Source organism: Agelaius phoeniceus, chromosome W (assembly GCF_051311805.1).
Source record: "Agelaius phoeniceus isolate bAgePho1 chromosome W, bAgePho1.hap1, whole genome shotgun sequence".
Classification (NCBI taxonomy): domain Eukaryota; kingdom Metazoa; phylum Chordata; class Aves; order Passeriformes; family Icteridae; genus Agelaius; species Agelaius phoeniceus.
In genome coordinates, this window is record NC_135301.1 from 7,525,075 (window position 1) to 7,596,014 (window position 70,940).

A 70,940-nucleotide genomic window follows, 5' to 3' on the forward strand; every position below is an offset into this window, starting at 1 on the left:
CCCCCTTAGAACCCGAAGGCAGCGGTGGATGTCATAGCTGCAAGTGTGCCCAGCAGAAAGATCTCCTTGGACGAGTAAGTTTTAAAGGAGGAGATTGACAGGAAGCAGGGAATCCAGGTACACGGACAGGAGTTCAATGCCAGGTATTGTACGCTGTCCCAGGCTGAGCGACGGCCTGCCTTCAGAGTGCACAAAAGGAAGGTAAGCCAGAATGTAACCTCGGGGTGACTGACACAAGTGACTCCTGAGATGAAGGAGACCGGATGCATTTCTGTGCTCAGGGTAGAAGGAAGAACCCTCCCCCATCTCCTGAAGTGCCCCTACATAACAGACAGTATGCTCCTGGTTTGGAGACTGAAGAGCACATGAGTAATGGACAGGAGCCAGGACAAAGGCAACCATGCAAAGCTGACCTAACCACCTGCCCACGTTAGAACCAGTGCGACCAGAGAAGCACATAAAGGTATTAGTAACTGGAGATTTCCTCCCGAGAAACACCGAGACACCCATTTCCCACCCAGACGATTTCTCTAGAGAGCTCTGCTGCCTACCAGGAGCTCGCATTCATGGTGGCACTGAGAGGCTGCTGAGGCTGGTGAACCCTACAGATTATCACCTCTCCTACTCTTCTCTGTAGCGTCAGATAAGGCAACTTAGAACCCCCCCAGGAGTCTATTATGTCTGTAGGAGCGATGCTAAAAGGATGGGGAGCACAGGTGATGGTCGCCTCTATTGGTGTCCGGTCTGAGGAAGGGGTCCAGGAAGGAGGAGACAGACTGAACAGCTGAATGCCGGGCTGCGTAGCTGGTGCCATACTCAAGGTTTTGGCTTCTATGATCATGGATCTACCTTTAAGAAGCCAGGTCTGTTGGGAGCTGATGGGATTCACGCGACCAAGCGGGGCAAGATGGTCTTTGCCAGTAAGCCGGTTAGACTTACAAGGAGGGCTTTAAAGGTGACTCGGCGGGGAAAGACGATGGAGTTTTGAGCAACAGAGAAGAGCCAGGGGCTGGTGATGTGTTGGGAAACAAGAGGGGAATACTTGAGAAATGCTGCAAAGGAATTGGGGCTTGATCCTTGTCCAAAAAAGTGACGCAGTCAACAGCCCAGCGGAAGTGCCTCTGTACCAATGCACGCAGTATGCATAAGAAAGAGGAGCTGGAAACCACTGTGCAGCCGGAAAGCTAACAATGTAATCACCATAGTAGAAATGTGCTGGGACAACTCAAATGACTGGAGCTCTGCAATCAATGGCTATAAACTGGTCAGAAGGAAGGAGGGGCGGAGGTGGCCCTCTATGTAAACCAAAAATGAGAGGGATTTCCTGTACAGAGCTGTCTTTGAAAGACAGTGATGAACAGGTTGAGAGCTTATGGGTGAAAATTAGAGGCCAAGCTGTTGCGTTAGGAGTAAGAAAGAGTGCAGAAAATAAAGCCCCTTGCGTTCCAGCTGGTCCTGAGAGATCAGAGGGACTGGGTGAGGTTAGGCTTAATTTCCGATTACAACCAATTCAGCACTGTAAGTCTGGTTGCGTTCTCTAAGAACCTTTGCGAGCACAGATTCAGGAACAGAGTGGTTTTCTGAAGTTACAGAAATGGAGATTTGGAACTGCCATTGAGAAATGCACTAGCTGTGATAGACCTCTAATAACATTGTGCTAACCCATGCAATACTAATAATAGCAATGGCATGCAGAAGCTTCCCAAGAGGGCGGCCCCACTTGGGAGGAGGAGAAGAGAAGAGAAGAGACTGGCAACTGTCCCCGACATCTTTTGGGAATTCCTGCTACCTAGCTGAAATTTCTAGCCTCCTTATATACAGCCCAATCTTCTCCTCCTTACATTACATATAGCGTGATCTAAGCGGAGAGCTGAGTGATAGATCATCTATGTGGTCACATGTACTTCAGTAAGCTTATTAGCATATGCACGAGTGTGCGTTTTAATACTTAAATGACCCTTAATCAGGCAAAGGTTACATTTTTGGCCTTGGTGTCCTTCAAAGTTCCGCTCTTAAGACTTCTTTCCATTTCATGCCGTTCATCAGAGCCAAAAGAGGGCTATCCTAGCTGCCCATGAACTCTTCCTTCGGCCATATTGTCCTTTTTTGACCTCAGCTATGTGGATGTCCATCAGTAAAGATAACGTGGAGGGTACACGGTTTAGGCTTTAACGCTTTCCTGGCTCCATGGTCATCATCCCACACAAGCTAACAAAGGAAACCTTGTGGTTGGTATCTACTATAGGCCACCTGATTAAGAGGATGAGGTCGACGTAAGAAATCAGGCAAGTTAGGCAGGAGATGAGCGTGGCTAACGGCCTTCTCTTCTGCTCGAGCTGAAGCACAAAGTGGAAATGCATAGGTAGTGGAAGCAGGGACACGTATTCTGGGAAGAATCTAAAGATGCCGCCCAGGTCTGTAGGGATGGCATCAGAAAAACTAAGGCAAAGCTGCAGCTGAATTTGGCAGGGGATGTAAAGAATCATACGATGGGCTTCCATGGGTGCGTTGGTCAGAAAATAAGACTAAAGAAAGCGTATGCAACCCACGTGCCCGTCCCCCCGCTGATAAAAACGCCAGGAGGTCTAGTGGCCAGCAACATGGAGAAGGCTGTGGTACTCGGTGATTCATTTTCCTCTGTTTTCACTGGCACGGTTACCAGACCTCTTGAGACCCTGAACCTCAAGGCAGGGACTTGGGGAACAAAGTCCCTTCCAACATAGGAAACAATGGTCTCTTTTGAGACCACCCGAGGAACCTGTGGATACACAAGTCCTGCACCTGGGGAGGCACAACCCCATGCACCAGTACATGCTGGAGGCCGATTGGCTGGAAAGCAGCTTTGCAAATAGGACAATGTGCTCTTGCCTCAAAGGCGGCCAAGGATATCCTTAGCCTGTTATAGAGGAAAGCAGGGTTCATATATGTTACAAGACAGTTGTGTGGACCATTCAAGGTGCTCACTGTCCCCAGGGGTGCAGGGCACCACAGACCACCCTTGGGCAGCTTTGAGGGCACTGCCTACTTTTCTAAAAGCCTCCTATCCAGCTTAACGCAAATCCTACTCTCCTGAGCCCTCAAGCCAGCAGTGACGAACGCACGCTTTGCATTTTATTTGCTTCCAGGAGACGTGCAGCTTAGAAATGTCTGCAATGGAAGTGGGGCTTTCAGCAAACAATGTAGAGCAACTTCGGTTGTTTTTTCAAAATGTCCTGAGAAGTTAAAGGCAGGCCTGCCCTGGCCAAAGCAGTCGTTGGACTGGAGGGAGCAGCAGCAAAAAGGCACGGGCACCTTTGGGGTGGACTCGATGCGGTAACAAAAAACAAGAAACAGTACTTGTAGCTACTACAGCCTCTTCTGCGACCTCGTAGCCCGCCCTCGGGGTCGCAGCACTACACGGGGCAGATCCCTCCGCGCCCCGCGGGCACCAGGTCGACGAGGGCGGACCCGCCAAGGGGGCGGGGAAAAGCGAAAACGACAGGCGAGACAGCAAATCGAGACGCGGGCCACGATCCGTCGGCCCAATGGGCGCCGCGGAGGGCCCGGCTTAGTGGAGGAAGTGGTCGGGGCGGACACGGGCGTTGTCCTTGGCTGGCGAGAGTGTGGGGGCGCTGGTCTCTGGCCCTGGTGGCGCCACTACTGTCTTCGGAAAGATTATCGGTAAGGCGTTTCTCTGGTGCCGTCAGCGCCGAGGACGAGGAGGTAGCCGCACCCTTGCTCTGTGCGCGGTTCCTCTTCCCTTTCCCCCCTCTCCCCCTCCTCCCGCGCTTGCGGGCATCTGAGCCGAGGACCCGGCGCGTGGTGCCCGGGCGCGCGGCAGGGTGCTGCTGCGGCTGGGTGCAGGGACGGGGGACGGACGGGGCCTCTCTGGGTTGTGGCGCTCTCTACTGCACCATCCCCTAAGCTTGTTCTGAGCCGCACCCCCACCCTTCCGGCTGCCGCGGGCGTACTGGGTTGCTGGTGTTGTCCGGTCTCGCCTCGCATATTCCACCCCCACCGTGTCGTGTGCGCGCGTAGAGAGGGACCTCTGACGGTAACTTGGCCTCAATGTGTCTCCTAACAGCATCGAAGAGGTTTCGCAGCTTCGCTGTGCTAGGCTTTGGTTCTGAACCCGCAAACTGGATTATTAGGGCAAGGAATTACGGCTTTCTCTAGTTAAAAACAAAACCAAACCAAACCAAACTACAGAGTGGTCATCCTGCAGGCTGCAACGGCTTTCCAGAACTTGTTTCTGTGGGGAAGTAAGACCGTGATAACAGCATGCTTGCAAGGGTCACGCGTGTTGGTGCTGGAAACTAGAGTGAGCTGCTTAGCCCGGGGGGAAACCAATAACAGCCGTTGCCTATGCGATGTTAACTTTAAGGTAATATCCCCTATGACTTAGTTATTAAGATGCTGAAAGTTAACAGTTAGGGATGCCTTCTGCTTTTAAAGGCAGAGCTTGCATGCAGTAATAGAAGACAGACTCGTCCTATGCACTTGCAGGCTTCCTGTCATTATGCGTGTGTTCCATACTTGAGCTCCCTGTCCTGTGGGAAACGAATGGCCGCTGCTCTTCCACTTCACTAAACTCTTTGATGATTCAGTTAAGCCATTTGTCTCCAGTCTCTGCATGGACCACATCCAATAGAAAAACTGCTTAGGAAACAATCAGCCCGAACTAAAACATGCCGGAGGTTGTTCATTGCAAGTAGTGGCCTGTCTCCTTCCCCCATTGTCTTGCATGACAAATCCCACTTCTGGAGGGGGCTCTGTAAAGATGTCGTGTTTTGGGTATAGAAAGCATTATAATCATGCAAGAAAAATCAATGTTCTGGCTTGTGTTTGGGGTAATCTGGTAATCTGCTTCTGTAGGAGTTCAGCGGGGCAGATGGGTTTGCATAAGCTCTTACCTTTCTCTAAAGCTGGTTATGTTTTAACTGTTTAATCTTCCTCCAGTGCCGTACGTTCCATGATCTTTTGCCCCTAGACAGGACATTTTTCCTAAGTCATGCCTAAGGAGCCAATTATCGAGTTGTCTGAAGCAGGAGGTTCTGGTGAATCTGTAAGTACGGTGGGAGCTTTCTGTATGCTAAACTGTACCTGTAGATAGTTCCTCGTTTACTAGACTCTTTCCCATTGCCCCCTTTCCCCCTTGATAGGGCACAGTAGGCTACTTTGGGTTTTCTGGCGCTATCATGTTTTTGCCTCTAGCTTGTAATGGAGTTGAGCTTTTTGACTAAAAGCAGTGCTATCAAGCAGTGCTGGTCCCTGGGTATGTAGTTCTGGTGCAAAATGCAGTGTTGTTTTGGAGCGCAGTGTGGTGCCTATTGTCGTGGTTTAGAGTAAGAGTAGTAGAACTTCTAACATGCAGAAGAGCACTTGGGGTTTTTGGCAGGCCAGGGGCAAGGAAGGGCAAAGCTGGTGGAGCGGTGCTGGGCGTTTTGCTTTTAGCTATGAAAGCCACGTTCAAAGACTTTGTAAACCCACGCAAAAGGCAGCCTAAAGTTTATTTTCCACCAGGATTGGTTATGTTTCCTGAAGAGACAACGGGGGCTTTAACCCGGAGACAAAGTCAGCTCGTGTGGCTGTTTTGTAGTCCTTTGCTGTTTAGCTTGGGAAAAATTGCCTAGCTCTCTTTTGCCCCTATGGCGTGCATAATTGGTCTTGGTAACTTTGCTTGGAACGCTTCAGTTGCCGGCGGTCGGAGTGCCGTTAATTTGGCATGCAATGGTTGAATTGCTAGGAATTGGCTAGCTGCTTTCTCTGGGTGGTTCTCTGCTCTCGTTCCTTCCCTTCCTGCCCTCTGCCCTCTTTATGTGTTCCTTTTTCTGTTTATTTTACTTATTTATGGGTTTGTACTTCCTTCTCCAGCTTCTTGGGCATGTAATGGTTGTTGGCGAGATGTGTGTTGCTCACCTGGGCCTGACCAATGGATTCCGGATGGTTGTGGATGAAGGGCCCGAGGGTGGGCAGTCTGTCTGTCGCATACATCTACCCGTTCTGGGTGGCCATCAGGTGGGCTGGCCACCTGGCTAAGATTTTGGCACCGCAGGAGTTGCTGCACGCGTACAAATCACCACTGAATGGATTTCGTCTGTTGCCCATCAATCTAGCGGCTTTTGATGTGTAATGTTTTTTTTTTTTTTTTGCCTTGTGTCTGTGGAAGGTAATAAAAGCTTTGAGCAGCAGTTGCACAATAAAGATTTGTCATGGGGATATCACCTCCGTCTTGCGCATCTTACTGAGGGGAAGTAGTTCTGCAAGTTCAGAAGGTGTCTCCCTGGAATTGCAAGTATGTGGAATGTTTCAGCCAGATAACAGCATTTCAGAGATAGATAGATAGATAGTGATTGGCCTGTTTGTGTGAAGCTGGAAGCGCTTAGCAGTCTCTCTGGGTCTTGTAGGAAGCAAAGTCTTAGCTCTTTGGCAGTGGTACGCCAACGTACAGAAAGGCCGTGTAGGCTTCTGCTAAAACTGTAGAAGATGCTGCGTGTGAGGCTACACGCATGCTTTCCAAGGGTGGTTTCACCATGGTGCACTGTGTTGGAAGCATCCACCACCTGTTGGACCTGGGTGTCCTGGTAACAGGAGTAGGGTGCCAGTTTAGCACTATGTGCATGTAAGCAAACTGTATTGTACCAGCCTCTGTGTCATTCCTGATGAACTGCTGATGATGGATCACTTGCCGTAGCTGCCTCCTGTACGCCCAACACCTCAGGCTACAAGATGGGTGTTAAATGAGATAAGGGAGAAGAGGCAAACCTTCAGAGGCAAGGTAGTGTTTTTTTTCTTCACGCAAATGACTCAGTCCTGATAACTCTCCTCTGGGGAAGCACCAGCACATTCCCACCCACCCCGTGGTGGGGGAGGGGTGGTGTCATCTTTGCTAACGGGCCATAATGGACTCCATGGCACTAGGATAATAGGCAGCTGCAAGGACTTAGACCATCAAAGACTCCCAGAATATCCCATGACTCACAGTATTACATTCCTCCACTGTGAAACTCCCTGTCCTGGTGGAGGTACTGAGCATTCTCACCTGAACCGGAGCATATATATATATAATCTTTGGGTTTGGGGACTTGGTGCACCACCATTTGATGGATCCGGAGGAAGACCAGAATTTCAACAGTACTGTGCCCCTCACCTTACAAAGAGTGTGCCAATTTATACTCCGACTTTGTGGGTTAAAACCAGTTTTCTCTGTATCATTGTATTTTTTGTAATCTCTAGTAAATTGTAACTCCGACCTGTAATCTCTCTGGAGGTAGTTGAATGGGATTCATTTCTCCTGCCGGTTTACTTTTAAACCGGCACATCTTTTGGCGCCCAACGTGCGGCTCGAGAGAGGTCGGAATTGCAGTTTTGTTCTAAAGCATTTGTGTATTGGGGTATAGCAATTTTCCTGATCGTCGTGTTTCTCGGTGTATTCACGTGCATGTTGTGCCCTGTACATATTTCTGCATAGGGGGAGGTATTTGCCCATCATGATGCTCTCTTTACGATCAGGAGAGGAATCAAAACAGCTTTGCTGATTTACTGCGTTTATGGCATGATAACAGCAGAGGCAACGAGTTTCATTTGGAATGTGTATTCAGTCTTGTTTGCCTGTCCTAGTCTGGGCTGCTACCTCTGGGGCCTCATTAATAATGGCACCCAGCCTGATGCCTTAGAGTGGCTACCTGGAACAGAGGCTAGACAAGGTTAAGAGAATAAAAGTAGCTATTTATTAAAGGCCTTCAAAAGGTACACCTTGGGCAGTCAGAAGCCTCAGAGGCTACACCCAAGATGGACGATGGTCACGCGTTTTTCAGACAGATATAAGTTTGGTCCATTTACATGTCAGGGGTTATTCCTCCAATTACAGCCTCAGGCAGTGAAGTCATATGCCCCCAGTTTGCTCCCCTCCCCCAATTCACTTTTGTTTATACTTTCCGGGGCCTGAGGCAGTAGGGTGTCCTTGGATCTCAGGCCTAGAGGGATTGTTTTGTCTGACTAAAATGTGGAGACAGTTAGCTAACACTTTATATGGAGTTCAGAGTTATGCACTAATGCAGTACAGGATTTGAAAACTATAAGGCATCAAGCCTGTGGGGTGAGGAGGGGAGAATGTTTTTTTCCAGCCCTTCAGGCCTGCTGCAACAGTTTTTGAGAATGTTGAGTTCCCTCTAGATGTTAAGGACAGCATGATCTTCTTGTTAGTTCTGCTAAGTTTTCTCTATTTGGCTTGCACTGTCTACACCATGCTTACAGAATCACAGAATCACTAGGTTGGAAGAGACCTTCAAGATCATCAAGTCCAACCCATGCCCCAAACGCCTTAACTAAACCACGGCACCAAGTGCCATATCCAGTCTTTTATTGAACACATCCGGGGATGGTGACTCCACCACCTCCCCAGGCAGGCCATTCCAATATTGTATCACTCTTTCTGTGAAAAACTTCTTCCAAATATCCAACCGATATTTCCCCTGTCGCAGCTTGAGACTGTGTCCTCTCGTTCATGACATTTGTTGCCTGGAGAAAGAGACCGACCCCCACCTGACTACAACCACCTTTCAGGAAGTTGTAGAGAGCCATAAGGTCACCTCTGAGTCTTCTTTTCTCCCGGCTAAACAACCCCAGGTCCCTCAGTCGTTCCTCATAGGGCTTGTGTTCCAAGCCCCTCACCAGCCTTGTCGCTCTTCTCTGGACGCGCTCAAGCGTCTCAACGTCCTTCCTAAACCGAGGGGCCCAGAACTGGACACAGTATTCAAGGTGCAGCCTCACCAGTGCCGAGTACAGGGGAAGAATGACCTCCCTGCTCCTGCTGGCCACACTGTTCCTGATACAGGCCAGGATGCCGTTGGCCTTCCTGGCCACCAGGGCACACTGCTGACTCATGTTCAGTCTGTTGTCGACCAGTACCCCCAGGTCCTTTTCCGCTTGGGCACTGTCCAGCCACACCGTCCCCAGCCTGTAACGTTGCAGGGGGTTATTGCGGCCAAAATGCCGGACTCGGCGCTTGGACTTATTAAACTGCATCCCATTGGACTCTGCCCATCCATCCAACCGTTCTAGGTCTCTCTGCAGAGCCCTTCTCCCTTCCAACAGATCAACACATGCCCCCAACTTGGTGCCATCTGCAAACTTACTAATGAAGGTTTCAATACTCTCATCCATGTAATCAGTGAAGATATTGAACAAAACAGGTCCCAGCACAGACCCCTGAGGGACACCACTGGTGACCGGTCGCCAGCTGGATGCAGCACGGTTCACCACCACTCTCTGGGCCCGGCCATCCAGCCAGTTCCTAACCCAGCAAAGAGTGCTCCTGTCCAAGCCGTGGGCTGTTGGCTTTTCCCGGAGTATGCTGTGGGAGACAGTGTCAAAGGCCTTGCTGAAGTCCAAATAGACAACATCCACAGCCTTTCCTGCATCCACCAGGCGGGTCACTTGGTCCTAAAAGGAGACCAGGTTGGTCAAACACGACCTACCCCTCCTAAACCCTTGCTGGCTGGGTCTGATACCCCGGCCATCCTGTAAGTGCTGCGTGATGGCACTTAATATAAACTGCTCCATTATCTTACCTGGTACTGAGGTCAGGCTGGCTGGTCTATAATTACTAGGATCCTCCTTTCTACCCTTTTTGTGAATGGGTGTCACATTGGCCAGCTTCCAGTCATCTGGAACCTCACCAGTGAGCCAGGACTGTTGGTAAAAGATGGGGAGCGGCTTGGCAAGCTCATCTTAGAGTCAGGACAGAGGCTTCTGGGGAATTTGTCTGGAGAACTTCCCTGGGAGCAGATCATCCTGAGTGGCACGGGATGTTGAAGGAGATGGCCCAGTGTTTGGAAGACTTCTCTCTTCCAATGATCTGGAAGTTCACCTCTGAACAACTGCAAGGGCCCTGTTAAAAGAATAAGTTATGTGAAGGGAAAAGGCTCTGACAGCTCCAGAGATGGACAATTCACAGCAACATGCTGGGCCCTGGCCATTGCTTACCAGACACTGCTTGGTATGGTACAACACTTTCAGGAGGAGGAGAAAAGAAACAAATCAACAGGAGCCATGTCCACGCAAACCACGTCTGAGCCAGAGGGAAAAGGAAACAAATCAACAGGCACCGTATGCATGCAAGCCATCGCTGGACCAGAAGGACAGCCTAAGCTGGTAGCAGTCGCCCTTGTTCAGAAAAGAAAATCCCCATAGTGAATGACGAGGAAGAGGCAGGACCTTCACATCCAGCAGAAGAGACAGAGCCAGAAAAGGTCACTCGATCCCTATCCCCGGGCAAGGTGCGTGAGCTGCGTAGAGAGTTCACACGCGAGGCAAATGGGTCCATATTGACCTTGCTGCTCTGAATCGGGGATGCCATGGCTAATGATACAATTCCAGATGGTAGCGAAGCCAGGCAACTGGGATCCCTGTCCCGGGGTGTGGCTATTGACCAGGGGATCGGGAAAAGACAGGAAACTCTGAGCCTCTGGCGACGACTGCTTTCAAGTGTGAGGGAAAGACAGCTTTGTAAGGAGGACCTCCACGTGTCACGCGGACAGTGGAACATGATGGAGCACGGTGTCCGATGCCTGAGGGAATTAGCTGTGCTGGAGATCGTTTTTTCAGAGGACAAGGGATTCCCGAAAAGTCCAGACGGTGTCCAATACGCATTGCAAATGTGGCTGAAATTTGCTCAGCTCGGGTCAGAAGTATATTCCTGTTACTTAGCGATGCTTCAATGGAGGGAGGGAGAAGATTAGGTGGGTGCATTGGTTAGTAAACTCAGCATTTATGACGACCCTGTCGCCGCCCCGTTACGGGCCCATGTCTCGCCTGTGGAAACGAAACTGGCTGGGCATGTCTGGAGCCTGGAAGAGAAAATTGAAGAGGGCTACCAGAAACCAAGAGAGGAGCTTAAGGAGGGAATCTTCCGCATCTCGCCAGGACAGACGAGAGTCTCTGCTATTAGGAGCAGGCGTCCCCCAGCTAAGGAGAGGGTGTACACTCCACGAGGGTATACTCCCGGCAGCATAGGAGTGATGATGTCGTGTCCAGCCCTCTTGAAGGGACCTCCAGGTCGTATTTACAGGAAGGGAACAATGAGTACCATGACCAGAACTAGAGGGGCCCTGCCTCTAGCCAGGTAGAGGAGAGGGTCTATTGGACTGTGTTGATCCGATGGCCCGGCACATCAGACCCACAAAAGTGTAAGGCTTTAGTTGACACTGGCACGCAATGTACTTTGATGCCATTGAGAAATGTGGGGGCAGAATCCATCTCTATTTCTGGGGTGACAGGGGGATCCCAACAGCTGACTGGACTGGAAGCTGAAGTGAGCTTGACCAGGAAGGAATGGCACAAACACCCCATCGTGACTGGTCCAGAGGCCCTGTGTATCCTCGGCATAGATTACCTCAGGAGTGGGTATTTCAAAGACCCAAAAGGACATCGCAAGGAGAGTCAAGGCAAAAGCTGCAGTAGCTGATTCGCAGCTGGCAGATGCCGCTCCGATGCGAGCTTGGAACCTCCCCAGGTGGCCTGGGCTGGCACCGAGATGAGAGAGGGAAAGGGGGTGCTTCCGCTTTCAAAAAGGTTCCTGCAAACTCACGGGGGTGGCAGCTGGTCTCAGTGCTAGTAGTGGTCGAGGTGCGGGCGGCGGACGGCTGGAATCTTCTGATCAGCAGCGGGCACAGGTGGGGAAGGTAGCCAGAACTCAGTCGTAGTGCTGAGTTGCAGCGAAGCAAAGTCCCGGGTCAGAGCGCACAACCTCCCACGGCACCGTGCCACAGACGGTTCTCAGATCCCCTGAGTGGAAGGGCCCACCCCGCCCAGCTAAAACTCCCCAACCCCCACTGGAGAATTGTAGTATCCTAGACCAGCCCAGGTGTGAAGGGACCTTGAAAGATCATCTGGTGCAGCCTCTTGTGGGAAAGGGAGCCTAGATGAGATTATTTAGCACCCTGTCCAATCGCATCTGGAAAACCTCCAGCAATGGGGACTGATGCAACTTGTGCCCCTTGTCTTCTCCATGTGGCTCCCTGGAAGTACTGGAATACTGTGTGGAGGTTCCCCCTGAGCCTAGGCAGGTGCCTAACATTTTGCAACTAATTCCTTTGTCGTTGCTAGCCTTCATGCAGCCGCTAGCTGCTTTTAGATGTTCCTCCACAGCTTTTGGATCATGCTGCGCCCATGTGTCCGAGTATTTAGGACTTAGGCTTATTCCCTGCTTCTGAAAGTATTCAGTGATATCTCTTGCCATCCCTCCGACTATGCCAATTGGTGCAAATGGGAGTTTTAGGTCGCCTTAAGAATCGCCAGAAAAGGTATCAGCAAAAGCAGGTTCTCCAGCCCTTTGAGCATCTTCATGGCCCTCCTTGGGACGCTCTCCAGTCTGTCCGCCTCTTTTAATTGAATTCTGGGGACCAGAACTGCACACAGAGTGTGGCCTGCAGGCATGGCCTCTGTGAGAAGAGGCCAAGGTCTGCTCTGCGCTAGACACAGTTAGTTTTCACCAGCCAGGCACCAGACTTCCCTGAGAGCCAAAGCTGAGCAACTCAGCAAAGCTGGTGGCACCCTTGTGTAAGCATATTTAAGAAAGGGTAAAGCGCTGTCTGGGGCAGGTATTTCCCTGCTGCCCTTAGATCTGGCAGGTGGCTATGTCCTGAAGGAACTTTTTCGTCTTATTTTCTCCTCCTGTCCTATTGAGGAGGGGTGGTGAGAGAACAGCTGGTTGAGCCCCTGGCAGCCAGCCAAGGTCTGACCTCATAAAGCCTAAAAGGCATATTCTTCCTTGTAGAAGGGGGTTGGTGGCTTAGAGATTTTAGGAACAGGAAAATTAATTAGGGGCTGAATGTTGGTTTGAGTGAAGGGCAGGTACCAATCCGTCTTCTATAACTGCAATTTCAGCAGCAAAGGACAGCTGAGAATCAGGCCCCAAAGATGCTGGTTTGGGTGTTGCTAAGATGGAGTTCATTTCCCCATAGCAGCTCTCACAGTGCCGTGTGTCACGTGAAAAAGGGAGGAGGCTTCCTTGACCCTTGGTGTGGGGAGATTTTCTCAGTCTTTAGTGGTTAATTTGTCTGTGTTTCAGGAAAGTTGAGACCGTTGTGCCCGACCAGTCTGTCAGCATCCCATTGGGGGGCTCCTTCACTGAGCAGTCCTACTGGATCAGAGGGGGGTTTGAGTGACTTAGGGAAACACACCAACAGCGTAAGGGAGACCCCTCAGCAGGTCTTCCCCTTTACCCATTGTGTTACCTGCTGCTGCCGACTGGTAGCGTCCGCCAAGGATTCACGCTAACAGTTTATGGAATAACGCTCTTTATTAATATAAATTGTGACAGGTTAAGGTTCGAAGATTGTTGGTGATAGTGTCTGACTGCAAAAATATATTTGAAGGAATATACAGACAAGCTCTAATCCCCAATAAAATGTTCAGCATGCATAGAGTATGATTCTTATCCAATAGGCATCTCTATGGGGGAGAAGACAGGTTCAGCCCATCAACTGATCCCAGCAGCTACGATGGAGCCTTCCCTAACTTTTCCCCATTCTCGACTTATTTTTATACTATTTCTGTGTGTTTAGGTGGAGCTTGAGTGACTCTAGTCATGCATACCTTTGTTACTGACTGGTGTAAAATTCTCTTGCTTTGCTTTTAAAGATACAGTCAAGAAGAATATAGAGCACATGCCCAGTGAGGGATGGTTGCACTTTGGAGGTGGGTAACTTTGGGATGGAGGTGTGCGTTAATATTATTATTAGGCTTTAATGAAGCAAGTTCATCTAAGGAGAGTGATTTCGCCACAGTTGCTGGCTCAGCAGTAAGACATCTTCCCCTGTCTCCCTTGGTTGACAGGTGGTATGCTGTTTATCAGCTGCAAAGTACCATCGAGTTCCCTTCCCTGCAAGGATTTCTGCAGAGCCTGGCCTTCGCTCCGCTCCACCCTCCATTCCATCCCTCTTAGCAGGTGTGTTGTGTGCGTGTGTGTGGGGAATCATCACGGAATAGGTTCCAAGTCATGCCAACCGCATTCCACCCAGGGAGCAGCAACTGTGATTTACCCTATAATTCCCGTACTGTTATAACTCCTGTGAGGATGCTAATATAACTCCTAAGTTTCCTCTAATTGTATCCCCAGTTACCGGTCCACAGGGTAACCGGTCATTTTCCCACACCGTGCTTTGCACTGGTAGCTCGAAAGGTGTTGATAACACGCCGGTGTTTTGGCTACTGCTGAGCAATGTTGGCACAGCATCAGTGCTGTCTCTCCAACATTCTGCCCCAGCATCAGTAGGCTGGGGGTGGGCAAGATCCTGGGAGGAGACACAACCAGGTCAGCTGACCCAAACTGGCCAGAGGGATATTCCATACCATATGACATCAGCCCAGAAATAAAAGCTAGGCAAAGGAGGAGGAAAGGGGGGCATTTCTTATTTACAGTGTTTACCTTCCAGAGAAACTGCTACGTGTGCGGAAGCCCTGCTTCCCGGGAAGTGGCTAGGCGGTGCTTGCTGATCAAAACTAGGCAATAAGGTGCTTTTTTTTCCCCTCTCCTTGTTCATGCACAAACTTTCACTTTTGCTTTCGTAAACTGCCTTATCTCAATCTGCAAGTTGTTTTTCATCTCTCCCGTCCAGCTGGGAAGGGGAAGCGACAGAGTTGTTTGCTGAACACCTGGCGTCTAGCCAAGATAAACCCACACCAGTCCTTTTTGGTTCCTAACGTGAGCTGAGACAATGGCAGTTATATATCTTGCATGGTATAGTAATAGCAGTTACTGAGTAGCAAGTTCCTGTGCGGGACATGGAGTTTGTCAGGTACGCTGCTTATCTCTTTGTTTTGTTCAGTTTGGGAACACGTTAATACAAACAGTGGCTCTGTGCTTTGCTGTGACACTGATGGCTTTGTTGTGCTGGAGGAGCTATTTTCTGGGGACAATGCGGGAATCCCTCTCCCTCTCCCTATCTGGGATTGATGTGTATCGTTTTAGAATGCAGGCTCCCGTGTTCCTTGTTCCCCCTCATGTAAGCTGTTGAATACTATTTAATACTATTAACTAATACTGTTGGCGTACTATGGGGTTTGTGGAATCTGGTGTCATTCTGCTGTAAGACAAAACAAACTGTAGGTGAGGAGATATTGAAATGTGCCCTGAAGCGGCTGGTCCCTGGATGTCAGTGTGTGTGGTAGGATTTGGGCAGGCTCCTAGAGTGGTTATCACCTCCCCTTGCCTGGGACTTTACACCTAAACAGGCAATGAGCCCTGGCAAACTGACGCGTCACCTGATAGAAGGGTGCCTTACCTACCCCGATGAAACCCAGCAGCTTCTCGCCCTGTACAGGGGCCTGGCCTATGCCTGTTGAGCCACAGTTCAGTACTGTCAGAGGAGTGTGGCTGAGGCAGGGACCCGAAGTGCATTGGAGGACACTATGGCTGAGATAGGGACCCAAACAACAACGACTACAGTAATTGCCCCCCAGAAGTGTCAAAGAAAAGGGGAATAAGGAGAGCCAAGGAGCGATCAGCAAGACTCACTCACCTTTTTAGTAGTCCCACGTGGCCAGTGCAAAAGTCTGATGGAGGGTGGAGGTTAACAGTAGACCATCGTGGCCTGAATGAAGTAACGCCCCCACTGAGTGCTCCTGTACCGCACATGTTAGAGCTCCAATGTGAACTGGAGTCAAAAGCAGCCAGGTGTTGTGCTGCACTTGGCATTGTCAATGCATTTTTCTCAATTCCTTTGGCAGCAGAGTGCAGACCACAGTTTGCTTTCATGTGGTGAGGTGTTCAATACACCAGGAATCGACTGGACTGCCCCGGGGGTGGAAACACAGCCCTACCATCTCTCATGGACTGATCCAAAGCGTACTGGAAATGGGTGATGCCCCCGAACGCCTGCAATGCGTTCACGACATCATTGTGTGGGGGCAGTGAGGCAGAAGAAGTGTTTGAGAAGGGAAAAAGAATAGTTCAGAAAGTTCTGGAAGCTGGGTTTGCCATAAAGAAAAGCAAGGTCAAGGGACCTGTACGGGACATCCAGTTCTTGGGCGTCAAACGGCAGGATGGCCGCCGTCATGTGCCTATGGATGTGGTTAAGAAGATAGCAACTATGTCTTCACCAGCTAAGAAGATGGAAACACCGGCTTTCGTAGGCCGCCCGGGGTTTTGGAGAATGCCTATTCCAGGTTATACTCAGCTTGTGAGGCCCCTGTATCGAGTGACCCGGAAGAAGAACCATTCTGAATGGGGCCTTGAGCAACAACAGGCCTTTGAGCAGATCAAAGAGGAAATAGCTTGGGCGGTAGCTCTTGAGCCCGTTCAGACTGGACCAACCCTGCAAAATATACTCTACACCGCAGCTGGGTAGCATGGTCTCACTTGGAGCCTGTGGCAAAGAACATCAAGAGAAACCCGAGGTTGACCATTAGGGTTTTGGAGCTGGGGTTACTGAGGATCAGAAGGCCCACTACACTCCAGCTGAAAAAGAAATATTAGCAGTGTATGAGAGGGTTTGAGCATCCTCAAATGTTTTTGGGAAGGACGCCCATCTCTTCTTGGCACTGCAATTTCCTGTGCTACACTAGATGTTGAAAGGAAGCATCCCTTTGACACATTGTGCAAACAGTGCTACTTGGAGTAAGTGGGTGGGTAGCACTGATCACACAACGAGTTTGACTGGGGAAACCCAATTGCCCGGGAATCCATGGAGAAAGGCAGAGGTTTTGGAGAATTTCTTTGAAAAGTCACTTGTGCTCAAGAAGCAGCACCATATAATGAGTTATCAGAAGATGAAAGAGGCCATGCTGTCTTTACTGATGGATCCTGCCTCGTGGTAGAAACCATCAGAGGTGGAAAGCTGCTGTGTGGAGTCCCACATAACGAGTCGTTGAGGTTGCTGAAGGAGAAGTGGCCTGTACTGTGTCTCTATAGTGACTCCTGGATGGTGGCTAATGCCCTATGAGGGTGGCTACAGCAATGGAAGAAGACCAATTGGCAATGCAAGGGTAAACCCATTTGGGCTGCTGCGTTGTGGCAGGACATGACTGCACGGATAGAAATCATGTCTCTGAAGGAATGTCACGTAGATGTTTACGCGCCCAAATGCCATGCCACTGAGGAACGTCACAAGGATGAACAGCTAGATAAGGCTGCCAAAATGGAAATAGCTCAGGTAGACTTAGACTGGGAGCAGAAGTGTGAACTATTTACAGCCCGATGGGCCCATGAAACATCAGGACATCTAGGAAAAGATGCAACCTACAGATGAGCTTGTGATCGAGGGGTGGATCTGATCACAGAGGCTATCACACAGGTCACCCATGAATGTGAAACGTGTGCTGCAATCAAGTGAGCCACACGAGTACAATCTCCTTGGAATAGATGGCCAAGCTGGATTTTAAAGATGGTGAGGCCTGGCAAATTGACTATATTGGACCACTGCCATGGACACACCAAGGCAAGAGCTTACATACTCATCATGGTAGAGGCAACTACTGGTTGGCTGGAAAAATACCCTCTAAGCCATGCTATTGCTTGAAACACCATCTTAGGCCTTGAGGGACACATTTTGTGGTGTCATGGTACCCCAGAAAGAATGGAATCAATGAGGCTTGTTTTTGAAATAACCTCCTAAACTCTTGGGCAAAGAAACATGTGGATATATCACATCCCTTATCACCCACAAGCCTCTGGAAAGATTGAGAGGTATGATGGACTGTCAAGAGGGTTGGGCAATCGGGCATGGAAGCATTGGGAGGCAAATGTAGCAGAAGCCACTTGGCTGGTTAACACCAGAAGATCTGCTAACCGCGCTGGTCCTGCCCAAACAAAACCACTACATACTGTGGGAGGAGATAAGGTCCCCGTACTACACACAGGGAAGTGGCTAAGGAGGTCGGTGTGGAATTCTCCTCCCATGGGAAAAGGCAAACCTATTAATGGGATTGTCTTTGCTCAGGGACCTGGGTGTACTTGGTGGGCAATGCAGAAGGACGGGGAGACCTGGTGTGTGCCTCAAGGAGATTTAACCTTGGGGGGAAAATAATGAGTGTAAATTGTATGTTGCAGGGAGTAAAGTAGCAGGAGTGACGTGAACCGACGATGAGTGAATTTTACGAGCGGCGAGGAGAGTGCGACGATAGCCCAGGCAGGGCCGGTGTCGGTGCCGAACGATCGTGTGTGTCGCTTCTGTCCCGAGCACCCATCTTGATGGAATGGAGCCCAAGTCACGGCCTGTTTTTAAACATCCGGAAGGGTGGAAGAAACCCATGGAATGGGAAACTAATGTCTATCTTTGAAAGGAAGTGGGACGGTAGTTAATGAAAATGTATACGTGTGTTGGGCATAAAGATGGTTTAAGCATGGAGTTTAAGTTGTAAGCGTTGGTAAGAAGGGATTTCAGTCATGACAAATAAATACAACGGAATAATTAGAAGACAGATATATATATATATATATATCTATAATTCTGTGGCATCTGAGTACGATGATGCAAATGGTGTGAAGTAAGGGGTGGAGATTGTATTGGGTGTGGCTGAGATGGAGTTAGTTTTCCGCATAGCGGCCATCAGTGCCATGCTTTGCATTGGTCACTAGAAAGGTGTTGATAACACGCCAGTGTTTTGGGTACTGCTGGGCAGTGTTGGCACAGCATCAGCGCTGTCTCTCCAACATTCTGTCCCTCATCAGTAGGCTGGGGGTGGGCAAGATCCTGGGAGGAGACACCACTAGACCAGGTGACCCAAACTGGCCAGAGGGCTATGCTGTACCATATGACTTCAGCTCAGAAATAAAAGCTAAGTTAAGGAGGGGGAAGGGGGCACATTCGTTATTTACAACGTTTGCCTTTCGGAGCAACCCTTACGCGTGCTGAAGCCCTGCTTCTTGGAAAGTGGTCGGACAGTGCTTGCTGATGGGAACTAGAGGATATAATTATTTGGTTTTCCTGTTTGCTTTTTTGTGCGAAAACTTTCTCTTTTCCTTTAGTAAACTGCCTTATCTCACCCTGTGAGTTGTTTTCCATCTTATTTTCTCTCTGTGTCAAGCTGAGAAGGGGGAGTGATAGAGTGGCTCTGTGGGCACCTGGCATCCAGCCAAGGTCAACCCACCAGCAATGCTTTTGATGCCGTCCAGGTGTTGTAGGATAAGGGCACTGAATTGGCTGCGGAGCTGGTGCTTGCAACAGCGTTCTGGGTTCGATGAGCATGGGGCCCTGTTTTTGGATCAGCAACTGCTTGGGAGAGCGGAGCTCCACCTCACTAAGCGGAGTAAAGGTATTTTTGCCAGTAGGACAGCTGACCTCATTTGGAGGGCTTTAAACTAAAAGCGAGGTGTCGCGGCAGGGCGTCCCCGAACTGGTAATAATTAGCATTGACTCCATGATTCACAGAAGGCTGATCAATCTCTTTATTTTATATATATATAATTATTAGGAAACCCGTTGCTTTTATAGACAGTTACGATACACCTGGACCTAATTGGTCCTCCAATCCAAACACCATCACCATTGGCTAATTAAGAAACCACCCTTTGGTAAACAAATCTCCATAACACATTCCACATGTTCACAACAACAGGTGCAGCAAGTGAAGATAAGAATTGTTCCTCATTCTTTTCTCTGATCTTCTCACAGCCTTCCTCAGAAAGGCCTGGGAAAGTTATGTGTTGCTCTCTGTGGCCAGAGAGCTGCTGCCACAGTGAGGGTGCGAGGAGGGAGAGGCAGAGACTAATCAGCAGCCCTGTGCGGGAGTGATGGACAGGGTCAATGAACAAAGGGCAGGGCAAGAGGTCCAGTCCCTGGAAGTCCCCCTTAGAACCCGAAGGCAGCGGTGGATGTCATAGCTGCAAGTGTGCCCAGCAGAAAGATCTCCTTGGACGAGTAAGTTTTAAAGGAGGAGATTGACAGGAAGCAGGGAATCCAGGTACACGGACAGGAGTTCAATGCCAGGTATTGTACGCTGTCCCAGGCTGAGCGACGGCCTGCCTTCAGAGTGCACAAAAGGAAGGTAAGCCAGAATGTAACCTCGGGGTGACTGACACAAGTGACTCCTGAGATGAAGGAGACCGGATGCATTTCTGTGCTCAGGGTAGAAGGAAGAACCCTCCCCCATCTCCTGAAGTGCCCCTACATAACAGACAGTATGCTCCTGGTTTGGAGACTGAAGAGCACATGAGTAATGGACAGGAGCCAGGACAAAGGCAACCATGCAAAGCTGACCTAACCACCTGCCCACGTTAGAACCAGTGCGACCAGAGAAGCACATAAAGGTATTAGTAACTGGAGATTTCCTCCCGAGAAACACCGAGACACCCATTTCCCACCCAGACGATTTCTCTAGAGAGCTCTGCTGCCTACCAGGAGCTCGCATTCATGGTGGCACTGAGAGGCTGCTGAGGCTGGTGAACCCTACAGATTATCACCTCTCCTACTCTTCTCTGTAGCGTCAGATAAGGCAACTTAGAACCCCCCCAGGAGTCTATTATGTCTGTAGGAGCGATGCTAAAAGGATGGGGAGCACAGGTGATGGTCGCCTCTATTGGTGTCCGGTCTGAGGAAGGGGTCCAGGAAGGAGGAGACAGACTGAACAGCTGAATGCCGGGCTGCGTAGCTGGTGCCATACTCAAGGTTTTGGCTTCTATGATCATGGATCTACCTTTAAGAAGCCAGGTCTGTTGGGAGCTGATGGGATTCACGCGACCAAGCGGGGCAAGATGGTCTTTGCCAGTAAGCCGGTTAGACTTACAAGGAGGGCTTTAAAGGTGACTCGGCGGGGAAAGACGATGGAGTTTTGAGCAACAGAGAAGAGCCAGGGGCTGGTGATGTGTTGGGAAACAAGAGGGGAATACTTGAGAAATGCTGCAAAGGAATTGGGGCTTGATCCTTGTCCAAAAAAGTGACGCAGTCAACAGCCCAGCGGAAGTGCCTCTGTACCAATGCACGCATTATGCATGAGAAAGAGGAGCTGGAAACCACTGTGCAGCCGGAAAGCTAACAATGTAATCACCATAGTAGAAATGTGCTGGGACAACTCAAATGACTGGAGCTCTGCAATCAATGGCTATAAACTGGTCAGAAGGAAGGAGGGGCGGAGGTGGCCCTCTATGTAAACCAAAAATGAGAGGGATTTCCTGTACAGAGCTGTCTTTGAAAGACAGTGATGAACAGGTTGAGAGCTTATGGGTGAAAATTAGAGGCCAAGCTGTTGCGTTAGGAGTAAGAAAGAGTGCAGAAAATAAAGCCCCTTGCGTTCCAGCTGGTCCTGAGAGATCAGAGGGACTGGGTGAGGTTAGGCTTAATTTCCGATTACAACCAATTCAGCACTGTAAGTCTGGTTGCGTTCTCTAAGAACCTTTGCGAGCACAGATTCAGGAACAGAGTGGTTTTCTGAAGTTACAGAAATGGAGATTTGGAACTGCCATTGAGAAATGCACTAGCTGTGATAGACCTCTAATAACATTGTGCTAACCCATGCAATACTAATAATAGCAATGGCATGCAGAAGCTTCCCAAGAGGGCGGCCCCACTTGGGAGGAGGAGAAGAGAAGAGAAGAGACTGGCAACTGTCCCCGACATCTTTTGGGAATTCCTGCTACCTAGCTGAAATTTCTAGCCTCCTTATATACAGCCCAATCTTCTCCTCCTTACATTACATATAGCGTGATCTAAGCGGAGAGCTGAGTGATAGATCATCTATGTGGTCACATGTACTTCAGTAAGCTTATTAGCATATGCACGAGTGTGCGTTTTAATACTTAAATGACCCTTAATCAGGCAAAGGTTACATTTTTGGCCTTGGTGTCCTTCAAAGTTCCGCTCTTAAGACTTCTTTCCATTTCATGCCGTTCATCAGAGCCAAAAGAGGGCTATCCTAGCTGCCCATGAACTCTTCCTTCGGCCATATTGTCCTTTTTTGACCTCAGCTATGTGGATGTCCATCAGTAAAGATAACGTGGAGGGTACACGGTTTAGGCTTTAACGCTTTCCTGGCTCCATGGTCATCATCCCACACAAGCTAACAAAGGAAACCTTGTGGTTGGTATCTACTATAGGCCACCTGATTAAGAGGATGAGGTCGACGTAAGAAATCAGGCAAGTTAGGCAGGAGATGAGCGTGGCTAACGGCCTTCTCTTCTGCTCGAGCTGAAGCACAAAGTGGAAATGCATAGGTAGTGGAAGCAGGGACACGTATTCTGGGAAGAATCTAAAGATGCCGCCCAGGTCTGTAGGGATGGCATCAGAAAAACTAAGGCAAAGCTGCAGCTGAATTTGGCAGGGGATGTAAAGAATCATACGATGGGCTTCCATGGGTGCGTTGGTCAGAAAATAAGACTAAAGAAAGCGTATGCAACCCACGTGCCCGTCCCCCCGCTGATAAAAACGCCAGGAGGTCTAGTGGCCAGCAACATGGAGAAGGCTGTGGTACTCGGTGATTCATTTTCCTCTGTTTTCACTGGCACAGTTACCAGACCTCTTGAGACCCTGAACCTCAAGGCAGGGACTTGGGGAACAAAGTCCCTTCCAACATAGGAAACAATGGTCTCTTTTGAGACCACCCGAGGAACCTGTGGATACACAAGTCCTGCACCTGGGGAGGCACAACCCCATGCACCAGTACATGCTGGAGGCCGATTGGCTGGAAAGCAGCTTTGCAAATAGGACAATGTGCTCTTGCCTCAAAGGCGGCCAAGGATATCCTTAGCCTGTTATAGAGGAAAGCAGGGTTCATATATGTTACAAGACAGTTGTGTGGACCATTCAAGGTGCTCACTGTCCCCAGGGGTGCAGGGCACCACAGACCACCCTTGGGCAGCTTTGAGGGCACTGCCTACTTTTCTAAAAGCCTCCTATCCAGCTTAACGCAAATCCTACTCTCCTGAGCCCTCAAGCCAGCAGTGACGAACGCACGCTTTGCATTTTATTTGCTTCCAGGAGACGTGCAGCTTAGAAATGTCTGCAATGGAAGTGGGGCTTTCAGCAAACAATGTAGAGCAACTTCGGTTGTTTTTTCAAAATGTCCTGAGAAGTTAAAGGCAGGCCTGCCCTGGCCAAAGCAGTCGTTGGACTGGAGGGAGCAGCAGCAAAAAGGCACGGGCACCTTTGGGGTGGACTCGATGCGGTAACAAAAAACAAGAAACAGTACTTGTAGCTACTACAGCCTCTTCTGCGACCTCGTAGCCCGCCCTCGGGGTCGCAGCACTACACGGGGCAGATCCCTCCGCGCCCCGCGGGCACCAGGTCGACGAGGGCGGACCCGCCAAGGGGGCGGGGAAAAGCGAAAACGACAGGCGAGACAGCAAATCGAGACGCGGGCCACGATCCGTCGGCCCAATGGGCGCCGCGGAGGGCCCGGCTTAGTGGAGGAAGTGGTCGGGGCGGACACGGGCGTTGTCCTTGGCTGGCGAGAGTGTGGGGGCGCTGGTCTCTGGCCCTGGTGGCGCCACTACTGTCTTCGGAAAGATTATCGGTAAGGCGTTTCTCTGGTGCCGTCAGCGCCGAGGACGAGGAGGTAGCCGCACCCTTGCTCTGTGCGCGGTTCCTCTTCCCTTTCCCCCCTCTCCCCCTCCTCCCGCGCTTGCGGGCATCTGAGCCGAGGACCCGGCGCGTGGTGCCCGGGCGCGCGGCAGGGTGCTGCTGCGGCTGGGTGCAGGGACGGGGGACGGACGGGGCCTCTCTGGGTTGTGGCGCTCTCTACTGCACCATCCCCTAAGCTTGTTCTGAGCCGCACCCCCACCCTTCCGGCTGCCGCGGGCGTACTGGGTTGCTGGTGTTGTCCGGTCTCGCCTCGCATATTCCACCCCCACCGTGTCGTGTGCGCGCGTAGAGAGGGACCTCTGACGGTAACTTGGCCTCAATGTGTCTCCTAACAGCATCGAAGAGGTTTCGCAGCTTCGCTGTGCTAGGCTTTGGTTCTGAACCCGCAAACTGGATTATTAGGGCAAGGAATTACGGCTTTCTCTAGTTAAAAACAAAACCAAACCAAACCAAACTACAGAGTGGTCATCCTGCAGGCTGCAACGGCTTTCCAGAACTTGTTTCTGTGGGGAAGTAAGACCGTGATAACAGCATGCTTGCAAGGGTCACGCGTGTTGGTGCTGGAAACTAGAGTGAGCTGCTTAGCCCGGGGGGAAACCAATAACAGCCGTTGCCTATGCGATGTTAACTTTAAGGTAATATCCCCTATGACTTAGTTATTAAGATGCTGAAAGTTAACAGTTAGGGATGCCTTCTGCTTTTAAAGGCAGAGCTTGCATGCAGTAATAGAAGACAGACTCGTCCTATGCACTTGCAGGCTTCCTGTCATTATGCGTGTGTTCCATACTTGAGCTCCCTGTCCTGTGGGAAACGAATGGCCGCTGCTCTTCCACTTCACTAAACTCTTTGATGATTCAGTTAAGCCATTTGTCTCCAGTCTCTGCATGGACCACATCCAATAGAAAAACTGCTTAGGAAACAATCAGCCCGAACTAAAACATGCCGGAGGTTGTTCATTGCAAGTAGTGGCCTGTCTCCTTCCCCCATTGTCTTGCATGACAAATCCCACTTCTGGAGGGGGCTCTGTAAAGATGTCGTGTTTTGGGTATAGAAAGCATTATAATCATGCAAGAAAAATCAATGTTCTGGCTTGTGTTTGGGGTAATCTGGTAATCTGCTTCTGTAGGAGTTCAGCGGGGCAGATGGGTTTGCATAAGCTCTTACCTTTCTCTAAAGCTGGTTATGTTTTAACTGTTTAATCTTCCTCCAGTGCCGTACGTTCCATGATCTTTTGCCCCTAGACAGGACATTTTTCCTAAGTCATGCCTAAGGAGCCAATTATCGAGTTGTCTGAAGCAGGAGGTTCTGGTGAATCTGTAAGTACGGTGGGAGCTTTCTGTATGCTAAACTGTACCTGTAGATAGTTCCTCGTTTACTAGACTCTTTCCCATTGCCCCCTTTCCCCCTTGATAGGGCACAGTAGGCTACTTTGGGTTTTCTGGCGCTATCATGTTTTTGCCTCTAGCTTGTAATGGAGTTGAGCTTTTTGACTAAAAGCAGTGCTATCAAGCAGTGCTGGTCCCTGGGTATGTAGTTCTGGTGCAAAATGCAGTGTTGTTTTGGAGCGCAGTGTGGTGCCTATTGTCGTGGTTTAGAGTAAGAGTAGTAGAACTTCTAACATGCAGAAGAGCACTTGGGGTTTTTGGCAGGCCAGGGGCAAGGAAGGGCAAAGCTGGTGGAGCGGTGCTGGGCGTTTTGCTTTTAGCTATGAAAGCCACGTTCAAAGACTTTGTAAACCCACGCAAAAGGCAGCCTAAAGTTTATTTTCCACCAGGATTGGTTATGTTTCCTGAAGAGACAACGGGGGCTTTAACCCGGAGACAAAGTCAGCTCGTGTGGCTGTTTTGTAGTCCTTTGCTGTTTAGCTTGGGAAAAATTGCCTAGCTCTCTTTTGCCCCTATGGCGTGCATAATTGGTCTTGGTAACTTTGCTTGGAACGCTTCAGTTGCCGGCGGTCGGAGTGCCGTTAATTTGGCATGCAATGGTTGAATTGCTAGGAATTGGCTAGCTGCTTTCTCTGGGTGGTTCTCTGCTCTCGTTCCTTCCCTTCCTGCCCTCTGCCCTCTTTATGTGTTCCTTTTTCTGTTTATTTTACTTATTTATGGGTTTGTACTTCCTTCTCCAGCTTCTTGGGCATGTAATGGTTGTTGGCGAGATGTGTGTTGCTCACCTGGGCCTGACCAATGGATTCCGGATGGTTGTGGATGAAGGGCCCGAGGGTGGGCAGTCTGTCTGTCGCATACATCTACCCGTTCTGGGTGGCCATCAGGTGGGCTGGCCACCTGGCTAAGATTTTGGCACCGCAGGAGTTGCTGCACGCGTACAAATCACCACTGAATGGATTTCGTCTGTTGCCCATCAATCTAGCGGCTTTTGATGTGTAATGTTTTTTTTTTTTTTTTGCCTTGTGTCTGTGGAAGGTAATAAAAGCTTTGAGCAGCAGTTGCACAATAAAGATTTGTCATGGGGATATCACCTCCGTCTTGCGCATCTTACTGAGGGGAAGTAGTTCTGCAAGTTCAGAAGGTGTCTCCCTGGAATTGCAAGTATGTGGAATGTTTCAGCCAGATAACAGCATTTCAGAGATAGATAGATAGATAGTGATTGGCCTGTTTGTGTGAAGCTGGAAGCGCTTAGCAGTCTCTCTGGGTCTTGTAGGAAGCAAAGTCTTAGCTCTTTGGCAGTGGTACGCCAACGTACAGAAAGGCCGTGTAGGCTTCTGCTAAAACTGTAGAAGATGCTGCGTGTGAGGCTACACGCATGCTTTCCAAGGGTGGTTTCACCATGGTGCACTGTGTTGGAAGCATCCACCACCTGTTGGACCTGGGTGTCCTGGTAACAGGAGTAGGGTGCCAGTTTAGCACTATGTGCATGTAAGCAAACTGTATTGTACCAGCCTCTGTGTCATTCCTGATGAACTGCTGATGATGGATCACTTGCCGTAGCTGCCTCCTGTACGCCCAACACCTCAGGCTACAAGATGGGTGTTAAATGAGATAAGGGAGAAGAGGCAAACCTTCAGAGGCAAGGTAGTGTTTTTTTTCTTCACGCAAATGACTCAGTCCTGATAACTCTCCTCTGGGGAAGCACCAGCACATTCCCACCCACCCCGTGGTGGGGGAGGGGTGGTGTCATCTTTGCTAACGGGCCATAATGGACTCCATGGCACTAGGATAATAGGCAGCTGCAAGGACTTAGACCATCAAAGACTCCCAGAATATCCCATGACTCACAGTATTACATTCCTCCACTGTGAAACTCCCTGTCCTGGTGGAGGTACTGAGCATTCTCACCTGAACCGGAGCATATATATATATAATCTTTGGGTTTGGGGACTTGGTGCACCACCATTTGATGGATCCGGAGGAAGACCAGAATTTCAACAGTACTGTGCCCCTCACCTTACAAAGAGTGTGCCAATTTATACTCCGACTTTGTGGGTTAAAACCAGTTTTCTCTGTATCATTGTATTTTTTGTAATCTCTAGTAAATTGTAACTCCGACCTGTAATCTCTCTGGAGGTAGTTGAATGGGATTCATTTCTCCTGCCGGTTTACTTTTAAACCGGCACATCTTTTGGCGCCCAACGTGCGGCTCGAGAGAGGTCGGAATTGCAGTTTTGTTCTAAAGCATTTGTGTATTGGGGTATAGCAATTTTCCTGATCGTCGTGTTTCTCGGTGTATTCACGTGCATGTTGTGCCCTGTACATATTTCTGCATAGGGGGAGGTATTTGCCCATCATGATGCTCTCTTTACGATCAGGAGAGGAATCAAAACAGCTTTGCTGATTTACTGCGTTTATGGCATGATAACAGCAGAGGCAACGAGTTTCATTTGGAATGTGTATTCAGTCTTGTTTGCCTGTCCTAGTCTGGGCTGCTACCTCTGGGGCCTCATTAATAATGGCACCCAGCCTGATGCCTTAGAGTGGCTACCTGGAACAGAGGCTAGACAAGGTTAAGAGAATAAAAGTAGCTATTTATTAAAGGCCTTCAAAAGGTACACCTTGGGCAGTCAGAAGCCTCAGAGGCTACACCCAAGATGGACGATGGTCACGCGTTTTTCAGACAGATATAAGTTTGGTCCATTTACATGTCAGGGGTTATTCCTCCAATTACAGCCTCAGGCAGTGAAGTCATATGCCCCCAGTTTGCTCCCCTCCCCCAATTCACTTTTGTTTATACTTTCCGGGGCCTGAGGCAGTAGGGTGTCCTTGGATCTCAGGCCTAGAGGGATTGTTTTGTCTGACTAAAATGTGGAGACAGTTAGCTAACACTTTATATGGAGTTCAGAGTTATGCACTAATGCAGTACAGGATTTGAAAACTATAAGGCATCAAGCCTGTGGGGTGAGGAGGGGAGAATGTTTTTTTCCAGCCCTTCAGGCCTGCTGCAACAGTTTTTGAGAATGTTGAGTTCCCTCTAGATGTTAAGGACAGCATGATCTTCTTGTTAGTTCTGCTAAGTTTTCTCTATTTGGCTTGCACTGTCTACACCATGCTTACAGAATCACAGAATCACTAGGTTGGAAGAGACCTTCAAGATCATCAAGTCCAACCCATGCCCCAAACGCCTTAACTAAACCACGGCACCAAGTGCCATATCCAGTCTTTTATTGAACACATCCGGGGATGGTGACTCCACCACCTCCCCAGGCAGGCCATTCCAATATTGTATCACTCTTTCTGTGAAAAACTTCTTCCAAATATCCAACCGATATTTCCCCTGTCGCAGCTTGAGACTGTGTCCTCTCGTTCATGACATTTGTTGCCTGGAGAAAGAGACCGACCCCCACCTGACTACAACCACCTTTCAGGAAGTTGTAGAGAGCCATAAGGTCACCTCTGAGTCTTCTTTTCTCCCGGCTAAACAACCCCAGGTCCCTCAGTCGTTCCTCATAGGGCTTGTGTTCCAAGCCCCTCACCAGCCTTGTCGCTCTTCTCTGGACGCGCTCAAGCGTCTCAACGTCCTTCCTAAACCGAGGGGCCCAGAACTGGACACAGTATTCAAGGTGCAGCCTCACCAGTGCCGAGTACAGGGGAAGAATGACCTCCCTGCTCCTGCTGGCCACACTGTTCCTGATACAGGCCAGGATGCCGTTGGCCTTCCTGGCCACCAGGGCACACTGCTGACTCATGTTCAGTCTGTTGTCGACCAGTACCCCCAGGTCCTTTTCCGCTTGGGCACTGTCCAGCCACACCGTCCCCAGCCTGTAACGTTGCAGGGGGTTATTGCGGCCAAAATGCCGGACTCGGCGCTTGGACTTATTAAACTGCATCCCATTGGACTCTGCCCATCCATCCAACCGTTCTAGGTCTCTCTGCAGAGCCCTTCTCCCTTCCAACAGATCAACACATGCCCCCAACTTGGTGCCATCTGCAAACTTACTAATGAAGGTTTCAATACTCTCATCCATGTAATCAGTGAAGATATTGAACAAAACAGGTCCCAGCACAGACCCCTGAGGGACACCACTGGTGACCGGTCGCCAGCTGGATGCAGCACGGTTCACCACCACTCTCTGGGCCCGGCCATCCAGCCAGTTCCTAACCCAGCAAAGAGTGCTCCTGTCCAAGCCGTGGGCTGTTGGCTTTTCCCGGAGTATGCTGTGGGAGACAGTGTCAAAGGCCTTGCTGAAGTCCAAATAGACAACATCCACAGCCTTTCCTGCATCCACCAGGCGGGTCACTTGGTCCTAAAAGGAGACCAGGTTGGTCAAACACGACCTACCCCTCCTAAACCCTTGCTGGCTGGGTCTGATACCCCGGCCATCCTGTAAGTGCTGCGTGATGGCACTTAATATAAACTGCTCCATTATCTTACCTGGTACTGAGGTCAGGCTGGCTGGTCTATAATTACTAGGATCCTCCTTTCTACCCTTTTTGTGAATGGGTGTCACATTGGCCAGCTTCCAGTCATCTGGAACCTCACCAGTGAGCCAGGACTGTTGGTAAAAGATGGGGAGCGGCTTGGCAAGCTCATCTTAGAGTCAGGACAGAGGCTTCTGGGGAATTTGTCTGGAGAACTTCCCTGGGAGCAGATCATCCTGAGTGGCACGGGATGTTGAAGGAGATGGCCCAGTGTTTGGAAGACTTCTCTCTTCCAATGATCTGGAAGTTCACCTCTGAACAACTGCAAGGGCCCTGTTAAAAGAATAAGTTATGTGAAGGGAAAAGGCTCTGACAGCTCCAGAGATGGACAACTCACAGCAACATGCTGGGCCCTGGCCATTGCTTACCAGACACTGCTTGGTATGGTACAACACTTTCAGGAGGAGGAGAAAAGAAACAAATCAACAGGAGCCATGTCCACGCAAACCACGTCTGAGCCAGAGGGAAAAGGAAACAAATCAACAGGCACCGTATGCATGCAAGCCATCGCTGGACCAGAAGGACAGCCTAAGCTGGTAGCAGTCGCCCTTGTTCAGAAAAGAAAATCCCCATAGTGAATGACGAGGAAGAGGCAGGACCTTCACATCCAGCAGAAGAGACAGAGCCAGAAAAGGTCACTCGATCCCTATCCCCGGGCAAGGTGCGTGAGCTGCGTAGAGAGTTCACACGCGAGGCAAATGGGTCCATATTGACCTTGCTGCTCTGAATCGGGGATGCCATGGCTAATGATACAATTCCAGATGGTAGCGAAGCCAGGCAACTGGGATCCCTGTCCCGGGGTGTGGCTATTGACCAGGGGATCGGGAAAAGACAGGAAACTCTGAGCCTCTGGCGACGACTGCTTTCAAGTGTGAGGGAAAGACAGCTTTGTAAGGAGGACCTCCACGTGTCACGCGGACAGTGGAACATGATGGAGCACGGTGTCCGATGCCTGAGGGAATTAGCTGTGCTGGAGATCGTTTTTTCAGAGGACAAGGGATTCCCGAAAAGTCCAGACGGTGTCCAATACGCATTGCAAATGTGGCTGAAATTTGCTCAGCTCGGGTCAGAAGTATATTCCTGTTACTTAGCGATGCTTCAATGGAGGGAGGGAGAAGATTAGGTGGGTGCATTGGTTAGTAAACTCAGCATTTATGACGACCCTGTCGCCGCCCCGTTACGGGCCCATGTCTCGCCTGTGGAAACGAAACTGGCTGGGCATGTCTGGAGCCTGGAAGAGAAAATTGAAGAGGGCTACCAGAAACCAAGAGAGGAGCTTAAGGAGGGAATCTTCCGCATCTCGCCAGGACAGACGAGAGTCTCTGCTATTAGGAGCAGGCGTCCCCCAGCTAAGGAGAGGGTGTACACTCCACGAGGGTATACTCCCGGCAGCATAGGAGTGATGATGTCGTGTCCAGCCCTCTTGAAGGGACCTCCAGGTCGTATTTACAGGAAGGGAACAATGAGTACCATGACCAGAACTAGAGGGGCCCTGCCTCTAGCCAGGTAGAGGAGAGGGTCTATTGGACTGTGTTGATCCGATGGCCCGGCACATCAGACCCACAAAAGTGTAAGGCTTTAGTTGACACTGGCACGCAATGTACTTTGATGCCATTGAGAAATGTGGGGGCAGAATCCATCTCTATTTCTGGGGTGACAGGGGGATCCCAACAGCTGACTGGACTGGAAGCTGAAGTGAGCTTGACCAGGAAGGAATGGCACAAACACCCCATCGTGACTGGTCCAGAGGCCCTGTGTATCCTCGGCATAGATTACCTCAGGAGTGGGTATTTCAAAGACCCAAAAGGACATCGCAAGGAGAGTCAAGGCAAAAGCTGCAGTAGCTGATTCGCAGCTGGCAGATGCCGCTCCGATGCGAGCTTGGAACCTCCCCAGGTGGCCTGGGCTGGCACCGAGATGAGAGAGGGAAAGGGGGTGCTTCCGCTTTCAAAAAGGTTCCTGCAAACTCACGGGGGTGGCAGCTGGTCTCAGTGCTAGTAGTGGTCGAGGTGCGGGCGGCGGACGGCTGGAATCTTCTGATCAGCAGCGGGCACAGGTGGGGAAGGTAGCCAGAACTCAGTCGTAGTGCTGAGTTGCAGCGAAGCAAAGTCCCGGGTCAGAGCGCACAACCTCCCACGGCACCGTGCCACAGACGGTTCTCAGATCCCCTGAGTGGAAGGGCCCACCCCGCCCAGCTAAAACTCCCCAACCCCCACTGGAGAATTGTAGTATCCTAGACCAGCCCAGGTGTGAAGGGACCTTGAAAGATCATCTGGTGCAGCCTCTTGTGGGAAAGGGAGCCTAGATGAGATTATTTAGCACCCTGTCCAATCGCATCTGGAAAACCTCCAGCAATGGGGACTGATGCAACTTGTGCCCCTTGTCTTCTCCATGTGGCTCCCTGGAAGTACTGGAATACTGTGTGGAGGTTCCCCCTGAGCCTAGGCAGGTGCCTAACATTTTGCAACTAATTCCTTTGTCGTTGCTAGCCTTCATGCAGCCGCTAGCTGCTTTTAGATGTTCCTCCACAGCTTTTGGATCATGCTGCGCCCATGTGTCCGAGTATTTAGGACTTAGGCTTATTCCCTGCTTCTGAAAGTATTCAGTGATATCTCTTGCCATCCCTCCGACTATGCCAATTGGTGCAAATGGGAGTTTTAGGTCGCCTTAAGAATCGCCAGAAAAGGTATCAGCAAAAGCAGGTTCTCCAGCCCTTTGAGCATCTTCATGGCCCTCCTTGGGACGCTCTCCAGTCTGTCCGCCTCTTTTAATTGAATTCTGGGGACCAGAACTGCACACAGAGTGTGGCCTGCAGGCATGGCCTCTGTGAGAAGAGGCCAAGGTCTGCTCTGCGCTAGACACAGTTAGTTTTCACCAGCCAGGCACCAGACTTCCCTGAGAGCCAAAGCTGAGCAACTCAGCAAAGCTGGTGGCACCCTTGTGTAAGCATATTTAAGAAAGGGTAAAGCGCTGTCTGGGGCAGGTATTTCCCTGCTGCCCTTAGATCTGGCAGGTGGCTATGTCCTGAAGGAACTTTTTCGTCTTATTTTCTCCTCCTGTCCTATTGAGGAGGGGTGGTGAGAGAACAGCTGGTTGAGCCCCTGGCAGCCAGCCAAGGTCTGACCTCATAAAGCCTAAAAGGCATATTCTTCCTTGTAGAAGGGGGTTGGTGGCTTAGAGATTTTAGGAACAGGAAAATTAATTAGGGGCTGAATGTTGGTTTGAGTGAAGGGCAGGTACCAATCCGTCTTCTATAACTGCAATTTCAGCAGCAAAGGACAGCTGAGAATCAGGCCCCAAAGATGCTGGTTTGGGTGTTGCTAAGATGGAGTTCATTTCCCCATAGCAGCTCTCACAGTGCCGTGTGTCACGTGAAAAAGGGAGGAGGCTTCCTTGACCCTTGGTGTGGGGAGATTTTCTCAGTCTTTAGTGGTTAATTTGTCTGTGTTTCAGGAAAGTTGAGACCGTTGTGCCCGACCAGTCTGTCAGCATCCCATTGGGGGGCTCCTTCACTGAGCAGTCCTACTGGATCAGAGGGGGGTTTGAGTGACTTAGGGAAACACACCAACAGCGTAAGGGAGACCCCTCAGCAGGTCTTCCCCTTTACCCATTGTGTTACCTGCTGCTGCCGACTGGTAGCGTCCGCCAAGGATTCACGCTAACAGTTTATGGAATAACGCTCTTTATTAATATAAATTGTGACAGGTTAAGGTTCGAAGATTGTTGGTGATAGTGTCTGACTGCAAAAATATATTTGAAGGAATATACAGACAAGCTCTAATCCCCAATAAAATGTTCAGCATGCATAGAGTATGATTCTTATCCAATAGGCATCTCTATGGGGGAGAAGACAGGTTCAGCTTATCAACTGATCCCAGCAGCTACGATGGAGCCTTCCCTAACTTTTCCCCATTCTCGACTTATTTTTATACTATTTCTGTGTGTTTAGGTGGAGCTTGAGTGACTCTAGTCATGCATACCTTTGTTACTGACTGGTGTAAAATTCTCTTGCTTTGCTTTTAAAGATACAGTCAAGAAGAATATAGAGCACATGCCCAGTGAGGGATGGTTGCACTTTGGAGGTGGGTAACTTTGGGATGGAGGTGTGCGTTAATATTATTATTAGGCTTTAATGAAGCAAGTTCATCTAAGGAGAGTGATTTCGCCACAGTTGCTGGCTCAGCAGTAAGACATCTTCCCCTGTCTCCCTTGGTTGACAGGTGGTATGCTGTTTATCAGCTGCAAAGTACCATCGAGTTCCCTTCCCTGCAAGGATTTCTGCAGAGCCTGGCCTTCGCTCCGCTCCACCCTCCATTCCATCCCTCTTAGCAGGTGTGTTGTGTGCGTGTGTGGGGAATCATCACGGAATAGGTTCCAAGTCATGCCAACCGCATTCCACCCAGGGAGCAGCAACTGTGATTTACCCTATAATTCCCGTACTGTTATAACTCCTGTGAGGATGCTAATATAACTCCTAAGTTTCCTCTAATTGTATCCCCAGTTACCGGTCCACAGGGTAACCGGTCATTTTCCCACACCGTGCTTTGCACTGGTAGCTCGAAAGGTGTTGATAACACGCCGGTGTTTTGGCTACTGCTGAGCAATGTTGGCACAGCATCAGTGCTGTCTCTCCAACATTCTGCCCCAGCATCAGTAGGCTGGGGGTGGGCAAGATCCTGGGAGGAGACACAACCAGGTCAGCTGACCCAAACTGGCCAGAGGGATATTCCATACCATATGACATCAGCCCAGAAATAAAAGCTAGGCAAAGGAGGAGGAAAGGGGGGCATTTCTTATTTACAGTGTTTACCTTCCAGAGAAACTGCTACGTGTGCGGAAGCCCTGCTTCCCGGGAAGTGGCTAGGCGGTGCTTGCTGATCAAAACTAGGCAATAAGGTGCTTTTTTTTCCCCTCTCCTTGTTCATGCACAAACTTTCACTTTTGCTTTCGTAAACTGCCTTATCTCAATCTGCAAGTTGTTTTTCATCTCTCCCGTCCAGCTGGGAAGGGGAAGCGACAGAGTTGTTTGCTGAACACCTGGCGTCTAGCCAAGATAAACCCACACCAGTCCTTTTTGGTTCCTAACGTGAGCTGAGACAATGGCAGTTATATATCTTGCATGGTATAGTAATAGCAGTTACTGAGTAGCAAGTTCCTGTGCGGGACATGGAGTTTGTCAGGTACGCTGCTTATCTCTTTGTTTTGTTCAGTTTGGGAACACGTTAATACAAACAGTGGCTCTGTGCTTTGCTGTGACACTGATGGCTTTATTGTGCTGGAGGAGCTATTTTCTGGGGACAATGCGGGAATCCCTCTCCCTCTCCCTATCTGGGATTGATGTGTATCGTTTTAGAATGCAGGCTCCCGTGTTCCTTGTTCCCCCTCATGTAAGCTGTTGAATACTATTTAATACTATTAACTAATACTGTTGGCGTACTATGGGGTTTGTGGAATCTGGTGTCATTCTGCTGTAAGACAAAACAAACTGTAGGTGAGGAGATATTGAAATGTGCCCTGAAGCGGCTGGTCCCTGGATGTCAGTGTGTGTGGTAGGATTTGGGCAGGCTCCTAGAGTGGTTATCACCTCCCCTTGCCTGGGACTTTACACCTAAACAGGCAATGAGCCCTGGCAAACTGACGCGTCACCTGATAGAAGGGTGCCTTACCTACCCCGATGAAACCCAGCAGCTTCTCGCCCTGTACAGGGGCCTGGCCTATGCCTGTTGAGCCACAGTTCAGTACTGTCAGAGGAGTGTGGCTGAGGCAGGGACCCGAAGTGCATTGGAGGACACTATGGCTGAGATAGGGACCCAAACAACAACGACTACAGTAATTGCCCCCCAGAAGTGTCAAAGAAAAGGGGAATAAGGAGAGCCAAGGAGCGATCAGCAAGACTCACTCACCTTTTTAGTAGTCCCACGTGGCCAGTGCAAAAGTCTGATGGAGGGTGGAGGTTAACAGTAGACCATCGTGGCCTGAATGAAGTAACGCCCCCACTGAGTGCTCCTGTACCGCACATGTTAGAGCTCCAATGTGAACTGGAGTCAAAAGCAGCCAGGTGTTGTGCTGCACTTGGCATTGTCAATGCATTTTTCTCAATTCCTTTGGCAGCAGAGTGCAGACCACAGTTTGCTTTCATGTGGTGAGGTGTTCAATACACCAGGAATCGACTGGACTGCCCCGGGGGTGGAAACACAGCCCTACCATCTCTCATGGACTGATCCAAAGCGTACTGGAAATGGGTGATGCCCCCGAACGCCTGCAATGCGTTCACGACATCATTGTGTGGGGGCAGTGAGGCAGAAGAAGTGTTTGAGAAGGGAAAAAGAATAGTTCAGAAAGTTCTGGAAGCTGGGTTTGCCATAAAGAAAAGCAAGGTCAAGGGACCTGTACGGGACATCCAGTTCTTGGGCGTCAAACGGCAGGATGGCCGCCGTCATGTGCCTATGGATGTGGTTAAGAAGATAGCAACTATGTCTTCACCAGCTAAGAAGATGGAAACACCGGCTTTCGTAGGCCGCCCGGGGTTTTGGAGAATGCCTATTCCAGGTTATACTCAGCTTGTGAGGCCCCTGTATCGAGTGACCCGGAAGAAGAACCATTCTGAATGGGGCCTTGAGCAACAACAGGCCTTTGAGCAGATCAAAGAGGAAATAGCTTGGGCGGTAGCTCTTGAGCCCGTTCAGACTGGACCAACCCTGCAAAATATACTCTACACCGCAGCTGGGTAGCATGGTCTCACTTGGAGCCTGTGGCAAAGAACATCAAGAGAAACCCGAGGTCGACCATTAGGGTTTTGGAGCTGGGGTTACTGAGGATCAGAAGGCCCACTACACTCCAGCTGAAAAAGAAATATTAGCAGTGTATGAGAGGGTTTGAGCATCCTCAAATGTTTTTGGGAAGGACGCCCATCTCTTCTTGGCACTGCAATTTCCTGTGCTACACTAGATGTTGAAAGGAAGCATCCCTTTGACACATTGTGCAAACAGTGCTACTTGGAGTAAGTGGGTGGGTAGCACTGATCACACAACGAGTTTGACTGGGGAAACCCAATTGCCCGGGAATCCATGGAGAAAGGCAGAGGTTTTGGAGAATTTCTTTGAAAAGTCACTTGTGCTCAAGAAGCAGCACCATATAATGAGTTATCAGAAGATGAAAGAGGCCATGCTGTCTTTACTGATGGATCCTGCCTCGTGGTAGAAACCATCAGAGGTGGAAAGCTGCTGTGTGGAGTCCCACATAACGAGTCGTTGAGGTTGCTGAAGGAGAAGTGGCCTGTACTGTGTCTCTATAGTGACTCCTGGATGGTGGCTAATGCCCTATGAGGGTGGCTACAGCAATGGAAGAAGACCAATTGGCAATGCAAGGGTAAACCCATTTGGGCTGCTGCGTTGTGGCAGGACATGACTGCACGGATAGAAATCATGTCTCTGAAGGAATGTCACGTAGATGTTTACGCGCCCAAATGCCATGCCACTGAGGAACGTCACAAGGATGAACAGCTAGATAAGGCTGCCAAAATGGAAATAGCTCAGGTAGACTTAGACTGGGAGCAGAAGTGTGAACTATTTACAGCCCGATGGGCCCATGAAACATCAGGACATCTAGGAAAAGATGCAACCTACAGATGAGCTTGTGATCGAGGGGTGGATCTGATCACAGAGGCTATCACACAGGTCACCCATGAATGTGAAACGTGTGCTGCAATCAAGTGAGCCACACGAGTACAATCTCCTTGGAATAGATGGCCAAGCTGGATTTTAAAGATGGTGAGGCCTGGCAAATTGACTATATTGGACCACTGCCATGGACACACCAAGGCAAGAGCTTACATACTCATCATGGTAGAGGCAACTACTGGTTGGCTGGAAAAATACCCTCTAAGCCATGCTATTGCTTGAAACACCATCTTAGGCCTTGAGGGACACATTTTGTGGTGTCATGGTACCCCAGAAAGAATGGAATCAATGAGGCTTGTTTTTGAAATAACCTCCTAAACTCTTGGGCAAAGAAACATGTGGATATATCACATCCCTTATCACCCACAAGCCTCTGGAAAGATTGAGAGGTATGATGGACTGTCAAGAGGGTTGGGCAATCGGGCATGGAAGCATTGGGAGGCAAATGTAGCAGAAGCCACTTGGCTGGTTAACACCAGAAGATCTGCTAACCGCGCTGGTCCTGCCCAAACAAAACCACTACATACTGTGGGAGGAGATAAGGTCCCCGTACTACACACAGGGAAGTGGCTAAGGAGGTCGGTGTGGAATTCTCCTCCCATGGGAAAAGGCAAACCTATTAATGGGATTGTCTTTGCTCAGGGACCTGGGTGTACTTGGTGGGCAATGCAGAAGGACGGGGAGACCTGGTGTGTGCCTCAAGGAGATTTAACCTTGGGGGGAAAATAATGAGTGTAAATTGTATGTTGCAGGGAGTAAAGTAGCAGGAGTGACGTGAACCGACGATGAGTGAATTTTACGAGCGGCGAGGAGAGTGCGACGATAGCCCAGGCAGGGCCGGTGTCGATGCCGAACGATCGTGTGTGTCGCTTCTGTCCCGAGCACCCATCTTGATGGAATGGAGCCCAAGTCACGGCCTGTTTTTAAACATCCGGAAGGGTGGAAGAAACCCATGGAATGGGAAACTAATGTCTATCTTTGAAAGGAAGTGGGACGGTAGTTAATGAAAATGTATACGTGTGTTGGGCATAAAGATGGTTTAAGCATGGAGTTTAAGTTGTAAGCGTTGGTAAGAAGGGATTTCAGTCATGACAAATAAATACAACGGAATAATTAGAAGACAGATATATATATATATATATCTATAATTCTGTGGCATCTGAGTACGATGATGCAAATGGTGTGAAGTAAGGGGTGGAGATTGTATTGGGTGTGGCTGAGATGGAGTTAGTTTTCCGCATAGCGGCCATCAGTGCCATGCTTTGCATTGGTCACTAGAAAGGTGTTGATAACACGCCAGTGTTTTGGGTACTGCTGGGCAGTGTTGGCACAGCATCAGCGCTGTCTCTCCAACATTCTGTCCCTCATCAGTAGGCTGGGGGTGGGCAAGATCCTGGGAGGAGACACCACTAGACCAGGTGACCCAAACTGGCCAGAGGGCTATGCTGTACCATATGACTTCAGCTCAGAAATAAAAGCTAAGTTAAGGAGGGGGAAGGGGGCACATTCGTTATTTACAACGTTTGCCTTTCGGAGCAACCCTTACGCGTGCTGAAGCCCTGCTTCTTGGAAAGTGGTCGGACAGTGCTTGCTGATGGGAACTAGAGGATATAATTATTTGGTTTTCCTGTTTGCTTTTTTGTGCGAAAACTTTCTCTTTTCCTTTAGTAAACTGCCTTATCTCACCCTGTGAGTTGTTTTCCATCTTATTTTCTCTCTGTGTCAAGCTGAGAAGGGGGAGTGATAGAGTGGCTCTGTGGGCACCTGGCATCCAGCCAAGGTCAACCCACCAGCAATGCTTTTGATGCCGTCCAGGTGTTGTAGGATAAGGGCACTGAATTGGCTGCGGAGCTGGTGCTTGCAACAGCGTTCTGGGTTCGATGAGCATGGGGCCCTGTTTTTGGATCAGCAACTGCTTGGGAGAGCGGAGCTCCACCTCACTAAGCGGAGTAAAGGTATTTTTGCCAGTAGGACAGCTGACCTCATTTGGAGGGCTTTAAACTAAAAGCGAGGTGTCGCGGCAGGGCGTCCCCGAACTGGTAATAATTAGCATTGACTCCATGATTCACAGAAGGCTGATCAATCTCTTTATTTTATATATATATAATTATTAGGAAACCCGTTGCTTTTATAGACAGTTACGATACACCTGGACCTAATTGGTCCTCCAATCCAAACACCATCACCATTGGCTAATTAAGAAACCACCCTTTGGTAAACAAATCTCCATAACACATTCCACATGTTCACAACAACAGGTGCAGCAAGTGAAGATAAGAATTGTTCCTCATTCTTTTCTCTGATCTTCTCACAGCCTTCCTCAGAAAGGCCTGGGAAAGTTATGTGTTGCTCTCTGTGGCCAGAGAGCTGCTGCCACAGTGAGGGTGCGAGGAGGGAGAGGCAGAGACTAATCAGCAGCCCTGTGCGGGAGTGATGGACAGGGTCAATGAACAAAGGGCAGGGCAAGAGGTCCAGTCCCTGGAAGTCCCCCTTAGAACCCGAAGGCAGCGGTGGATGTCATAGCTGCAAGTGTGCCCAGCAGAAAGATCTCCTTGGACGAGTAAGTTTTAAAGGAGGAGATTGACAGGAAGCAGGGAATCCAGGTACACGGACAGGAGTTCAATGCCAGGTATTGTACGCTGTCCCAGGCTGAGCGACGGCCTGCCTTCAGAGTGCACAAAAGGAAGGTAAGCCAGAATGTAACCTCGGGGTGACTGACACAAGTGACTCCTGAGATGAAGGAGACCGGATGCATTTCTGTGCTCAGGGTAGAAGGAAGAACCCTCCCCCATCTCCTGAAGTGCCCCTACATAACAGACAGTATGCTCCTGGTTTGGAGACTGAAGAGCACATGAGTAATGGACAGGAGCCAGGACAAAGGCAACCATGCAAAGCTGACCTAACCACCTGCCCACGTTAGAACCAGTGCGACCAGAGAAGCACATAAAGGTATTAGTAACTGGAGATTTCCTCCCGAGAAACACCGAGACACCCATTTCCCACCCAGACGATTTCTCTAGAGAGCTCTGCTGCCTACCAGGAGCTCGCATTCATGGTGGCACTGAGAGGCTGCTGAGGCTGGTGAACCCTACAGATTATCACCTCTCCTACTCTTCTCTGTAGCGTCAGATAAGGCAACTTAGAACCCCCCCAGGAGTCTATTATGTCTGTAGGAGCGATGCTAAAAGGATGGGGAGCACAGGTGATGGTCGCCTCTATTGGTGTCCGGTCTGAGGAAGGGGTCCAGGAAGGAGGAGACAGACTGAACAGCTGAATGCCGGGCTGCGTAGCTGGTGCCATACTCAAGGTTTTGGCTTCTATGATCATGGATCTACCTTTAAGAAGCCAGGTCTGTTGGGAGCTGATGGGATTCACGCGACCAAGCGGGGCAAGATGGTCTTTGCCAGTAAGCCGGTTAGACTTACAAGGAGGGCTTTAAAGGTGACTCGGCGGGGAAAGACGATGGAGTTTTGAGCAACAGAGAAGAGCCAGGGGCTGGTGATGTGTTGGGAAACAAGAGGGGAATACTTGAGAAATGCTGCAAAGGAATTGGGGCTTGATCCTTGTCCAAAAAAGTGACGCAGTCAACAGCCCAGCGGAAGTGCCTCTGTACCAATGCACGCATTATGCATGAGAAAGAGGAGCTGGAAACCACTGTGCAGCCGGAAAGCTAACAATGTAATCACCATAGTAGAAATGTGCTGGGACAACTCAAATGACTGGAGCTCTGCAATCAATGGCTATAAACTGGTCAGAAGGAAGGAGGGGCGGAGGTGGCCCTCTATGTAAACCAAAAATGAGAGGGATTTCCTGTACAGAGCTGTCTTTGAAAGACAGTGATGAACAGGTTGAGAGCTTATGGGTGAAAATTAGAGGCCAAGCTGTTGCGTTAGGAGTAAGAAAGAGTGCAGAAAATAAAGCCCCTTGCGTTCCAGCTGGTCCTGAGAGATCAGAGGGACTGGGTGAGGTTAGGCTTAATTTCCGATTACAACCAATTCAGCACTGTAAGTCTGGTTGCGTTCTCTAAGAACCTTTGCGAGCACAGATTCAGGAACAGAGTGGTTTTCTGAAGTTACAGAAATGGAGATTTGGAACTGCCATTGAGAAATGCACTAGCTGTGATAGACCTCTAATAACATTGTGCTAACCCATGCAATACTAATAATAGCAATGGCATGCAGAAGCTTCCCAAGAGGGCGGCCCCACTTGGGAGGAGGAGAAGAGAAGAGAAGAGACTGGCAACTGTCCCCGACATCTTTTGGGAATTCCTGCTACCTAGCTGAAATTTCTAGCCTCCTTATATACAGCCCAATCTTCTCCTCCTTACATTACATATAGCGTGATCTAAGCGGAGAGCTGAGTGATAGATCATCTATGTGGTCACATGTACTTCAGTAAGCTTATTAGCATATGCACGAGTGTGCGTTTTAATACTTAAATGACCCTTAATCAGGCAAAGGTTACATTTTTGGCCTTGGTGTCCTTCAAAGTTCCGCTCTTAAGACTTCTTTCCATTTCATGCCGTTCATCAGAGCCAAAAGAGGGCTATCCTAGCTGCCCATGAACTCTTCCTTCGGCCATATTGTCCTTTTTTGACCTCAGCTATGTGGATGTCCATCAGTAAAGATAACGTGGAGGGTACACGGTTTAGGCTTTAACGCTTTCCTGGCTCCATGGTCATCATCCCACACAAGCTAACAAAGGAAACCTTGTGGTTGGTATCTACTATAGGCCACCTGATTAAGAGGATGAGGTCGACGTAAGAAATCAGGCAAGTTAGGCAGGAGATGAGCGTGGCTAACGGCCTTCTCTTCTGCTCGAGCTGAAGCACAAAGTGGAAATGCATAGGTAGTGGAAGCAGGGACACGTATTCTGGGAAGAATCTAAAGATGCCGCCCAGGTCTGTAGGGATGGCATCAGAAAAACTAAGGCAAAGCTGCAGCTGAATTTGGCAGGGGATGTAAAGAATCATACGATGGGCTTCCATGGGTGCGTTGGTCAGAAAATAAGACTAAAGAAAGCATATGCAACCCACGTGCCCGTCCCCCCGCTGATAAAAAAGCCAGGAGGTCTAGTGGCCAGCAACATGGAGAAGGCTGTGGTACTCGGCGATTCATTTTCCTCTGTTTTCACTGGCACGGTTACCAGACCTCTTGAGACCCTGAACCTCAAGGCAGGGACTTGGGGAACAAAGTCCCTTCCAACATAGGAAACAATGGTCTCTTTTGAGACCACCCGAGGAACCTGTGGATACACAAGTCCTGCACCTGGGGAGGCACAACCCCATGCACCAGTACATGCTGGAGGCCGATTGGCTGGAAAGCAGCTTTGCAAAATAGGACAATGTGCTCTTGCCTCAAAGGCGGCCAAGGATATCCTTAGCCTGTTATAGAGGAAAGCAGGGTTCATATATGTTACAAGACAGTTGTGTGGACCATTCAAGGTGCTCACTGTCCCCAGGGGTGCAGGGCACCACAGACCACCCTTGGGCAGCTTTGAGGGCACTGCCTACTTTTCTAAAAGCCTCCTATCCAGCTTAACGCAAATCCTACTCTCCTGAGCCCTCAAGCCAGCAGTGACGAACGCACGCTTTGCATTTTATTTGCTTCCAGGAGACGTGCAGCTTAGAAATGTCTGCAATGGAAGTGGGGCTTTCAGCAAACAATGTAGAGCAACTTCGGTTGTTTTTTCAAAATGTCCTGAGAAGTTAAAGGCAGGCCTGCCCTGGCCAAAGCAGTCGTTGGACTGGAGGGAGCAGCAGCAAAAAGGCACGGGCACCTTTGGGGTGGACTCGATGCGGTAACAAAAAACAAGAAACAGTACTTGTAGCTACTACAGCCTCTTCTGCGACCTCGTAGCCCGCCCTCGGGGTCGCAGCACTACACGGGGCAGATCCCTCCGCGCCCCGCGGGCACCAGGTCGACGAGGGCGGACCCGCCAAGGGGGCGGGGAAAAGCGAAAACGACAGGCGAGACAGCAAATCGAGACGCGGGCCACGATCCGTCGGCCCAATGGGCGCCGCGGAGGGCCCGGCTTAGTGGAGGAAGTGGTCGGGGCGGACACGGGCGTTGTCCTTGGCTGGCGAGAGTGTGGGGGCGCTGGTCTCTGGCCCTGGTGGCGCCACTACTGTCTTCGGAAAGATTATCGGTAAGGCGTTTCTCTGGTGCCGTCAGCGCCGAGGACGAGGAGGTAGCCGCACCCTTGCTCTGTGCGCGGTTCCTCTTCCCTTTCCCCCCTCTCCCCCTCCTCCCGCGCTTGCGGGCATCTGAGCCGAGGACCCGGCGCGTGGTGCCCGGGCGCGCGGCAGGGTGCTGCTGCGGCTGGGTGCAGGGACGGGGGACGGACGGGGCCTCTCTGGGTTGTGGCGCTCTCTACTGCACCATCCCCTAAGCTTGTTCTGAGCCGCACCCCCACCCTTCCGGCTGCCGCGGGCGTACTGGGTTGCTGGTGTTGTCCGGTCTCGCCTCGCATATTCCACCCCCACCGTGTCGTGTGCGCGCGTAGAGAGGGACCTCTGACGGTAACTTGGCCTCAATGTGTCTCCTAACAGCATCGAAGAGGTTTCGCAGCTTCGCTGTGCTAGGCTTTGGTTCTGAACCCGCAAACTGGATTATTAGGGCAAGGAATTACGGCTTTCTCTAGTTAAAAACAAAACCAAACCAAACCAAACTACAGAGTGGTCATCCTGCAGGCTGCAACGGCTTTCCAGAACTTGTTTCTGTGGGGAAGTAAGACCGTGATAACAGCATGCTTGCAAGGGTCACGCGTGTTGGTGCTGGAAACTAGAGTGAGCTGCTTAGCCCGGGGGGAAACCAATAACAGCCGTTGCCTATGCGATGTTAACTTTAAGGTAATATCCCCTATGACTTAGTTATTAAGATGCTGAAAGTTAACAGTTAGGGATGCCTTCTGCTTTTAAAGGCAGAGCTTGCATGCAGTAATAGAAGACAGACTCGTCCTATGCACTTGCAGGCTTCCTGTCATTATGCGTGTGTTCCATACTTGAGCTCCCTGTCCTGTGGGAAACGAATGGCCGCTGCTCTTCCACTTCACTAAACTCTTTGATGATTCAGTTAAGCCATTTGTCTCCAGTCTCTGCATGGACCACATCCAATAGAAAAACTGCTTAGGAAACAATCAGCCCGAACTAAAACATGCCGGAGGTTGTTCATTGCAAGTAGTGGCCTGTCTCCTTCCCCCATTGTCTTGCATGACAAATCCCACTTCTGGAGGGGGCTCTGTAAAGATGTCGTGTTTTGGGTATAGAAAGCATTATAATCATGCAAGAAAAATCAATGTTCTGGCTTGTGTTTGGGGTAATCTGGTAATCTGCTTCTGTAGGAGTTCAGCGGGGCAGATGGGTTTGCATAAGCTCTTACCTTTCTCTAAAGCTGGTTATGTTTTAACTGTTTAATCTTCCTCCAGTGCCGTACGTTCCATGATCTTTTGCCCCTAGACAGGACATTTTTCCTAAGTCATGCCTAAGGAGCCAATTATCGAGTTGTCTGAAGCAGGAGGTTCTGGTGAATCTGTAAGTACGGTGGGAGCTTTCTGTATGCTAAACTGTACCTGTAGATAGTTCCTCGTTTACTAGACTCTTTCCCATTGCCCCCTTTCCCCCTTGATAGGGCACAGTAGGCTACTTTGGGTTTTCTGGCGCTATCATGTTTTTGCCTCTAGCTTGTAATGGAGTTGAGCTTTTTGACTAAAAGCAGTGCTATCAAGCAGTGCTGGTCCCTGGGTATGTAGTTCTGGTGCAAAATGCAGTGTTGTTTTGGAGCGCAGTGTGGTGCCTATTGTCGTGGTTTAGAGTAAGAGTAGTAGAACTTCTAACATGCAGAAGAGCACTTGGGGTTTTTGGCAGGCCAGGGGCAAGGAAGGGCAAAGCTGGTGGAGCGGTGCTGGGCGTTTTGCTTTTAGCTATGAAAGCCACGTTCAAAGACTTTGTAAACCCACGCAAAAGGCAGCCTAAAGTTTATTTTCCACCAGGATTGGTTATGTTTCCTGAAGAGACAACGGGGGCTTTAACCCGGAGACAAAGTCAGCTCGTGTGGCTGTTTTGTAGTCCTTTGCTGTTTAGCTTGGGAAAAATTGCCTAGCTCTCTTTTGCCCCTATGGCGTGCATAATTGGTCTTGGTAACTTTGCTTGGAACGCTTCAGTTGCCGGCGGTCGGAGTGCCGTTAATTTGGCATGCAATGGTTGAATTGCTAGGAATTGGCTAGCTGCTTTCTCTGGGTGGTTCTCTGCTCTCGTTCCTTCCCTTCCTGCCCTCTGCCCTCTTTATGTGTTCCTTTTTCTGTTTATTTTACTTATTTATGGGTTTGTACTTCCTTCTCCAGCTTCTTGGGCATGTAATGGTTGTTGGCGAGATGTGTGTTGCTCACCTGGGCCTGACCAATGGATTCCGGATGGTTGTGGATGAAGGGCCCGAGGGTGGGCAGTCTGTCTGTCGCATACATCTACCCGTTCTGGGTGGCCATCAGGTGGGCTGGCCACCTGGCTAAGATTTTGGCACCGCAGGAGTTGCTGCACGCGTACAAATCACCACTGAATGGATTTCGTCTGTTGCCCATCAATCTAGCGGCTTTTGATGTGTAATGTTTTTTTGTTTTTTTTTTGCCTTGTGTCTGTGGAAGGTAATAAAAGCTTTGAGCAGCAGTTGCACAATAAAGATTTGTCATGGGGATATCACCTCCGTCTTGCGCATCTTACTGAGGGGAAGTAGTTCTGCAAGTTCAGAAGGTGTCTCCCTGGAATTGCAAGTATGTGGAATGTTTCAGCCAGATAACAGCATTTCAGAGATAGATAGATAGATAGTGATTGGCCTGTTTGTGTGAAGCTGGAAGCGCTTAGCAGTCTCTCTGGGTCTTGTAGGAAGCAAAGTCTTAGCTCTTTGGCAGTGGTACGCCAACGTACAGAAAGGCCGTGTAGGCTTCTGCTAAAACTGTAGAAGATGCTGCGTGTGAGGCTACACGCATGCTTTCCAAGGGTGGTTTCACCATGGTGCACTGTGTTGGAAGCATCCACCACCTGTTGGACCTGGGTGTCCTGGTAACAGGAGTAGGGTGCCAGTTTAGCACTATGTGCATGTAAGCAAACTGTATTGTACCAGCCTCTGTGTCATTCCTGATGAACTGCTGATGATGGATCACTTGCCGTAGCTGCCTCCTGTACGCCCAACACCTCAGGCTACAAGATGGGTGTTAAATGAGATAAGGGAGAAGAGGCAAACCTTCAGAGGCAAGGTAGTGTTTTTTTTCTTCACGCAAATGACTCAGTCCTGATAACTCTCCTCTGGGGAAGCACCAGCACATTCCCACCCACCCCGTGGTGGGGGAGGGGTGGTGTCATCTTTGCTAACGGGCCATAATGGACTCCATGGCACTAGGATAATAGGCAGCTGCAAGGACTTAGACCATCAAAGACTCTCAGAATATCCCATGACTCACAGTATTACATTCCTCCACTGTGAAACTCCCTGTCCTGGTGGAGGTACTGAGCATTCTCACCTGAACCGGAGCATATATATATATAATCTTTGGGTTTGGGGACTTGGTGCACCACCATTTGATGGATCCGGAGGAAGACCAGAATTTCGACAGTACTGTGCCCCTCACCTTACAAAGAGTGTGCCAATTTATACTCCGACTTTGTGGGTTAAAACCAGTTTTCTCTGTATCATTGTATTTTTTGTAATCTCTAGTAAATTGTAACTCCGACCTGTAATCTCTCTGGAGGTAGTTGAATGGGATTCATTTCTCCTGCCGGTTTACTTTTAAACCGGCACATCTTTTGGCGCCCAACGTGCGGCTCGAGAGAGGTCGGAATTGCAGTTTTGTTCTAAAGCATTTGTGTATTGGGGTATAGCAATTTTCCTGATCGTCGTGTTTCTCGGTGTATTCACGTGCATGTTGTGCCCTGTACATATTTCTGCATAGGGGGAGGTATTTGCCCATCATGATGCTCTCTTTACGATCAGGAGAGGAATCAAAACAGCTTTGCTGATTTACTGCGTTTATGGCATGATAACAGCAGAGGCAACGAGTTTCATTTGGAATGTGTATTCAGTCTTGTTTGCCTGTCCTAGTCTGGGCTGCTACCTCTGGGGCCTCATTAATAATGGCACCCAGCCTGATGCCTTAGAGTGGCTACCTGGAACAGAGGCTAGACAAGGTTAAGAGAATAAAAGTAGCTATTTATTAAAGGCCTTCAAAAGGTACACCTTGGGCAGTCAGAAGCCTCAGAGGCTACACCCAAGATGGACGATGGTCACGCGTTTTTCAGACAGATATAAGTTTGGTCCATTTACATGTCAGGGGTTATTCCTCCAATTACAGCCTCAGGCAGTGAAGTCATATGCCCCCAGTTTGCTCCCCTCCCCCAATTCACTTTTGTTTATACTTTCCGGGGCCTGAGGCAGTAGGGTGTCCTTGGATCTCAGGCCTAGAGGGATTGTTTTGTCTGACTAAAATGTGGAGACAGTTAGCTAACACTTTATATGGAGTTCAGAGTTATGCACTAATGCAGTACAGGATTTGAAAACTATAAGGCATCAAGCCTGTGGGGTGAGGAGGGGAGAATGTTTTTTTCCAGCCCTTCAGGCCTGCTGCAACAGTTTTTGAGAATGTTGAGTTCCCTCTAGATGTTAAGGACAGCATGATCTTCTTGTTAGTTCTGCTAAGTTTTCTCTATTCGGCTTGCACTGTCTACACCATGCTTACAGAATCACAGAATCACTAGGTTGGAAGAGACCTTCAAGATCATCAAGTCCAACCCATGCCCCAAACGCCTTAACTAAACCACGGCACCAAGTGCCATATCCAGTCTTTTATTGAACACATCCGGGGATGGTGACTCCACCACCTCCCCAGGCAGGCCATTCCAATATTGTATCACTCTTTCTGTGAAAAACTTCTTCCAAATATCCAACCGATATTTCCCCTGTCGCAGCTTGAGACTGTGTCCTCTCGTTCATGACATTTGTTGCCTGGAGAAAGAGACCGACCCCCACCTGACTACAACCACCTTTCAGGAAGTTGTAGAGAGCCATAAGGTCACCTCTGAGTCTTCTTTTCTCCCGGCTAAACAACCCCAGGTCCCTCAGTCGTTCCTCATAGGGCTTGTGTTCCAAGCCCCTCACCAGCCTTGTCGCTCTTCTCTGGACGCGCTCAAGCGTCTCAACGTCCTTCCTAAACCGAGGGGCCCAGAACTGGACACAGTATTCAAGGTGCAGCCTCACCAGTGCCGAGTACAGGGGAAGAATGACCTCCCTGCTCCTGCTGGCCACACTGTTCCTGATACAGGCCAGGATGCCGTTGGCCTTCCTGGCCACCAGGGCACACTGCTGACTCATGTTCAGTCTGTTGTCGACCAGTACCCCCAGGTCCTTTTCCGCTTGGGCACTGTCCAGCCACACCGTCCCCAGCCTGTAACGTTGCAGGGGGTTATTGCGGCCAAAATGCCGGACTCGGCGCTTGGACTTATTAAACTGCATCCCATTGGACTCTGCCCATCCATCCAACCGTTCTAGGTCTCTCTGCAGAGCCCTTCTCCCTTCCAACAGATCAACACATGCCCCCAACTTGGTGCCATCTGCAAACTTACTAATGAAGGTTTCAATACTCTCATCCATGTAATCAGTGAAGATATTGAACAAAACAGGTCCCAGCACAGACCCCTGAGGGACACCACTGGTGACCGGTCGCCAGCTGGATGCAGCACGGTTCACCACCACTCTCTGGGCCCGGCCATCCAGCCAGTTCCTAACCCAGCAAAGAGTGCTCCTGTCCAAGCCGTGGGCTGTTGGCTTTTCCCGGAGTATGCTGTGGGAGACAGTGTCAAAGGCCTTGCTGAAGTCCAAATAGACAACATCCACAGCCTTTCCTGCATCCACCAGGCGGGTCACTTGGTCCTAAAAGGAGACCAGGTTGGTCAAACACGACCTACCCCTCCTAAACCCTTGCTGGCTGGGTCTGATACCCCGGCCATCCTGTAAGTGCTGCGTGATGGCACTTAATATAAACTGCTCCATTATCTTACCTGGTACTGAGGTCAGGCTGGCTGGTCTATAATTACTAGGATCCTCCTTTCTACCCTTTTTGTGAATGGGTGTCACATTGGCCAGCTTCCAGTCATCTGGAACCTCACCAGTGAGCCAGGACTGTTGGTAAAAGATGGGGAGCGGCTTGGCAAGCTCATCTTAGAGTCAGGACAGAGGCTTCTGGGGAATTTGTCTGGAGAACTTCCCTGGGAGCAGATCATCCTGAGTGGCACGGGATGTTGAAGGAGATGGCCCAGTGTTTGGAAGACTTCTCTCTTCCAATGATCTGGAAGTTCACCTCTGAACAACTGCAAGGGCCCTGTTAAAAGAATAAGTTATGTGAAGGGAAAAGGCTCTGACAGCTCCAGAGATGGACAACTCACAGCAACATGCTGGGCCCTGGCCATTGCTTACCAGACACTGCTTGGTATGGTACAACACTTTCAGGAGGAGGAGAAAAGAAACAAATCAACAGGAGCCATGTCCACGCAAACCACGTCTGAGCCAGAGGGAAAAGGAAACAAATCAACAGGCACCGTATGCATGCAAGCCATCGCTGGACCAGAAGGACAGCCTAAGCTGGTAGCAGTCGCCCTTGTTCAGAAAAGAAAATCCCCATAGTGAATGACGAGGAAGAGGCAGGACCTTCACATCCAGCAGAAGAGACAGAGCCAGAAAAGGTCACTCGATCCCTATCCCCGGGCAAGGTGCGTGAGCTGCGTAGAGAGTTCACACGCGAGGCAAATGGGTCCATATTGACCTTGCTGCTCTGAATCGGGGATGCCATGGCTAATGATACAATTCCAGATGGTAGCGAAGCCAGGCAACTGGGATCCCTGTCCCGGGGTGTGGCTATTGACCAGGGGATCGGGAAAAGACAGGAAACTCTGAGCCTCTGGCGACGACTGCTTTCAAGTGTGAGGGAAAGACAGCTTTGTAAGGAGGACCTCCACGTGTCACGCGGACAGTGGAACATGATGGAGCACGGTGTCCGATGCCTGAGGGAATTAGCTGTGCTGGAGATCGTTTTTTCAGAGGACAAGGGATTCCCGAAAAGTCCAGACGGTGTCCAATACGCATTGCAAATGTGGCTGAAATTTGCTCAGCTCGGGTCAGAAGTATATTCCTGTTACTTAGCGATGCTTCAATGGAGGGAGGGAGAAGATTAGGTGGGTGCATTGGTTAGTAAACTCAGCATTTATGACGACCCTGTCGCCGCCCCGTTACGGGCCCATGTCTCGCCTGTGGAAACGAAACTGGCTGGGCATGTCTGGAGCCTGGAAGAGAAAATTGAAGAGGGCTACCAGAAACCAAGAGAGGAGCTTAAGGAGGGAATCTTCCGCATCTCGCCAGGACAGACGAGAGTCTCTGCTATTAGGAGCAGGCGTCCCCCAGCTAAGGAGAGGGTGTACACTCCACGAGGGTATACTCCCGGCAGCATAGGAGTGATGATGTCGTGTCCAGCCCTCTTGAAGGGACCTCCAGGTCGTATTTACAGGAAGGGAACAATGAGTACCATGACCAGAACTAGAGGGGCCCTGCCTCTAGCCAGGTAGAGGAGAGGGTCTATTGGACTGTGTTGATCCGATGGCCTGGCACATCAGACCCAGAAAAGTGTAAGGCTTTAGTTGACACTGGCACGCAATGTACTTTGATGCCATTGAGAAATGTGGGGGCAGAATCCATCTCTATTTCTGGGGTGACAGGGGGATCCCAACAGCTGACTGGACTGGAAGCTGAAGTGAGCTTGACCAGGAAGGAATGGCACAAACACCCCATCGTGACTGGTCCAGAGGCCCTGTGTATCCTCGGCATAGATTACCTCAGGAGTGGGTATTTCAAAGACCCAAAAGGACATCGCAAGGAGAGGCAAGGCAAAAGCTGCAGTAGCTGATTCGCAGCTGGCAGATGCCGCTCCGATGCGAGCTTGGAACCTCCCCAGGTGGCCTGGGCTGGCACCGAGATGAGAGAGGGAAAGGGGGTGCTTCCGCTTTCAAAAAGGTTCCTGCAAACTCACGGGGGTGGCAGCTGGTCTCAGTGCTAGTAGTGGTCGAGGTGCGGGCGGCGGACGGCTGGAATCTTCTGATCAGCAGCGGGCACAGGTGGGGAAGGTAGCCAGAACTCAGTCGTAGTGCTGAGTTGCAGCGAAGCAAAGTCCCGGGTCAGAGCACACAACCTCCCACGGCACCGTGCCACAGACGGTTCTCAGATCCCCTGAGTGGAAGGGCCCACCCCGCCCAGCTAAAACTCCCCAACCCCCACTGGAGAATTGTAGTATCCTAGACCAGCCCAGGTGTGAAGGGACCTTGAAAGATCATCTGGTGCAGCCTCTTGTGGGAAAGGGAGCCTAGATGAGATTATTTAGCACCCTGTCCAATCGCATCTGGAAAACCTCCAGCAATGGGGACTGATGCAACTTGTGCCCCTTGTCTTCTCCATGTGGCTCCCTGGAAGTACTGGAATACTGTGTGGAGGTTCCCCCTGAGCCTAGGCAGGTGCCTAACATTTTGCAACTAATTCCTTTGTCGTTGCTAGCCTTCATGCAGCCGCTAGCTGCTTTTAGATGTTCCTCCACAGCTTTTGGATCATGCTGCGCCCATGTGTCCGAGTATTTAGGACTTAGGCTTATTCCCTGCTTCTGAAAGTATTCAGTGATATCTCTTGCCATCCCTCCGACTATGCCAATTGGTGCAAATGGGAGTTTTAGGTCGCCTTAAGAATCGCCAGAAAAGGTATCAGCAAAAGCAGGTTCTCCAGCCCTTTGAGCATCTTCATGGCCCTCCTTGGGACGCTCTCCAGTCTGTCCGCCTCTTTTAATTGAATTCTGGGGACCAGAACTGCACACAGAGTGTGGCCTGCAGGCATGGCCTCTGTGAGAAGAGGCCAAGGTCTGCTCTGCGCTAGACACAGTTAGTTTTCACCAGCCAGGCACCAGACTTCCCTGAGAGCCAAAGCTGAGCAACTCAGCAAAGCTGGTGGCACCCTTGTGTAAGCATATTTAAGAAAGGGTAAAGCGCTGTCTGGGGCAGGTATTTCCCTGCTGCCCTTAGATCTGGCAGGTGGCTATGTCCTGAAGGAACTTTTTCGTCTTATTTTCTCCTCCTGTCCTATTGAGGAGGGGTGGTGAGAGAACAGCTGGTTGAGCCCCTGGCAGCCAGCCAAGGTCTGACCTCATAAAGCCTAAAAGGCATATTCTTCCTTGTAGAAGGGGGTTGGTGGCTTAGAGATTTTAGGAACAGGAAAATTAATTAGGGGCTGAATGTTGGTTTGAGTGAAGGGCAGGTACCAATCCGTCTTCTATAACTGCAATTTCAGCAGCAAAGGACAGCTGAGAATCAGGCCCCAAAGATGCTGGTTTGGGTGTTGCTAAGATGGAGTTCATTTCCCCATAGCAGCTCTCACAGTGCCGTGTGTCACGTGAAAAAGGGAGGAGGCTTCCTTGACCCTTGGTGTGGGGAGATTTTCTCAGTCTTTAGTGGTTAATTTGTCTGTGTTTCAGGAAAGTTGAGACCGTTGTGCCCGACCAGTCTGTCAGCATCCCATTGGGGGGCTCCTTCACTGAGCAGTCCTACTGGATCAGAGGGGGGTTTGAGTGACTTAGGGAAACACACCAACAGCGTAAGGGAGACCCCTCAGCAGGTCTTCCCCTTTACCCATTGTGTTACCTGCTGCTGCCGACTGGTAGCGTCCGCCAAGGATTCACGCTAACAGTTTATGGAATAACGCTCTTTATTAATATAAATTGTGACAGGTTAAGGTTCGAAGATTGTTGGTGATAGTGTCTGACTGCAAAAATATATTTGAAGGAATATACAGACAAGCTCTAATCCCCAATAAAATGTTCAGCATGCATAGAGTATGATTCTTATCCAATAGGCATCTCTATGGGGGAGAAGACAGGTTCAGCTTATCAACTGATCCCAGCAGCTACGATGGAGCCTTCCCTAACTTTTCCCCATTCTCGACTTATTTTTATACTATTTCTGTGTGTTTAGGTGGAGCTTGAGTGACTCTAGTCATGCATACCTTTGTTACTGACTGGTGTAAAATTCTCTTGCTTTGCTTTTAAAGATACAGTCAAGAAGAATATAGAGCACATGCCCAGTGAGGGATGGTTGCACTTTGGAGGTGGGTAACTTTGGGATGGAGGTGTGCGTTAATATTATTATTAGGCTTTAATGAAGCAAGTTCATCTAAGGAGAGTGATTTCGCCACAGTTGCTGGCTCAGCAGTAAGACATCTTCCCCTATCTCCCTTGGTTGACAGGTGGTATGCTGTTTATCAGCTGCAAAGTACCATCGAGTTCCCTTCCCTGCAAGGATTTCTGCAGAGTCTGGCCTTCGCTCCGCTCCACCCTCCATTCCATCCCTCTTAGCGGGTGTGTTGTGTGCGTGTGTGTGGGGAATCATCACGGAATAGGTTCCAAGTCATGCCAACCGCATTCCACCCAGGGAGCAGCAACTGTGATTTACCCTATAATTCCCGTACTGTTATAACTCCTGTGAGGATGCTAATATAACTCCTAAGTTTCCTCTAATTGTATCCCCAGTTACCGGTCCACAGGGTAACCGGTCATTTTCCCACACCGTGCTTTGCACTGGTAGCTCGAAAGGTGTTGGTAAAACGCCAGTGTTTTGGCTACTGCTGAGCAATGTTGGCACAGCATCAGTGCTGTCTCTCCAACATTCTGCCCCAGCATCAGTAGGCTGGGGGTGGGCAAGATCCTGGGAGGAGACACAACCAGGTCAGCTGACCCAAACTGGCCAGAGGGATATTCCATACCATATGACATCAGCCCAGAAATAAAAGCTAGGCAAAGGAGGAGGAAAGGGGGGCATTTCTTATTTACAGTGTTTACCTTCCAGAGAAACTGCTACGTGTGCGGAAGCCCTGCTTCCCGGGAAGTGGCTAGGCGGTGCTTGCTGATCAAAACTAGGCAATAAGGTGCTTTTTTTTCCCCTCTCCTTGTTCATGCACAAACTTTCACTTTTGCTTTCGTAAACTGCCTTATCTCAATCTGCAAGTTGTTTTTCATCTCTCCCGTCCAGCTGGGAAGGGGAAGCGACAGAGTTGTTTGCTGAACACCTGGCGTCTAGCCAAGATAAACCCACACCAGTCCTTTTTGGTTCCTAACGTGAGCTGAGACAATGGCAGTTATATATCTTGCATGGTATAGTAATAGCAGTTACTGAGTAGCAAGTTCCTGTGCGGGACATGGAGTTTGTCAGGTACGCTGCTTATCTCTTTGTTTTGTTCAGTTTGGGAACACGTTAATACAAACAGTGGCTCTGTGCTTTGCTGTGACACTGATGGCTTTGTTGTGCTGGAGGAGCTATTTTCTGGGGACAATGCGGGAATCCCTCTCCCTATCTGGGATTGATGTGTATCGTTTTAGAATGCAGGCTCCCGTGTTCCTTGTTCCCCCTCATGTAAGCTGTTGAATACTATTTAATACTATTAACTAATACTGTTGGCGTACTATGGGGTTTGTGGAATCTGGTGTCATTCTGCTGTAAGACAAAACAAACTGTAGGTGAGGAGATATTGAAATGTGCCCTGAAGCGGCTGGTCCCTGGATGTCAGTGTGTGTGGTAGGATTTGGGCAGGCTCCTAGAGTGGTTATCACCTCCCCTTGCCTGGGACTTTACACCTAAACAGGCAATGAGCCCTGGCAAACTGACGCGTCACCTGATAGAAGGGTGCCTTACCTACCCCGATGAAACCCAGCAGCTTCTCGCCCTGTACAGGGGCCTGGCCTATGCCTGTTGAGCCACAGTTCAGTACTGTCAGAGGAGTGTGGCTGAGGCAGGGACCCGAAGTGCATTGGAGGACACTATGGCTGAGATAGGGACCCAAACAACAACGACTACAGTAATTGCCCCCCAGAAGTGTCAAAGAAAAGGGGAATAAGGAGAGCCAAGGAGCGATCAGCAAGACTCACTCACCTTTTTAGTAGTCCCACGTGGCCAGTGCAAAAGTCTGATGGAGGGTGGAGGTTAACAGTAGACCATCGTGGCCTGAATGAAGTAACGCCCCCACTGAGTGCTCCTGTACCGCACATGTTAGAGCTCCAATGTGAACTGGAGTCAAAAGCAGCCAGGTGTTGTGCTGCACTTGGCATTGTCAATGCATTTTTCTCAATTCCTTTGGCAGCAGAGTGCAGACCACAGTTTGCTTTCATGTGGTGAGGTGTTCAATACACCAGGAATCGACTGGACTGCCCCGGGGGTGGAAACACAGCCCTACCATCTCTCATGGACTGATCCAAAGCGTACTGGAAATGGGTGATGCCCCCGAACGCCTGCAATGCGTTCACGACATCATTGTGTGGGGGCAGTGAGGCAGAAGAAGTGTTTGAGAAGGGAAAAAGAATAGTTCAGAAAGTTCTGGAAGCTGGGTTTGCCATAAAGAAAAGCAAGGTCAAGGGACCTGTACGGGACATCCAGTTCTTGGGCGTCAAACGGCAGGATGGCCGCCGTCATGTGCCTATGGATGTGGTTAAGAAGATAGCAACTATGTCTTCACCAGCTAAGAAGATGGAAACACCGGCTTTCGTAGGCCGCCCGGGGTTTTGGAGAATGCCTATTCCAGGTTATACTCAGCTTGTGAGGCCCCTGTATCGAGTGACCCGGAAGAAGAACCATTCTGAATGGGGCCTTGAGCAACAACAGGCCTTTGAGCAGATCAAAGAGGAAATAGCTTGGGCGGTAGCTCTTGAGCCCGTTCAGACTGGACCAACCCTGCAAAATATACTCTACACCGCAGCTGGGTAGCATGGTCTCACTTGGAGCCTGTGGCAAAGAACATCAAGAGAAACCCGAGGTCGACCATTAGGGTTTTGGAGCTGGGGTTACTGAGGATCAGAAGGCCCACTACACTCCAGCTGAAAAAGAAATATTAGCAGTGTATGAGAGGGTTTGAGCATCCTCAAATGTTTTTGGGAAGGACGCCCATCTCTTCTTGGCACTGCAATTTCCTGTGCTACACTAGATGTTGAAAGGAAGCATCCCTTTGACACATTGTGCAAACAGTGCTACTTGGAGTAAGTGGGTGGGTAGCACTGATCACACAACGAGTTTGACTGGGGAAACCCAATTGCCCGGGAATCCATGGAGAAAGGCAGAGGTTTTGGAGAATTTCTTTGAAAAGTCACTTGTGCTCAAGAAGCAGCACCATATAATGAGTTATCAGAAGATGAAAGAGGCCATGCTGTCTTTACTGATGGATCCTGCCTCGTGGTAGAAACCATCAGAGGTGGAAAGCTGCTGTGTGGAGTCCCACATAACGAGTCGTTGAGGTTGCTGAAGGAGAAGTGGCCTGTACTGTGTCTCTATAGTGACTCCTGGATGGTGGCTAATGCCCTATGAGGGTGGCTACAGCAATGGAAGAAGACCAATTGGCAATGCAAGGGTAAACCCATTTGGGCTGCTGCGTTGTGGCAGGACATGACTGCACGGATAGAAAACATGTCTCTGAAGGAATGTCACGTAGATGTTTACGCGCCCAAATGCCATGCCACTGAGGAACGTCACAAGGATGAACAGCTAGATAAGGCTGCCAAAATGGAAATAGCTCAGGTAGACTTAGACTGGGAGCAGAAGTGTGAACTATTTACAGCCCGATGGGCCCATGAAACATCAGGACATCTAGGAAAAGATGCAACCTACAGATGAGCTTGTGATCGAGGGGTGGATCTGATCACAGAGGCTATCACACAGGTCACCCATGAATGTGAAACGTGTGCTGCAATCAAGTGAGCCACACGAGTACAATCTCCTTGGAATAGATGGCCAAGCTGGATTTTAAAGATGGTGAGGCCTGGCAAATTGACTATATTGGACCACTGCCATGGACACACCAAGGCAAGAGCTTACATACTCATCATGGTAGAGGCAACTACTGGTTGGCTGGAAAAATACCCTCTAAGCCATGCTATTGCTTGAAACACCATCTTAGGCCTTGAGGGACACATTTTGTGGTGTCATGGTACCCCAGAAAGAATGGAATCAATGAGGCTTGTTTTTGAAATAACCTCCTAAACTCTTGGGCAAAGAAACATGTGGATATATCACATCCCTTATCACCCACAAGCCTCTGGAAAGATTGAGAGGTATGATGGACTGTCAAGAGGGTTGGGCAATCGGGCATGGAAGCATTGGGAGGCAAATGTAGCAGAAGCCACTTGGCTGGTTAACACCAGAAGATCTGCTAACCGCGCTGGTCCTGCCCAAACAAAACCACTACATACTGTGGGAGGAGATAAGGTCCCCGTACTACACACAGGGAAGTGGCTAAGGAGGTCGGTGTGGAATTCTCCTCCCATGGGAAAAGGCAAACCTATTAATGGGATTGTCTTTGCTCAGGGACCTGGGTGTACTTGGTGGGCAATGCAGAAGGACGGGGAGACCTGGTGTGTGCCTCAAGGAGATTTAACCTTGGGGGGAAAATAATGAGTGTAAATTGTATGTTGCAGGGAGTAAAGTAGCAGGAGTGACGTGAACCGACGATGAGTGAATTTTACGAGCGGCGAGGAGAGTGCGACGATAGCCCAGGCAGGGCCGGTGTCGGTGCCGAACGATCGTGTGTGTCGCTTCTGTCCCGAGCACCCATCTTGATGGAATGGAGCCCAAGTCACGGCCTGTTTTTAAACATCCGGAAGGGTGGAAGAAACCCATGGAATGGGAAACTAATGTCTATCTTTGAAAGGAAGTGGGACGGTAGTTAATGAAAATGTATACGTGTGTTGGGCATAAAGATGGTTTAAGCATGGAGTTTAAGTTGTAAGCGTTGGTAAGAAGGGATTTCAGTCATGACAAATAAATACAACGGAATAATTAGAAGACAGATATATATATATATATATATCTATAATTCTGTGGCATCTGAGTACGATGATGCAAATGGTGTGAAGTAAGGGGTGGAGATTGTATTGGGTGTGGCTGAGATGGAGTTAGTTTTCCGCATAGCGGCCATCAGTGCCATGCTTTGCATTGGTCACTAGAAAGGTGTTGATAACACGCCAGTGTTTTGGGTACTGCTGGGCAGTGTTGGCACAGCATCAGCGCTGTCTCTCCAACATTCTGTCCCTCATCAGTAGGCTGGGGGTGGGCAAGATCCTGGGAGGAGACACCACTAGACCAGGTGACCCAAACTGGCCAGAGGGCTATGCTGTACCATATGACTTCAGCTCAGAAATAAAAGCTAAGTTAAGGAGGGGGAAGGGGGCACATTCGTTATTTACAACGTTTGCCTTTCGGAGCAACCCTTACGCGTGCTGAAGCCCTGCTTCTTGGAAAGTGGTCGGACAGTGCTTGCTGATGGGAACTAGAGGATATAATTATTTGGTTTTCCTGTTTGCTTTTTTGTGCGAAAACTTTCTCTTTTCCTTTAGTAAACTGCCTTATCTCACCCTGTGAGTTGTTTTCCATCTTATTTTCTCTCTGTGTCAAGCTGAGAAGGGGGAGTGATAGAGTGGCTCTGTGGGCACCTGGCATCCAGCCAAGGTCAACCCACCAGCAATGCTTTTGATGCCGTCCAGGTGTTGTAGGATAAGGGCACTGAATTGGCTGCGGAGCTGGTGCTTGCAACAGCGTTCTGGGTTCGATGAGCATGGGGCCCTGTTTTTGGATCAGCAACTGCTTGGGAGAGCGGAGCTCCACCTCACTAAGCGGAGTAAAGGTATTTTTGCCAGTAGGACAGCTGACCTCATTTGGAGGGCTTTAAACTAAAAGCGAGGTGTCGCGGCAGGGCGTCCCCGAACTGGTAATAATTAGCATTGACTCCATGATTCACAGAAGGCTGATCAATCTCTTTATTTTATATATATATAATTATTAGGAAACCCGTTGCTTTTATAGACAGTTACGATACACCTGGACCTAATTGGTCCTCCAATCCAAACACCATCACCATTGGCTAATTAAGAAACCACCCTTTGGTAAACAAATCTCCATAACACATTCCACATGTTCACAACAACAGGTGCAGCAAGTGAAGATAAGAATTGTTCCTCATTCTTTTCTCTGATCTTCTCACAGCCTTCCTCAGAAAGGCCTGGGAAAGTTATGTGTTGCTCTCTGTGGCCAGAGAGCTGCTGCCACAGTGAGGGTGCGAGGAGGGAGAGGCAGAGACTAATCAGCAGCCCTGTGCGGGAGTGATGGACAGGGTCAATGAACAAAGGGCAGGGCAAGAGGTCCAGTCCCTGGAAGTCCCCCTTAGAACCCGAAGGCAGCGGTGGATGTCATAGCTGCAAGTGTGCCCAGCAGAAAGATCTCCTTGGACGAGTAAGTTTTAAAGGAGGAGATTGACAGGAAGCAGGGAATCCAGGTACACGGACAGGAGTTCAATGCCAGGTATTGTACGCTGTCCCAGGCTGAGCGACGGCCTGCCTTCAGAGTGCACAAAAGGAAGGTAAGCCAGAATGTAACCTCGGGGTGACTGACACAAGTGACTCCTGAGATGAAGGAGACCAGATGCATTTCTGTGCTCAGGGTAGAAGGAAGAACCCTCCCCCATCTCCTGAAGTGCCCCTACATAACAGACAGTATGCTCCTGGTTTGGAGACTGAAGAGCACATGAGTAATGGACAGGAGCCAGGACAAAGGCAACCATGCAAAGCTGACCTAACCACCTGCCCACGTTAGAACCAGTGCGACCAGAGAAGCACATAAAGGTATTAGTAACTGGAGATTTCCTCCCGAGAAACACCGAGACACCCATTTCCCACCCAGACGATTTCTCTAGAGAGCTCTGCTGCCTACCAGGAGCTCGCATTCATGGTGGCACTGAGAGGCTGCTGAGGCTGGTGAACCCTACAGATTATCACCTCTCCTACTCTTCTCTGTAGCGTCAGATAAGGCAACTTAGAACCCCCCCAGGAGTCTATTATGTCTGTAGGAGCGATGCTAAAAGGATGGGGAGCACAGGTGATGGTCGCCTCTATTGGTGTCCGGTCTGAGGAAGGGGTCCAGGAAGGAGGAGACAGACTGAACAGCTGAATGCCGGGCTGCGTAGCTGGTGCCATACTCAAGGTTTTGGCTTCTATGATCATGGATCTACCTTTAAGAAGCCAGGTCTGTTGGGAGCTGATGGGATTCACGCGACCAAGCGGGGCAAGATGGTCTTTGCCAGTAAGCCGGTTAGACTTACAAGGAGGGCTTTAAAGGTGACTCGGCGGGGAAAGACGATGGAGTTTTGAGCAACAGAGAAGAGCCAGGGGCTGGTGATGTGTTGGGAAACAAGAGGGGAATACTTGAGAAATGCTGCAAAGGAATTGGGGCTTGATCCTTGTCCAAAAAAGTGACGCAGTCAACAGCCCAGCGGAAGTGCCTCTGTACCAATGCACGCAGTATGCATAAGAAAGAGGAGCTGGAAACCACTGTGCAGCCGGAAAGCTAACAATGTAATCACCATAGTAGAAATGTGCTGGGACAACTCAAATGACTGGAGCTCTGCAATCAATGGCTATAAACTGGTCAGAAGGAAGGAGGGGCGGAGGTGGCCCTCTATGTAAACCAAAAATGAGAGGGATTTCCTGTACAGAGCTGTCTTTGAAAGACAGTGATGAACAGGTTGAGAGCTTATGGGTGAAAATTAGAGGCCAAGCTGTTGCGTTAGGAGTAAGAAAGAGTGCAGAAAATAAAGCCCCTTGCGTTCCAGCTGGTCCTGAGAGATCAGAGGGACTGGGTGAGGTTAGGCTTAATTTCCGATTACAACCAATTCAGCACTGTAAGTCTGGTTGCGTTCTCTAAGAACCTTTGCGAGCACAGATTCAGGAACAGAGTGGTTTTCTGAAGTTACAGAAATGGAGATTTGGAACTGCCATTGAGAAATGCACTAGCTGTGATAGACCTCTAATAACATTGTGCTAACCCATGCAATACTAATAATAGCAATGGCATGCAGAAGCTTCCCAAGAGGGCGGCCCCACTTGGGAGGAGGAGAAGAGAAGAGAAGAGACTGGCAACTGTCCCCGACATCTTTTGGGAATTCCTGCTACCTAGCTGAAATTTCTAGCCTCCTTATATACAGCCCAATCTTCTCCTCCTTACATTACATATAGCGTGATCTAAGCGGAGAGCTGAGTGATAGATCATCTATGTGGTCACATGTACTTCAGTAAGCTTATTAGCATATGCACGAGTGTGCGTTTTAATACTTAAATGACCCTTAATCAGGCAAAGGTTACATTTTTGGCCTTGGTGTCCTTCAAAGTTCCGCTCTTAAGACTTCTTTCCATTTCATGCCGTTCATCAGAGCCAAAAGAGGGCTATCCTAGCTGCCCATGAACTCTTCCTTCGGCCATATTGTCCTTTTTTGACCTCAGCTATGTGGATGTCCATCAGTAAAGATAACGTGGAGGGTACACGGTTTAGGCTTTAACGCTTTCCTGGCTCCATGGTCATCATCCCACACAAGCTAACAAAGGAAACCTTGTGGTTGGTATCTACTATAGGCCACCTGATTAAGAGGATGAGGTCGACGTAAGAAATCAGGCAAGTTAGGCAGGAGATGAGCGTGGCTAACGGCCTTCTCTTCTGCTCGAGCTGAAGCACAAAGTGGAAATGCATAGGTAGTGGAAGCAGGGACACGTATTCTGGGAAGAATCTAAAGATGCCGCCCAGGTCTGTAGGGATGGCATCAGAAAAACTAAGGCAAAGCTGCAGCTGAATTTGGCAGGGGATGTAAAGAATCATACGATGGGCTTCCATGGGTGCGTTGGTCAGAAAATAAGACTAAAGAAAGCGTATGCAACCCACGTGCCCGTCCCCCTGCTGATAAAAAACGCCAGGAGGTCTAGTGGCCAGCAACATGGAGAAGGCTGTGGTACTCGGCGATTCATTTTCCTCTGTTTTCACTGGCACGGTTACCAGACCTCTTGAGACCCTGAACCTCAAGGCAGGGACTTGGGGAACAAAGTCCCTTCCAACATAGGAAACAATGGTCTCTTTTGAGACCACCCGAGGAACCTGTGGATACACAAGTCCTGCACCTGGGGAGGCACAACCCCATGCACCAGTACATGCTGGAGGCCGATTGGCTGGAAAGCAGCTTTGCAAAATAGGACAATGTGCTCTTGCCTCAAAGGCGGCCAAGGATATCCTTAGCCTGTTATAGAGGAAAGCAGGGTTCATATATGTTACAAGACAGTTGTGTGGACCATTCAAGGTGCTCACTGTCCCCAGGGGTGCAGGGCACCACAGACCACCCTTGGGCAGCTTTGAGGGCACTGCCTACTTTTCTAAAAGCCTCCTATCCAGCTTAACGCAAATCCTACTCTCCTGAGCCCTCAAGCCAGCAGTGACGAACGCACGCTTTGCATTTTATTTGCTTCCAGGAGACGTGCAGCTTAGAAATGTCTGCAATGGAAGTGGGGCTTTCAGCAAACAATGTAGAGCAACTTCGGTTGTTTTTTCAAAATGTCCTGAGAAGTTAAAGGCAGGCCTGCCCTGGCCAAAGCAGTCGTTGGACTGGAGGGAGCAGCAGCAAAAAGGCACGGGCACCTTTGGGGTGGACTCGATGCGGTAACAAAAAACAAGAAACAGTACTTGTAGCTACTACAGCCTCTTCTGCGACCTCGTAGCCCGCCCTCGGGGTCGCAGCACTACACGGGGCAGATCCCTCCGCGCCCCGCGGGCACCAGGTCGACGAGGGCGGACCCGCCAAGGGGGCGGGGAAAAGCGAAAACGACAGGCGAGACAGCAAATCGAGACGCGGGCCACGATCCGTCGGCCCAATGGGCGCCGCGGAGGGCCCGGCTTAGTGGAGGAAGTGGTCGGGGCGGACACGGGCGTTGTCCTTGGCTGGCGAGAGTGTGGGGGCGCTGGTCTCTGGCCCTGGTGGCGCCACTACTGTCTTCGGAAAGATTATCGGTAAGGCGTTTCTCTGGTGCCGTCAGCGCCGAGGACGAGGAGGTAGCCGCACCCTTGCTCTGTGCGCGGTTCCTCTTCCCTTTCCCCCCTCTCCCCCTCCTCCCGCGCTTGCGGGCATCTGAGCCGAGGACCCGGCGCGTGGTGCCCGGGCGCGCGGCAGGGTGCTGCTGCGGCTGGGTGCAGGGACGGGGGACGGACGGGGCCTCTCTGGGTTGTGGCGCTCTCTACTGCACCATCCCCTAAGCTTGTTCTGAGCCGCACCCCCACCCCTCCGGCTGCCGCGGGCGTACTGGGTTGCTGGTGTTGTCCGGTCTCGCCTCGCATATTCCACCCCCACCGTGTCGTGTGCGCGCGTAGAGAGGGACCTCTGACGGTAACTTGGCCTCAATGTGTCTCCTAACAGCATCGAAGAGGTTTCGCAGCTTCGCTGTGCTAGGCTTTGGTTCTGAACCCGCAAACTGGATTATTAGGGCAAGGAATTACGGCTTTCTCTAGTTAAAAACAAAACCAAACCAAACCAAACTACAGAGTGGTCATCCTGCAGGCTGCAACGGCTTTCCAGAACTTGTTTCTGTGGGGAAGTAAGACCGTGATAACAGCATGCTTGCAAGGGTCACGCGTGTTGGTGCTGGAAACTAGAGTGAGCTGCTTAGCCCGGGGGGAAACCAATAACAGCCGTTGCCTATGCGATGTTAACTTTAAGGTAATATCCCCTATGACTTAGTTATTAAGATGCTGAAAGTTAACAGTTAGGGATGCCTTCTGCTTTTAAAGGCAGAGCTTGCATGCAGTAATAGAAGACAGACTCGTCCTATGCACTTGCAGGCTTCCTGTCATTATGCGTGTGTTCCATACTTGAGCTCCCTGTCCTGTGGGAAACGAATGGCCGCTGCTCTTCCACTTCACTAAACTCTTTGATGATTCAGTTAAGCCATTTGTCTCCAGTCTCTGCATGGACCACATCCAATAGAAAAACTGCTTAGGAAACAATCAGCCCGAACTAAAACATGCCGGAGGTTGTTCATTGCAAGTAGTGGTCTGTCTCCTTCCCCCATTGTCTTGCATGACAAATCCCACTTCTGGAGGGGGCTCTGTAAAGATGTCGTGTTTTGGGTATAGAAAGCATTATAATCATGCAAGAAAAATCAATGTTCTGGCTTGTGTTTGGGGTAATCTGGTAATCTGCTTCTGTAGGAGTTCAGCGGGGCAGATGGGTTTGCATAAGCTCTTACCTTTCTCTAAAGCTGGTTATGTTTTAACTGTTTAATCTTCCTCCAGTGCCGTACGTTCCATGATCTTTTGCCCCTAGACAGGACATTTTTCCTAAGTCATGCCTAAGGAGCCAATTATCGAGTTGTCTGAAGCAGGAGGTTCTGGTGAATCTGTAAGTACGGTGGGAGCTTTCTGTATGCTAAACTGTACCTGTAGATAGTTCCTCGTTTACTAGACTCTTTCCCATTGCCCCCTTTCCCCCTTGATAGGGCACAGTAGGCTACTTTGGGTTTTCTGGCGCTATCATGTTTTTGCCTCTAGCTTGTAATGGAGTTGAGCTTTTTGACTAAAAGCAGTGCTATCAAGCAGTGCTGGTCCCTGGGTATGTAGTTCTGGTGCAAAATGCAGTGTTGTTTTGGAGCGCAGTGTGGTGCCTATTGTCGTGGTTTAGAGTAAGAGTAGTAGAACTTCTAACATGCAGAAGAGCACTTGGGGTTTTTGGCAGGCCAGGGGCAAGGAAGGGCAAAGCTGGTGGAGCGGTGCTGGGCGTTTTGCTTTTAGCTATGAAAGCCACGTTCAAAGACTTTGTAAACCCACGCAAAAGGCAGCCTAAAGTTTATTTTCCACCAGGATTGGTTATGTTTCCTGAAGAGACAACGGGGGCTTTAACCCGGAGACAAAGTCAGCTCGTGTGGCTGTTTTGTAGTCCTTTGCTGTTTAGCTTGGGAAAAATTGCCTAGCTCTCTTTTGCCCCTATGGCGTGCATAATTGGTCTTGGTAACTTTGCTTGGAACGCTTCAGTTGCCGGCGGTCGGAGTGCCGTTAATTTGGCATGCAATGGTTGAATTGCTAGGAATTGGCTAGCTGCTTTCTCTGGGTGGTTCTCTGCTCTCGTTCCTTCCCTTCCTGCCCTCTGCCCTCTTTATGTGTTCCTTTTTCTGTTTATTTTACTTATTTATGGGTTTGTACTTCCTTCTCCAGCTTCTTGGGCATGTAATGGTTGTTGGCGAGATGTGTGTTGCTCACCTGGGCCTGACCAATGGATTCCGGATGGTTGTGGATGAAGGGCCCGAGGGTGGGCAGTCTGTCTGTCGCATACATCTACCCGTTCTGGGTGGCCATCAGGTGGGCTGGCCACCTGGCTAAGATTTTGGCACCGCAGGAGTTGCTGCACGCGTACAAATCACCACTGAATGGATTTCGTCTGTTGCCCATCAATCTAGCGGCTTTTGATGTGTAATGTTTTTTTTTTTTTTGCCTTGTGTCTGTGGAAGGTAATAAAAGCTTTGAGCAGCAGTTGCACAATAAAGATTTGTCATGGGGATATCACCTCCGTCTTGCGCATCTTACTGAGGGGAAGTAGTTCTGCAAGTTCAGAAGGTGTCTCCCTGGAATTGCAAGTATGTGGAATGTTTCAGCCAGATAACAGCATTTCAGAGATAGATAGATAGATAGTGATTGGCCTGTTTCTGTGAAGCTGGAAGCGCTTAGCAGTCTCTCTGGGTCTTGTAGGAAGCAAAGTCTTAGCTCTTTGGCAGTGGTACGCCAACGTACAGAAAGGCCGTGTAGGCTTCTGCTAAAACTGTAGAAGATGCTGCGTGTGAGGCTACACGCATGCTTTCCAAGGGTGGTTTCACCATGGTGCACTGTGTTTGGAAGCATCCACCACCTGTTGGACCTGGGTGTCCTGGTAACAGGAGTAGGGTGCCAGTTTAGCACTATGTGCATGTAAGCAAACTGTATTGTACCAGCCTCTGTGTCATTCCTGATGAACTGCTGATGATGGATCACTTGCCGTAGCTGCCTCCTGTACACCCAACACCTCAGGCTACAAGATGGGTGTTAAATGAGATAAGGGAGAAGAGGCAAACCTTCAGAGGCAAGGTAGTGTTTTTTTTCTTCACGCAAATGACTCAGTCCTGATAACTCTCCTCTGGGGAAGCACCAGCACATTCCCACCCACCCCGTGGTGGGGGAGGGGTGGTGTCATCTTTGCTAACGGGCCATAATGGACTCCATGGCACTAGGATAATAGGCAGCTGCAAGGACTTAGACCATCAAAGACTCTCAGAATATCCCATGACTCACAGTATTACATTCCTCCACTGTGAAACTCCCTGTCCTGGTGGAGGTACTGAGCATTCTCACCTGAACCGGAGCATATATATATATAATCTTTGGGTTTGGGGACTTGGTGCACCACCATTTGATGGATCCGGAGGAAGACCAGAATTTCGACAGTACTGTGCCCCTCACCTTACAAAGAGTGTGCCAATTTATACTCCGACTTTGTGGGTTAAAACCAGTTTTCTCTGTATCATTGTATTTTTTGTAATCTCTAGTAAATTGTAACTCCGACCTGTAATCTCTCTGGAGGTAGTTGAATGGGATTCATTTCTCCTGCCGGTTTACTTTTAAACCGGCACATCTTTTGGCGCCCAACGTGCGGCTCGAGAGAGGTCGGAATTGCAGTTTTGTTCTAAAGCATTTGTGTATTGGGGTATAGCAATTTTCCTGATCGTCGTGTTTCTCGGTGTATTCACGTGCATGTTGTGCCCTGTACATATTTCTGCATAGGGGGAGGTATTTGCCCATCATGATGCTCTCTTTACGATCAGGAGAGGAATCAAAACAGCTTTGCTGATTTACTGCGTTTATGGCATGATAACAGCAGAGGCAACGAGTTTCATTTGGAATGTGTATTCAGTCTTGTTTGCCTGTCCTAGTCTGGGCTGCTACCTCTGGGGCCTCATTAATAATGGCACCCAGCCTGATGCCTTAGAGTGGCTACCTGGAACAGAGGCTAGACAAGGTTAAGAGAATAAAAGTAGCTATTTATTAAAGGCCTTCAAAAGGTACACCTTGGGCAGTCAGAAGCCTCAGAGGCTACACCCAAGATGGACGATGGTCACGCGTTTTTCAGACAGATATAAGTTTGGTCCATTTACATGTCAGGGGTTATTCCTCCAATTACAGCCTCAGGCAGTGAAGTCATATGCCCCCAGTTTGCTCCCCTCCCCCAATTCACTTTTGTTTATACTTTCCGGGGCCTGAGGCAGTAGGGTGTCCTTGGATCTCAGACCTAGAGGGATTGTTTTGTCTGACTAAAATGTGGAGACAGTTAGCTAACACTTTATATGGAGTTCAGAGTTATGCACTAATGCAGTACAGGATTTGAAAACTATAAGGCATCAAGCCTGTGGGGTGAGGAGGGGAGAATGTTTTTTTCCAGCCCTTCAGGCCTGCTGCAACAGTTTTTGAGAATGTTGAGTTCCCTCTAGATGTTAAGGACAGCATGATCTTCTTGTTAGTTCTGCTAAGTTTTCTCTATTTGGCTTGCACTGTCTACACCATGCTTACAGAATCACAGAATCACTAGGTTGGAAGAGACCTTCAAGATCATCAAGTCCAACCCATGCCCCAAACGCCTTAACTAAACCACGGCACCAAGTGCCATATCCAGTCTTTTGTTGAACACATCCGGGGATGGTGACTCCACCACCTCCCCAGGCAGGCCATTCCAATATTGTATCACTCTTTCTGTGAAAAGCTTCTTCCAAATATCCAACCGATATTTCCCCTGTCGCAGCTTGAGACTGTGTCCTCTCGTTCATGACATTTGTTGCCTGGAGAAAGAGACCGACCCCCACCTGACTACAACCACCTTTCAGGAAGTTGTAGAGAGCCATAAGGTCACCTCTGAGTCTTCTTTTCTCCCGGCTAAACAACCCCAGGTCCCTCAGTCGTTCCTCATAGGGCTTGTGTTCCAAGCCCCTCACCAGCCTTGTCGCTCTTCTCTGGACGCGCTCAAGCGTCTCAACGTCCTTCCTAAACCGAGGGGCCCAGAACTGGACACAGTATTCAAGGTGCAGCCTCACCAGTGCCGAGTACAGGGGAAGAATGACCTCCCTGCTCCTGCTGGCCACACTGTTCCTGATACAGGCCAGGATGCCGTTGGCCTTCCTGGCCACCAGGGCACACTGCTGACTCATGTTCAGTCTGTTGTCGACCAGTACCCCCAGGTCCTTTTCCGCTTGGGCACTGTCCAGCCACACCGTCCCCAGCCTGTAACGTTGCAGGGGGTTATTGCGGCCAAAATGCCGGACTCGGCGCTTGGACTTATTAAACTGCATCCCATTGGACTCTGCCCATCCATCCAACCGTTCTAGGTCTCTCTGCAGAGCCCTTCTCCCTTCCAACAGATCAACACATGCCCCCAACTTGGTGCCATCTGCAAACTTACTAATGAAGGTTTCAATACTCTCATCCATGTAATCAGTGAAGATATTGAACAAAACAGGTCCCAGCACAGACCCCTGAGGGACACCACTGGTGACCGGTCGCCAGCTGGATGCAGCACGGTTCACCACCACTCTCTGGGCCCGGCCATCCAGCCAGTTCCTAACCCAGCAAAGAGTGCTCCTGTCCAAGCCGTGGGCTGTTGGCTTTTCCCGGAGTATGCTGTGGGAGACAGTGTCAAAGGCCTTGCTGAAGTCCAAATAGACAACATCCACAGCCTTTCCTGCATCCACCAGGCGGGTCACTTGGTCCTAAAAGGAGACCAGGTTGGTCAAACACGACCTACCCCTCCTAAACCCTTGCTGGCTGGGTCTGATACCCCGGCCATCCTGTAAGTGCTGCGTGATGGCACTTAATATAAACTGCTCCATTATCTTACCTGGTACTGAGGTCAGGCTGGCTGGTCTATAATTACTAGGATCCTCCTTTCTACCCTTTTTGTGAATGGGTGTCACATTGGCCAGCTTCCAGTCATCTGGAACCTCACCAGTGAGCCAGGACTGTTGGTAAAAGATGGGGAGCGGCTTGGCAAGCTCATCTTAGAGTCAGGACAGAGGCTTCTGGGGAATTTGTCTGGAGAACTTCCCTGGGAGCAGATCATCCTGAGTGGCACGGGATGTTGAAGGAGATGGCCCAGTGTTTGGAAGACTTCTCTCTTCCAATGATCTGGAAGTTCACCTCTGAACAACTGCAAGGGCCCTGTTAAAAGAATAAGTTATGTGAAGGGAAAAGGCTCTGACAGCTCCAGAGATGGACAACTCACAGCAACATGCTGGGCCCTGGCCATTGCTTACCAGACACTGCTTGGTATGGTACAACACTTTCAGGAGGAGGAGAAAAGAAACAAATCAACAGGAGCCATGTCCACGCAAACCACGTCTGAGCCAGAGGGAAAAGGAAACAAATCAACAGGCACCGTATGCATGCAAGCCATCGCTGGACCAGAAGGACAGCCTAAGCTGGTAGCAGTCGCCCTTGTTCAGAAAAGAAAATCCCCATAGTGAATGACGAGGAAGAGGCAGGACCTTCACATCCAGCAGAAGAGACAGAGCCAGAAAAGGTCACTCGATCCCTATCCCCGGGCAAGGTGCGTGAGCTGCGTAGAGAGTTCACACGCGAGGCAAATGGGTCCATATTGACCTTGCTGCTCTGAATCGGGGATGCCATGGCTAATGATACAATTCCAGATGGTAGCGAAGCCAGGCAACTGGGATCCCTGTCCCGGGGTGTGGCTATTGACCAGGGGATCGGGAAAAGACAGGAAACTCTGAGCCTCTGGCGACGACTGCTTTCAAGTGTGAGGGAAAGACAGCTTTGTAAGGAGGACCTCCACGTGTCACGCGGACAGTGGAACATGATGGAGCACGGTGTCCGATGCCTGAGGGAATTAGCTGTGCTGGAGATCGTTTTTTCAGAGGACAAGGGATTCCCGAAAAGTCCAGACGGTGTCCAATACGCATTGCAAATGTGGCTGAAATTTGCTCAGCTCGGGTCAGAAGTATATTCCTGTTACTTAGCGATGCTTCAATGGAGGGAGGGAGAAGATTAGGTGGGTGCATTGGTTAGTAAACTCAGCATTTATGACGACCCTGTCGCCGCCCCGTTACGGGCCCATGTCTCGCCTGTGGAAACGAAACTGGCTGGGCATGTCTGGAGCCTGGAAGAGAAAATTGAAGAGGGCTACCAGAAACCAAGAGAGGAGCTTAAGGAGGGAATCTTCCGCATCTCGCCAGGACAGACGAGAGTCTCTGCTATTAGGAGCAGGCGTCCCCCAGCTAAGGAGAGGGTGTACACTCCACGAGGGTATACTCCCGGCAGCATAGGAGTGATGATGTCGTGTCCAGCCCTCTTGAAGGGACCTCCAGGTCGTATTTACAGGAAGGGAACAATGAGTACCATGACCAGAACTAGAGGGGCCCTGCCTCTAGCCAGGTAGAGGAGAGGGTCTATTGGACTGTGTTGATCCGATGGCCCGGCACATCAGACCCACAAAAGTGTAAGGCTTTAGTTGACACTGGCACGCAATGTACTTTGATGCCATTGAGAAATGTGGGGGCAGAATCCATCTCTATTTCTGGGGTGACAGGGGGATCCCAACAGCTGACTGGACTGGAAGCTGAAGTGAGCTTGACCAGGAAGGAATGGCACAAACACCCCATCGTGACTGGTCCAGAGGCCCTGTGTATCCTCGGCATAGATTACCTCAGGAGTGGGTATTTCAAAGACCCAAAAGGACATCGCAAGGAGAGTCAAGGCAAAAGCTGCAGTAGCTGATTCGCAGCTGGCAGATGCCGCTCCGATGCGAGCTTGGAACCTCCCCAGGTGGCCTGGGCTGGCACCGAGATGAGAGAGGGAAAGGGGGTGCTTCCGCTTTCAAAAAGGTTCCTGCAAACTCACGGGGGTGGCAGCTGGTCTCAGTGCTAGTAGTGGTCGAGGTGCGGGCGGCGGACGGCTGGAATCTTCTGATCAGCAG

General features: G+C 49.9%; 4 long non-coding RNA genes across 4 annotated transcripts in view; all 4 read left to right on the forward strand.

The window, feature by feature from the left end:
• Positions 1-3,460: 3,460 nt before the first annotated feature.
• On the forward strand, positions 3,461-18,402 carry LOC129133632 (uncharacterized). The gene is made up of 2 exons (XR_008536024.1): positions 3,461-3,660; positions 18,032-18,402. It is a non-coding gene; the product is annotated as an uncharacterized LOC129133632 (long non-coding RNA).
• A 4,825-nt stretch (positions 18,403-23,227) lies between these two features.
• Positions 23,228-38,734, forward strand: LOC129133630 (uncharacterized). The gene is made up of 2 exons (XR_008536022.1): positions 23,228-23,427; positions 37,797-38,734. It is a non-coding gene; the product is annotated as an uncharacterized LOC129133630 (long non-coding RNA).
• Positions 38,735-42,991: 4,257 nt separating this feature from the next.
• On the forward strand, positions 42,992-57,929 carry LOC129133631 (uncharacterized). The gene is made up of 2 exons (XR_008536023.1): positions 42,992-43,191; positions 57,559-57,929. It is a non-coding gene; the product is annotated as an uncharacterized LOC129133631 (long non-coding RNA).
• Positions 57,930-62,756: 4,827 nt separating this feature from the next.
• The window catches only part of LOC129133637 (uncharacterized), a 14,944-nt gene continuing 6,760 nt past the window's right edge, over positions 62,757-70,940 (forward strand). The window contains exon 1 of the long non-coding RNA XR_008536029.1: positions 62,757-62,956. This is a non-coding gene — a long non-coding RNA (uncharacterized LOC129133637). The remainder of the gene's footprint in view (positions 62,957-70,940) is intronic.